The sequence below is a fragment of the Hordeum vulgare genome, chromosome 1H (assembly GCF_904849725.1).
Source record: "Hordeum vulgare subsp. vulgare chromosome 1H, MorexV3_pseudomolecules_assembly, whole genome shotgun sequence".
Lineage (NCBI taxonomy): Eukaryota > Viridiplantae > Streptophyta > Magnoliopsida > Poales > Poaceae > Hordeum > Hordeum vulgare.
In genome coordinates this window covers 509,837,499-509,909,587 of record NC_058518.1, presented here as the reverse complement: position 1 = coordinate 509,909,587, position 72,089 = coordinate 509,837,499, and the positions used below count along the sequence as shown (strand labels likewise).

Below are 72,089 nucleotides of genomic sequence, written 5' to 3'. Positions count from 1 at the left end.
AATCAATTGCAATGCACTAGCCAATCGATAAAGCAATGAGTTGTGAACAACAAGGACACTTACTAGATAACCCCGTGATCCGCGTGAACAAAACTTTTCTGCCCTTTGTGTGACCGCCGATTATTTATTAGACAAGGACAGTTACTAGATAGCCGCCGGTTTTCTATGTAGAAAATGTCATGCAAGACAGCATGTGCGACCGCCCATGATCTCCACCCTCCATGGAGAAAATCAGCAGCTTGCAAGCAGTGACCCATGGCCGGAATTGAATCAAACTCCATTACAGGATGCATGTGTTGGGAAACGTTGCATGGAAAATAAAAAAATTTCTACGCGCACGAAGACCTATCATGATGATGTCCATCTACGAGAGGGGATGTGTGATCTACATACCCTTTTAGACCGTACAGCAGAAGCGTTAGTGAACGCGGTTGATGTAGTGGAACGTCCTCACATCCCTCGATCCGCCCCGCGAACTATCCCGCGATCAGTCCCACGATCTAGTGCCGAACGGACGGCACCTCCGCGTTCAGCACACGTACAGCTCGACGATGATCTCGGCCTTCTTGATCCAGCAAGAGAGACGGAGAGGTAGAAGAGTTCTCCGGCAGCGTGACGGCGCTCCGGAGGTTGGTGATGATCTCGTCTCAGCAGGGCTCCGCCCGAGCTCCGCAGAAACGCGATCTAGAGGTGAAACCGTGGAGATATGTGGTCGGGCTGCCGTGGCAAAGTTTTCTCAAATCAGGCCTAAAACCCCACTATATATAGGAGGGAGAGGGGGACCCTTGCCTTGGGGTCCAAGAACCCCCAAGGGGTCGGCCGAGCCAAGGGGGGGAAGGATTCCCCTCCCAAACCGAGTCCTACTTGGTTTGGAAGGTGGAGTCCTTCTTCCCTTTCCCACCTCCTCCTTTTTTTTCTCTTTCTCTTTGATTTTCTTCCCAATGCGCATAGGCCCCTCTTGGGCTGTCCCACCAGCTCACTAAGGGCTATAAGGGCTGGTGCGGCACCTCCAACACCTATGGGCTTCCCCGGGGTGGGTGCCCCCCCCCCCCCCGGTGAACTCCCGGAACCCATTCGTCATTCTCGATAACTCCGAAAACCTTCCGGTAATCAAATGAGGTCATCCTATATATCAATCTTCGTTTCCGGACCATTCCGGAAACCCTCGTGACGTCCGTGATATCATCCGGGACTCCTAACAACATTCGGTAACCAACCATATAACTCAAATACGCATAAAACAACGTCGAACCTTAAGTATGCAGACCCTGCGGGTTCGAGAACTATGTAGACATGACCCGAGAGACTCTTCGGTCAATATCCAATATCGGGACCTGGATGCCCATATTGGATCCTACATATTCTACGAAGATCTTATCGTTTGAACCTCAGTGCCAAGGATTCATATAATCCCGTATGTCATTCCCTTTGTCCTTCGGTATGTTACTTGCCCGAGATTTGATCATCAGTATCCGCATACCTATTTCAATCTCGTTTACCGGCAAGTCTCTTTACTCGTTCCGTAATACAAGATCCCGCAGGTTACACTAAGTCACATTGCTTGCAAGGCTTGTGTGTGATGTTGTATTACCGAGTGGGCCCGAGATACCTCTCCGTCACACGGAGTGACAAATCCCAGTCTTGATCCATACTAACTCAACGAATACCTTCGGAGATACCTGTAGAGCATCTTTATAGTCACCCAGTTACGTTGTGACGTTTGATACACACAAAGTATTCCAACGGTGTTAGTGAGTTATATGATCTCATGGTCATAGGAACAAATAGTTGACACGCAGAAAACAGTACCAATAAAATGACACGATCAACATGCTACGTCTATTAGTTTGGGTCTAGTCCATCACGTGATTCTCCTAATGATGTGATCCAGTTATCAAGCAACAACACTTTGTTCATAATCAAAAGACACTGACTATCGTTGATCAACTGGCTAGCCAACTAGAGGCTTGCTAGGGACAGTGTTTTGTCTATGTATCCACACATGTATATAAGTCTTCATTCAATACAATTATAGCATGGATAATAAACGATTATCTTGATACAGGAATTATAATAATAATTATATTTATTATTGTCTGTAGGGCATAATTCCAACAGCACGACTATAATTTGAAAATGAGAGCGTGCAAATAGGTCTTAACTGGACTCGCTCAATATGCTCAGGAATCTTAGTTGATATGCATGATACTTTTTATCATACTTTCAGTATGACCAACAGATACATTCACTGTCCATGCACGTGGGGCAACCGTAATTCATGCGGGTCCACGCCAAGTACCAACAATGGACGTACATTATGTATGTACCATTAAGGCATCTCCAACGACCAACGACAATGTGGTAGCCGCATATATTTTGAAAACAACTCAAAGCAATCGAACGATATTCGTGCAAATACGATCGGATTTTTTATAAACACGACAGGTTTCATACAAGCATGACGAATTTCATTATATTTCGAACATATTTTAACTAAAAAGGGGTTATGTCCACGTACGGTCACGCGAAGCTCCACTCGCACGATTTGAATAGGTACACTAGTCTACAGCCGACCGTGACAGAACCCTTTGTATTCTCCATGTCCGGCAGCCCATTCATCGGACTGCCGGGAGCCTTGGAGGCAAATGCTTCAACGCAAAGGACGCCTCGCTTCCGCACCTATCGTCGGAGCGGAACCCCCGACGATGCGCATGTTGACGGATGATGCCGGGTCGCAGTCATGAGAGGCGCGGTAGCTGCCATGCTCCCTCTCGTATTTGCATGAAGCAACTCGCCATTCCTCATCGAGCTGGCTTGGAGCGGCGAGTTGTTGAACCATGCGCCGGCTTGGGGCGGCAATTGGCTTTGTCTGACAAGGCGAGGGAAACGGCGGACGCAGAGCAGTGAGTTGCGTCATTCGTGCTCGTATCCGACGCACAGTTATAAAATATTTATTCACGGGCATGATCATATATATAGGGATCATGTCCATAAGCAAATAAAACGACTCGCAGTTATGAAGTATTTACCCACGGTCATGATCACATATATAGGGATCACATTTATAAGCAAATAAAACGACTCCTGACTGCATCTATTATTATTACTCCACTCATCAACCGCTATCCAGCATACATTTAGAGTATTAAGTATGAAATAGATAATGTTTACAGCAAGATGACATGATGTTTCGTGACTATGAATGAGCATCAAATTGCGGATATTCCTCAAGTTGGAGAGGCGGACAATGAGTTATTATCCGCCCCATTTTTGGAGAAAGAGGTGCTAGAGGCAATTGGGGAGATGAAGAACGGTAAAGCTCCTGGGCAGACGGGTTTCCAGCGGAGTTTTACAAAAAATGTTGGCATATTATCAAGAAGGATCTTATGGCAATGTTTCATGGTCTTTACGATGGTCACCTACAACACTTTCATTTGAATTTTGGTACCATTACGTTGCTACCAAAGAAAGAAGGGGCGACTCGTATTGAGCAGTTTCGCCCAATTTGTTTTCTAAATGTTAGTTTCAAGATTTTCACGAAGGTGGGAACGGATAGACTAACGAAAATGGCACATTCAGTGGTGCAATCTACGCAAACAACCTTTATGCCTGGCCGGAATATTCTAGAACGTGTCATTGTTCTGCATGAAACGTTGCATGAAATCTATTCGAAGAAACTTGATGGTGTTATCTTCAAAGTGGATTTTGAAGAGGCATACGATAAAGTTGAATGATCCTTTTTGCAGCAAACCCTGCGCATGAAGGGGTTCGATGAGCTTTGGAGAAAGTATGTCGATTGTTTTATAAAAAGGGAAGTGTCGGGATTAAGGTAAACGATGATGTTGGTCATTTCTTCCAGACACTGAAGGGTCTTAGGCAAGGGGACCCGATGTCTCCTATTTTATTCAACATCGTTGCTGATATGTTGGCCCTTATGATTAAGCGAGCAACCGAGAAGGATCCGATAGGGGGTCTTATCCCTCACCTCGTGGATGGAGGTGTTTCTATATTGCAGTATGTTGATGACACTATTCTTTTTATGGAGCATGATATGGTAAAAGCTAGAAATTTGAAGCTCATTCTTTGCTTGTTTGAGCAGCTATCAGGGCTGAAAATTAATTTTAACAAGAATGAGGTATTCTGTTTTGGTAGAGCCAAAAATGAACAACACACTTACAATCAATTGTTCGGTTGTGAAACTGGAAATTTGCCCTTCACGTATTTAGGGATTCCTATCCATCACCGAAAATTATCCAACAAGGAATGGAAATGCATTGAGGATCGTTTTAAAAAGAAGCTAAGTTGCTGGAAGGGCAAGTTGTTGTCTTATGGAGGACGGTTAGTTCTGGTTAATTCGGTATTAACTAGTATGTCTATGTTTCTCCTATCCTTCTTCGAAGTACCCGTGGGGGTGTGAAAAAGATTGGATTTCTTTCGGTCCCTTTTTTCTGGCAAAGCGATGAGCTCAAGACAAAGTACAGACTTACTAGATGGAATATTTTGTGTAGACCCAAAGATCAAGGGGGATTAGGAATTGAAAATTTAGAGACCAAAAACAAATGTCTACTAAGCAGATGACTGTTTAGACTATCTTTAGAAACTGAAGATTTGTGGGTACAAATTATAAAGAACAAGTACTTACAAAACAAAACGTTATCTCAGGTTACAGCACGACCAACTGATTCACCCTTCTGGAAGGGGTTGATGCGGACAAAAAATGCTTTCTTCAACAGAACTAGGTTCATCATTGGTAATGGTGAATCCACTAGTTTCTGAGAAGATACCTGGTTAGGGGGGACGCCTTTAGCTTTCCAATATCCGCGGCTGTACCATATTGCACAACGTCGACAAGCGTCCGTTGCGTCAATTCTTAACGAGATTCCTCTAAATGTTCAATTTCGTAGATCTCTTATCGGCGATAGATGGACTACTTGGTTGCATCTCGTGAGAAGGTTGATGGATGTCAACCTCTCTCACAGACCTGATCGTGTTCATTGGATGCTGACCACGAATGGGGTATTTACGGTAAAATCTATGTACACGCATCTCATAGATTCAACAACTATTCCAAAATCAGCGCATATTTGGAAGATCAAACTTCCTCTTAGAATAAAAATCTTTATGTGGTTTGTTCACAAAGGGATGATTCTAACGAAGGATAATCTAGCCAAGCGAAACTGGAATGGTAATACTAGATGCAACTTTTGTCCGAATAAAGAAAGTATTAAGCACCTCTTTCTCGATTGTCCTATGGCTAAACTGGTTTGGCGCTCGTTGCATATTGCTTTTAACATCATTCCTCCTAATAGTATAAGCACGTTATTTGGGATGTGGTTACAGGGGGTTGATGTACATACTGCAAAACTTATTCGCGTGGGTTCCTGTGCACTACTCTGGGCTGTATGGAATTGCAGAAATGACTTAGTGTTTAACAAACAATGCGACTTTCACTTCTTGCAGGTTATCTTCAGGGCTACCGCACTGATCCGCACGTGGTCATTACTCACTCCTGTGGAAGCCAGGGAGCCTATGGTTACTGGTGTGTCCGTTGGGAGATGGTAGCACAGGGTATCTTCAACCGCTTTGGATGGCGTCATGTTAATAGGATAGGTATTTAGTCATCTATATATTTTGTCATCTCCGGCTTGGGCAAGACACTAGTGGGGACAGGGCCTATAGCCCCGGCCCGTAAGGGGCTTTAGTCCCGGTTTACCAACCGGGACTAAAGGGGCGGGACTAAAGGCCTAACCTTTAGACCCGGCCCTGTTACAAGCCGGGACTAAAGGTGCTCCACGTGGGCGCCTCGTAGCCCCCCACGGACACGACCTCTAGTCCCGGTTCGTGACACGGGCCGGGACTAAAGATTTTCAGATTTTGCTGGGTTTTGGGTTTTTTTTTGAATGAAATTATTTTTGGGTTTTAGGGGTTTTAGGGTTTAGGTGTTCGGCAGGTTAACGTGATGCCTCGTTTGGTGTTCGGGAATTAGTTTTCATATAATTTTAATAGAAATAATTATGCATATATATATAAGATTAACTTATCTTACAAGCGAGCATATATATATACAATTATATGGAGATCTGAATTATCGGGACTAGAGCCCGTCTATTCGATTACATGGACGAACATCAGTAATGGCCCCTAGCTACACTAAATCGTCCTTTGTCATCTATAGCTTCCGTCCTCAGAAATCCCGCAAGCTCCTCTGCAACAGCAATCGCGCGTTGCTCTGGTAGGACCTTCGTGGCCGTGTGCTATATAAGAAGAGGAGATGAATATGAATATCAATCATGATAACAAAAAATGACGGGTAAAAATAGAGGTGTGAATATTCATTGCTTACGTCGAATCTATGATCCTTGAGCTCAGAGGTAAACGTGCGAATGGTCTCGCAAACATAGTATCCGCATAGATGCGTTCCCTGTGGCTGTTGGTCGCACTTTACGAGAATAGAATATATATAATCAAAATAATAATCTAGCATCATAAATGTATTGAAAATTAATAGAAGTATATCATACTACTACTTACCTGAGCCGCTCTAAAGGTCAGCTTCTCAGGAAATTTACCGGGAGTCACGTACTTGAACCGCTTTCAAACCCTGCCCGACAAGGATAATGATTTGCTAAGTTTTTCATTAATTGATATATCAAAAAATCATCGAAAGAGACCGATAGAGCGCAAGAATGATTAAAATTACCCTTGGAGCATGTCCTGCAGGCTTTGGAACTGTTCCAAGGGTCTCGATAATGGGTCGAAGGCATCAATTCTTCCCTTATCAATTTGAATGTCCAACATAATCCAATGAAAGTTGCACATGTATATATATATATATATATATATATATATATATATATATATATATATATATATATATATATATATATATATATATATATATATATATGTCAGTAACTTATCAATTACACTTATAAGTGAATGGACACAACAGAGTAAAGACCCTCACTTGAAGTTGTATGGAAACAGTATGTGGTCACAGAAATTTTGATCTGTTAGAAACCTTAGAAGGTTTTCCTCCGTCTCCTTGGGATAATTAGTTAGCGTCACTATATGTATTTTATCTGGGTCAATAAACCCAATATTTATGATGCTCTTACTTTTACAATCCAGAATCTTCATTCTGCATAATAGAGTACAAGTTATATATAGACAATGAATTGAAATAACTAAACAAGTTATATGTAGACAACGAATTGAAAAACTTACAGACAATAACAACTCATAAGCGATTTGTCGAGGGCGTTGCCATTGTACATCTGGAAGAGTTCATCAAAGTCGATATGAATTTCTTCGGGGCGGCCGTAGTACTCCCGTGGCACACTCAGCACGATCATCGTTCTCCCCTTCTTTGATTCACTTAAGTACCATGTATGCAAGTAACGCATATTTGTTGGGAGATCATCTTTGCTGACTAAAGGCTCACCCATGACAAACTTTGGCTTAGGGCTACCACAGCCTTGGGTATCTTGTCGTCTTGGGAAGACAGCAATTCTTCAACAGAGATACCACATTGAGCCGCCAACTTCTTTGCTCTTTCTAAAGCTAGCCCCTGCACCGGAGGGGGAACATTCTCGGTTAACACCTTGAGGGGTGGGATCGACTGTTTGGCCTGTTGTCCAAGCTGAGGAACGTCTGATTTTTTCTTGCTTGTAGTTGAACTGCCCTTTTTCACTTCCTTCTGCAATGTGCGTGTATAGTCATCAGGCTTATGGTGTAAGTCATAAGGTCTGATAGGAAGATTAGCAGACGTACCTTTGGGAGGGGCGACCGTGTGCGCTTTGGGGTGCTCTGTGGCTTAGGAATCGTCGGCGGAGCGTTCTTGGTGACACGCTCCCGCTTAGTATCCGGAGCGGGCGGCGGCGGAGACGGACGACCCAAGTCCGGCGGCGGTGATCGAGATCTTCTCTTTTTCACTTCCTTCTGCAATGTGCGTGTATAGTCATCAGGCTTATGGTATAAGTCATACTGTGATAGAAGGATCGCGATTAGCATGACGTACCTTTGGGAGGGGCAACCGTTTGCGCTTTGGGGTGCTCTGTGGCTTAGGAATCGTCGGCGGAGCGTTCTTGGTGGCACGCTCCCGCTTTGTATCCGTGGCAGGCTCAGGCTTTGTATCCGGAGCGGGCGGCGGCGTTGCGTTCTTGGTGGCACGCTCCCGCTTTGTATCCGTGGCAGGCTCAGGGTTTGTATCCGGAGCGGGCGGGGGCGGAGCGTTCTTGGTGGCACGCTCCCGCTTTGTATCTGTGGCAGGCTCAGGGTTTGTATCCGGAGCGGGCAGCGGCAGAGCGTTCTTGGTGGCACGCTCCCGCTTTGTATCCGTGGCAGGCTCAGGGTTTGTATCCGGAGCGGGCAGCGGCGGAGCGTTCTTGGTGGCACGCTCCCGCTTTGTATCCGTGGCAGGCTCAGGGTTTGTATCCGGAGCGGGCAGCGGCGGAGCGTTCTTGGTGGCACGCTCCCGCTTTGTATCCGTGGCAGGCTCAGGGTTTGTATCCGGAGCGGGCAGTGGCGGAGCGTTCTTGGTGGCACGCTCCCGCTTTGTATCCGTGGCAGGCTCAGGGTTTGTATCCGGAGCGGGCAGCGGCGGAGACGGACGACCCAAGTCCGGCGGCGGTGATCGAGATGGACTCGTGTTGTGCTGGCCGACGTCATGTGGAGGGCTTGGAGCTAATGGAGGTGTAGGTGACCTGCGACGACTCGGAGGCGGTGTTGTCCTTGGGGCCGAGCCTGGAAGCTTGATGTAGTTCTTGTCCCGTAGGATGACTCCACCCAGTACTTCTCCGAGTGTCCTTTCATCTTCGGGTCCAGCTATGTCGAGCTCCATATCATTAAACCCCGTCATGATTTCATCCACCCCGACTTTAGCAAAGCAAGCTGGAATCTCACGGCCATGCCAGCGTGCATTAGGGCCAGAAGGTAAAGCTTGTCCGACGGCCACCTTCATGGATATGTTCTTGAATTTCTGATGAAGTTCACATGATGTTGAATCCTTGATTCCATCCACGGGGTAGCCGGGACCGCCCTCTATCATTCTTCGTTCATCGTCGGGCGGGGCCTCAGATTCAGCCACGCTGCTTTTCCGCTTAGATGGAGCGCCGGTAATATCAAGTGCAGGATCTTCCTGGCGCGGTACTCCTCTAAGCTCATCAATCTGCTTCTGTTGCTCGTTAATCCTGGCAAGCAACTGGTTGAACTTGTCATTCTCCTCATCCTGTTGCCGCTTCTTTGCTCTCTCTCGCCTTCTGTAAGTGTCTTGGTCTTTGGCAAACCCAAGCCACCACGGGTAAGATGGACCGAAGCCTCGCGTTCGTCCTCCATGTTCGTCATTGCCGAGGACCAGTGTGAGCAAATCTTTATCTCTATCTGCAGTGAACTTTCTTTGTCCCTCCTTAATTTCTTTCACTATCCTTTTCCAATTCTCCCTGGGTATCCTAAGATTGTCATTGCAGATGAGGTCCCCTGTTTTTTCATCGTACGACCCACCATGCGCAAGGAACCAATTTCTTGCTCTCCATTCCCACTCATCACGGAGTGGTTCAGGTACGATGCCTTTATCTATCAAATCTTTCTCTTTCTTTTCCCACTTTGGGATGGCAGTCTCATAGCCCCCTGGCCCCAGCTTGTGGTGATATTTCTTCTTGTCGGCATTTATCTTGTTCTTTTCTGATAATGCCTGGGCATCTTCCGATTCCTTGTACTCTTGAAATTCTTTCCAGTGATTCGCCTGCTTGGCTAGATACCCCTCGAATACTGACACTTTCTTTGTCTTCAAATAGTTTTTCCATAGCTTCTTCTTCCAGCTACGGAACAGTTCGACCATCTTCTTTAGAGTCCACTGCTTGACTTTGGCCCTCAGTTTGTCTGCGGCGTCTTCATTCTCACATTCTGGCAGGTTGAAATGTGACATGAGATCATTCCAAAGATTATCTTTGTACCTTTCGGCGACATAGTCACTATCGGCTGCCCCTTTGCGCTTGTTCCACTCCCGAACACTGATCGGGACGAGATCCCTAACGAGAACTCCGCATTGCTTCTTGAATGTGTCAGCAGCATCCTTAGGAAGCTTGGGTTCGCCCGTAGGCATTATCACCTCAAAGGTGTAATGCGTCCGTGCATCCAACTTTCTAGTCGGGCCTCGTTTCGTAGATTTGCTCGATGTGGAGGCCTAAGAGGGAGAAACATTTGTCAAATGAATATATATGTATACAATATAGAGCTATCTCCAATATTTTTCACATATTACAAGTGATTGTCGAACTTCATATCTATACCTCGCCGGACTTTATTATTTCTTCACCGGCTTCTCCACCGGATTCTCCATTAGTGGAGCTATCACCTTCTCCGTCATTGGACCTATCTCCTGCCCCATCGGCGGCTTCATCTTCGTGTCGCTCGACCTCCATTCCATATCCGGAGTCGTTTAGATATGACGACGGAGATTCGGCTGGTTCAACGTCGGGGCCGTCTTTGATTATATCTTCGAGAAGTTCTTCCTCTTCGAGGTTCCTGATATGTGGATCCATAGTTCTGCAAAAAACGGACATTTGATTAACTAATAAACTAACAAACTATATAAGAGGGGTTGGAAACTTCGAAGGCTCGTTTTATATAGGAGGACCTTTAGTCCCGGGTCTTGGCTAGAACCTAAACTCTAAAATACTAGCCGGGCAGAGCCCAGTCCCGGACACTTAAGCATATACAATAGCAAAATTAAACTAGTTCTATTAATTTTCTTGCTAAAAATAAACTATTAACACTTAAGCATATACAATAGAAAAATTAAACTATTAACACTTAAGCATATACAATAGCAAACTAAGCAATAATCTAAGAAACACTATTAACACTTAAGCATATACACTATACAATAGCAAAATTAAATGACAAAAAAATAATTCTTCTTCTTGTAACCCTAAACTAATTTTTCCTCTTCTTCTATTTCTCCTCTTCTTCTACTTCTTCTTCTACTTCTACTTCTCCTGATCTTCTATTTTTCCTCTTCTTCTCCTTTTTCTTCCTTTCTTCCCTTTTTCTTCCTTTCTTCTATTTTTCTTCCTTTCTTCTCCTTTTTCTTGTTTTCTTCTCCTTTTTCTTCCTTTCTTCTCCTTTTTTTTCTTTTCTTCTCTTTTTTCTTCCTTTCTTCTCCTTTTTCTTCCTTTCTTCTCCTTTTTCTTCTTTGCTTGTGCTGGCCGCAGTGTTGGGGAGGAGGGGACGTGGGGCTTACCGGCCGGAGGTGTCGACGGCGCGCGGCGAGGAGGGCGGCGCGCGGCGAGGAGGACGGCGGCAGCGAGCAGGACGGGGCGGCGCGCGGCGAGGAGGACGGCGGCAGCGAGCAGGACGACGGCGACGGCGAGGAGGACGGCAGGCGGCGAGGAGGACGGCTGGCCGGAGTGTTGGGGAGGAGGGGGCGTGGAGCTTACCGGTCGGAGGTGTCGACGGCGCGCGGCGAGGAGGACGGCGGCGACGAGGAGGACGACGGCGACGGCGAGGAGGACGGGGCGGCGCGCGGCGAGGAGGACGGCGGCAGCGAGCAGGACGACGGCGACGGCGAGGAGGACGGCAGGCGGCGGCGAGCAGGACGGCGGGCAGCCTGACGGCGTCGTCGAGTTCGTCACTTGCCGTGCCGGCCAGGAGAGAACGAGAGGAAGAAGAAGATAAATGGACGATTTGGGTTCGAAATTTTCTATCTCCCGCTTATACAGGTGGATTTTTAGTCCCGGTTCATGGCTAGATCCAGGACTAAAGCCCCTTTAGTCCCGGGTGGAGCCACGACCCGGGACTAAAGGCCCTTTTTCGGCTGACCAGAAGGCGGGAAGCAGGGGCCTTTAGTCCCGGAGCGTGGAAAGAACCGGGACTAAAGACACCCCTTTAGTCCCGGGTGGAGCCACGACCCGGGACTAAAGGCCCTTTTTCGGTTGACCAGAAGGCGGGAAGCAGGGGTCTTTAGTCCCGGGGCGTGAAAAGAACCGGGACTAAAGTTTTGCCTATATAAACCATCGCCCTGCCCACCATATCCCCTGTTATTTGGTTGTTGAAGTGTGACCATGCCATGCTCTTGCCACTCTAGTTCATGCACATGACGTGTTCGATGAAATGCCCGAGCCACTCTACTTAAGCTTTCTCCTCTCCAAGCTCGACCTCCAAGCTCCATTTTCCTTAATATTTGTCTAGGTTTGGCCGTGCACCAACTGCGAGCACCACCGTGGTGAGCCTCTTGTTCTTATCTTCTTTTTAAAATTAAAAAAATCTTACTTGTATGATTTAGATACATACTTGTATAAATTAGTCACTTTCATTATTTTTTGTTATTATATAGTGCGATGGTTTTGGTATCCGCCTCCGTCGGCCCTCGTCCTGTCTATGATTCGGATGTGGTATATATTATCTTTTATAACTATTTGTTTTATTTAGTGTTTATGACAATTATGACGACCAATGTGACATATATTTTTAATCTAGGAGGTATGTGAACCGGAAATTCGAACCCACATAAAAAAATTTGTCGAGAAGTTAAATTTGGTTGAAAAAGAAAACAAATACTTGAAGAAAAAATTGAAAATAATTGAGGATAAGAATATGGAACTGGAGTTGCATGTCGCCGATGTCATCGATGATCGCAAGATGAAGATCGATGCGATGTGGTTGAAGATGGATGCAATGCGCTTGAAGATGGATGAAATACGCTTGAAGATTAGGAATATTAGAAAATATGCCATTGATAAGAGGCTTGGTATCATTATGTTGTTGGGTCAATTGTTACCTTAGTTGCGATTTTGATCGCGTTTGTTGTTGCATTTAAATGTTTTACATAGTTGTATGTTGTTTTATGAGAGAACTTTATGTATTTATTTTTTGCAATAATAACATTTGATCACTATTGTTCTTTGGCTTTAATGTGATGATGAACTTGTATTAATTTGGTCATATGTTCTGCAATGGTTTTTTGATATATTTGATTTCATAATAGAGATGAATCGCCAATGATAATATTTAATTTCATAATATGGTTTTTTGAACTCCATACTTTTTGACTTCATTTGGCATATTTCGTGAATTTACTTATTTTTTTTTGAGCTAGTTGACCCTGAAATTGAAAATTACTACAAATGAACTCTGAAAATGTTCAAAGTTGGCATGCTATCATCATTTCACCCACATAGCATGTGTTTAAAAGTTGAGTGGGCTACGACAAAAACTGGATTCACTTCGTGTACAAAACGGACAATCTCTTTCGAAGTATTAGGGTTTCGAACGAGAACTCATCTCTTACAAAGGGATTTCATTTTTGTGAACTTATTTGAACCCCATTCTTTTTGTGTGTTCAAAATGCGCCATTCAAAGGCACAGCACAAAATTTCAACAATTTCTGACTTCATTTGGTATATTTCGTGGATTTACTTTTTTTTGAGCTAGTTGACCCTGAAATTGAAAAGCACTACAAATGAGCTCTGAAAATGTTGAAAGTTGGCATGCTATCATCATTTCACCCACATAGCATGTGTTAAAAAGTTGAGAGGGCTACGACAAAAACTGGATGCACTTCGTGTACAAAACGGACAATCTCTCTCGAAGTATCAGGGTTTCGAACTAGAACTCATCTCTTACAAAGGGATTTCATTTTTGTGAACTTATTTGAATTCCATACTTTTGTGTGTTCAAAATGCACCATTCAAAGGCACAACACAAAATTTCAACAATTTCTGACTTCATTTGGTATATTTCGTGGATTTACTTTTTTTTTTTGAGCAAGTTGACCCTGAAATTGAAAAGCACTACAAATGAACTCTGAAAATGTTGAAAGTTGGCATGCTATCATCATTTCACCCACATAGCATGTGTTAAAAAGTTGAGAGGGATACGACAAAAACTGGATGCACTTCGTGTACAAAACGGACAATCTCTCTCGAAGTATGAGGGTTTCGAACGAGAACTCATCTCTTACATGGATAATATAAAAATGAAAAGTGTTTGAAATTTAGTACGTTCCATACATGCATTACATAAAAGGTTTAATACATTATTACATTATTGCACCAATATTCCTATCTATTATTTCTGTTTTCTTCTGGGTCGTAGCCATGGAGAATCTTCATCATTCAGTAGGATGCTTGGGTCAGTTTTCACTTTGAAGGGCGGAATTTCATGAAACTTATTATAATCTTCTGACATGTCTGTCTTGTCATCTACTCCCACGATGTTTGTTTTCCCTGAAAGAACTATGTGGCGTTTTGGCTCATCGGATGATATCTTCTTTTGCTGATTTCTTTTTCTCGTTAATGTAGACATGTCCTTCACATAGAAAACCTGAGGGACATCATTGGCTAGGACAAATGGTTCGTCCATGTACGCAAGATTGTTAAGATCCACTGTTGTCATGCCGTACTTTTGGTCTACAACTAACCCGCCTCCTGTCAGCTTCACCCATTTGCACCAAAATAAAGGAATTATAAAAGTAGGTCCATAGTCAAGTTCCCATATCTCCTTTATGTACCCGTAATATGTTTCCAAACAGTGCCCATTTTCATCTGTTGCATCAAAGCGGACACCACTATTTTGGTTTGTGCTCTTTTTATCTTGGGCAACCGTGTAAAATGTATTCCCATTTATCTCATACCCTTGGAAAGTACATATAGTCGAAGATGGTGGCCTGGCCAAACAGTACAACTCATGTTCAACGGTGTCGTCATTCATGAGAAGTGTCTGCAACCAACTGCCGAAAGTCTTCTCGTGTTCCCCTTTAATCCAAGAGTCAGCCTTCCCCGGGTTTTCGGAGCGTAGAATATTCTTGTGTATCACGATATACAGAGCCACCACGGTGGAATTGTGTAGAACTGTGTAGTGTGCTTGAGAGAAAGAATGCCCGTCCATACATACTTTTGCTTTCCTTCCTAGTGTGCCTTTTCCTGTCAGCCTACCCTCATATACTTTCTGTCCGATCCAAACAGTGCGTGCATGCATTGTATCCCTTGTTTGACTGTCCTGAAATGTTACTAAGAGCAGGCCAATCATTGATGGTTATGAAAAGCAACGCTCGAAGGTCAAATTCCTCTTGTTTGTGCTCGTCCCACACACGTACACCTGGTTCGGCCCACAGCTGTAAAAGTTCATCAACTAATGGCCTTAGGTACACATCAATATCGTTGCCGGGTTGCTTTGGACCTTGTATAAGCACTGACATCATAATGAACTTCCGCTTCATGCACAACCAAGGAGGAAGGTTGTAGATACATAGAGTAACGGGCCAGGTGCTGTGACTGCAACTCTGCTCCCCAAAAGGATTCATGCCATCTGTACTCAGACCTAACCATAAGTTCCTTGCGTCAGCTGCAAATCTCGGGAACTCTCTCTCGATTTTTCTCCACTGCCGACCATCAGCGGTGTGCCTCAACTTATCGTCTTTCATACGATCTTCCATGTGCCATCGCAACAACTTCGCATGATCTTTATTTCTGAACAGACGTTTCAACCGTGGTATTATAGGAGCATACCACATCACCTTGGCAGGAACCCTCTTCCTGGGTGGCTCGCCCTCAATATCACCAGGGTCATCTTTTCTGATCTTATACCGCAATGCAGTGCATACCGGGCATTTATCCATATTCTCGTACTTCTCACCGCGGTAGAGGATGCAGTCATTAGGGCATGCATGTATCTTCTAAATGTCTAATCCTAGAGGGCAGACAAGCTTCTTTGCTTCGTACGTGCTGGCGGGCAATTCGTTCTTTCTTGGAAGCATCTTCTTCATCAGTACCAGCAACTTTTCGAATGACGAGTCAGTCACACCGGTCTCTGCCTTCCACTTCATTAATTCCAGTGTGCTACCCAGCTTCTTCTGGCCATCTTCACAAGTTGGGTACAACAATTTGTTGTGGTCCTGTAACATCTGCTCGAACTGCAACCTCTCCTTTTTTGTGTCACAACCTGGCCGTGCATCAGAAATGACCCGGCCAAGAGCATCAGCGGGCTCATCTGGTTCCCGTTCTTCATCCTGATTTTCTTCTTCATTGTCTTCCATTGCGGTATCAGCATACTCAAGGAACATAGATCGGTAGTTGTCATCATCGTTCTCTTCTTCTTCATCGTCGTCTTCCATCATAACCCCTCTTTCTCCGTGCTTGGTCCAAACATTATAGCCCGACATAAAACCGGACCGAAGCAGGTGGCTCTGAATGACTCTTGAGGAAGTGTAATCCTTCTCATTCCGACATTCAACACATGGACAAAACATATAGCCACCACCATGCTTGTTCGCATCGGCTGCATCTCGAAAAGAATGCACGCCTTCTTTGTAAGCGGCTGTGCGTCGATCACCGTACATCCATGGATGGCTCATCTGTGTTATACGACAGTATATCAAATACAATCACAATCCTAAAAATTAGCACCGCACGGTCTAAACGAGGAAATATAGTTGCTAACCTTTTAGAATAAGTAGAAATAAAGAGGAAGAGATTTAAGCGTGGCTCAGGCATCTCATATCGTAGTTGTGTTCGGTGAACTGAAGCGGCATCGCTCTAACACACATTTCAACAAACACCTCTAGTGCATAAAAAAAAGTGGAGAGCAAGCACCCACCCACAATCCTCCATCCAAGAAAAATGCAAGGAAGAGGGGAGAGGGGGGCTGTGCTATATATAGGCAGAGGACTTTAGTCCCGGTTTGAGACACAAACCGGGACTAAAGGTGGCGCACATGCGGGCTGCCAACCGCATAGCCCTTTAGTCCCGGTTTGGGACACGAACCGGGACTAAAGGTTCCTTACGGGCCGGGACTAAAGCCTCGAGGGAGGCATTGTGAATTGGGGCGACGTGGCCGGGCCTTTAGTCCCGGCCCAGAGGCAGGCCGGGACTAAAGGGTCCAGGCCAAAGGCTCGTTTTCCACTAGTGAGAATGATGCCTTGTATCGCTTTATGTTTTTTTTTATTTTTTGCGGCACACTCCTTGTACCTTGTTGAGACTCATTTGCGTTTTCAATATATGGCTGTATGCATCTATCGATGCAGAGGCCGGGGCTCAGCTTTCATTTAAAAAAAAAGATGACATGATATGTACAGAAAGTAAACTCAAACAATATGAATAAATTCCATCTATTTATCCTTAATGGCAGCAATAGAAATACGTATCATGTCCCCCTTCTTTCACTGTGATTGAGCACCAAAAGATTGAACCCATCACAACACACCGCTCTCACTTAAGATAAATAAACCTAGTTGGCCAAACCAAACCGGTAGATGAGAGAGAAATACGAAGTAAACATAATCATGCATATAAGAAATCAACAAAGACTCAATATATTTTATGAATAATCTGATCATAAATCCATAATTTATTGGATCTCGACATACAGACCGAAAAAAATTCATCGAATAGATCACCACGGGAATCGTGATGAACTTTATATTGAAGATCATAATTAAAGAGAAAGAGAGAATTGCGGCGGAACATCAAGGTTAATTTAGGGGGGCCGTTATCAAGGTTAATTTAGTGAGACTACTCACAATGGGGAGTAACATAGAGTAGTAACATACATACTCCCTCCGTCCGGTAATAAGTGTACTTAATTTCTCTCTCTTCACATTAATTAATTGTCACATCATATTTTATGCTTAGGTGATATCCATGTTACTACCTATATTACTTTTATTGTGGGGAGAGAGAGAATAGCGTGCTGGTGTGTATATTTTTATAAAAATAAATTTATACAATTCTTTAGTTCGAGTCAAACGATTGGTCGATGCTTGCATTGTCAGTTATCATGCATGATCAATAAAGGCGCCGTCGGCTGCTTGGTGAAGCTCCAACTGTGACCCGTGAGTCTGATCTATGGACCTTTTAGTTTGTGCTCATCCGTGCAAGCCACCATCTAGACCAACTTATAAAAGCTGAAAAGACGAACGTGAACCAAAGCTATAAACAAATTCACCTTTAGGAAGATTACATTTTTCTTTCCATTGTGTCATTTTATAACGAAATTTGCTTTTGGAGGCCGAGCTTCATGAAAGCCTTATTTTTTGAAATTCAAAATTCGTTAAAATTCATGTTTTTATAATTCAGAAAATTATGAACAAATTACAGATATACATGGAGGCATAATATATATGTGTGTAAATTCTCAGGACAAAATGAGTAGAAATAAGGGTTGTGCAAAACAAACATCTAAAACTTTTGAACACATGATATTATTCATCCTTAAAGTTCAGAAATTTTTCTGTCCTTTGTGTGACCACCGGTTTCTAGATGGCCGTCGTTTTTCTATGTACAAAATGTTAGAGCATCTACAGCCGGATGTCTTAAACGATCCCTCATACGTTTTTGGACGTGTGATCGGACAGGAGAATGAAGAAAAAAAGTGACTCAACGAGATCCCTCGTATCATCTCTATACGTCCAGTTATCCCTAAACCCTCGTATCCATCTTAAATATAAAGATGATACGAGGGTTTGTGGACGTGTCTGGACACGTCCGGTTATTCCGTCACATAGGACGTGATCCCATTTGGACCATTTTTTTCTTTTCTTTATTCTTTTTCTTCTTTCTCTCTCTTTCTCTCCACGATAGGACATATGAAAAGAATAAAAAATATGGTTGCGCGAACTGATAAATAAGGAACATGTCCGGTCACTGACAGGACGCTTTCGTGGATGTTTAAGGGTCATATTTGCTATGTCCGATTATAGTGTGCAGATGCTTTTATGCAAGACAGCATGTGTGACCGCCATGATCTCCGCCCTCCATGGAGAAAATCAGCAGCTTGCACGCAGTGACCCACCATGACCCATCCTGCCATCTATGTACATTTGCACACCGGAATTGAATTAGACTCTAATGCAGGTGAGCGACTACTTTGAAAAGCGGAGTGTGTGAATAGGTCGTAGTTGGGCGCGCCCCGTACGTGCATGACCCGGCGATCCGTACATGTGTCCGCAAATGCATTCTTCTCCTTCCTTCCCCACCTTTTGGTCCTTTTTTCTTTGCATATGCACTTTACATTTTACATTGTGATGGTGGCGAGATACATCATATCGTCAATGACTCGGACCCGATCGACCAAAGACTTTTACCTAGGTACATGAGCACTTGCTAACAAAAAAAGAGCACATGAGGCAGATCCTACTGGTCGAGAGGGTTAGGCATGATCCATGAGAAAAAATAATTTAAAACATCTATATTGAGTTTTTTTCAATGCAAGTTATCTTTAGTGGGTCTCGTCAAGAAGAAAGAAATAAAGACTCGAATACACACGCATCTTTACTCTTTACTTTTAACTTTTCAGCTTTTTGCACCGGACCACGCTTTTTCTCATCAAACATCCGCCTCGTGCTAAGGATACTGCTATACCATCCGAACCGACATAATCTACATGACATGCGGGCCATCACCATTGGGCTATGCATTGGCCATGCCCTTAGGGCATCTACAGTCGGATCCCTCAAATCCTCCTCAAATGTCCGCGCAGGCCGCCCAGTCACTACCCGCTCAGAAAAATCGATCCAGACATGCCTCCCAAATCGGCCTCAAACGCCCGGGTTGACCGACACTCCTCATTTTCAGCCCAAATATGGGATAGATATGGGGAAACTCGGGCACGCCCGCCACGTCGGCCTGATGGCGTGGCCACACACGGACTCATCGGGAAACCCGACGGTCCGACGGGAACCTCCACCGTTGACGCGGTGTGAACGCCGCGCGGCGCCGCTCCGGGGTCAGGGCCGGCTATTTAAGCCGGCCGACGCCCCTGAACCCTAGCACATCCGCCTCCTCCCTCTCTCCGCCGCCATCCGAGCACTTCCCTCTCCAAACCCGTTAGCCATGCCACCACACCGTCGGCATTACACGATCCAGCACCGTCTCTTCCTCCTTCAGCAGGTCCGAATCCGAAGGGAAGCGGGGCTACCTCGGGAATCGGAGGTGGATTTCGTGGAGGGGGGAGATGAGGGAGGAGCCTGAGGAGGAGCCACATGCGCCCGAGGAGGAGGCGCCGCCGTAGGAGCCGGAGGAGGAGGCGTCGACGATGGTCAATCTGTGGTCGGAGCAGCTGAAACATCTTCAACTCCATCTGCTCCGAGTCGGTTGTGGTGCCCAGGCGTCGGATGGAAGAAGCGCGGGCGGCGCAGGCCGCGGAGGGTCCGGCGCACGTGGCTCAGGCTCCGACGTAGGCCATCTCCAACGAGAAAGAATCTTACACTAGTTAGTACGTAGGATATATTCTGCATGCTTTTGTATGGATATAAAGGATGAAATATAGATGATTTGAATGTGAAGAGAAAATTTTAAGATGTAGCGAGTCGGTGTCCGCGGACGCGGCCGGACACGTTTACGGACGTTTGAGGGGCCGGACTGTAGATGCTCTTAAGCAGCGCATGCGTGTATCCAATGGGACAAAGGTATATAGTGCTCAATTATGCTCTTGAACATTTCGTCATCGCACTTGTATCCTACTGGTGAGTGTAATGTGCATAGCATGTGGGTGATGTGCAAATGGGTAATCCATGAGATGTGAGTGACCAGTGACTTTTGATCATTGCACTTCTACGTCGGGAGATGGCGCACTTACTAACAAAAAGGAGCACACGAGGCAGATCCTACAGCCGAGAGTGTTAGGCGCATGCATGTAACCAGTGGGACTAAGGTATATATTACTGGATCATGCTCTTGAACTTTTGGTCATTGCACTTTTGTACATGGCGCAGATCCTACTGGTCGAGAGTGTAATGTACATGGCATGTGAGTGATGTACAAATGGATAGTGCACGACATGTAAGTGGAGTGACTAGTGGGATTAATAATGTATGTATACTGATTGATCATGCACATATAACTTAAGGCCTCTTTTGGTTCTAGTAGACATATCATAGAAATAAGAAAATCATAGGATGTGAGATGACATGCATCTCAATTCCTATAGACAAAGGCATGTCATTTGATACATAGGATAGGATTTTTTTTTCATTGTGTTTAGGCTAATTTTTTTTAATGTGAAGGATTTATTCCTATCCTGACAAGGGAAGGGCGTTCCCCCCCCCCCTTGTTCGTCCCGTGCCTCTCCCGCGAGAGGCCGGGCAAACCCTAGCCGCCACCCTTTCACAGGTCCCTCTCCACAGCCTCTCCACCTCGCCGCAGCCGTGGGTCGCCGTCGGGCAAAGCCCGGCTAGCGTTGGTGGAGACGGGGATCCCTCTCCCTCCTTTGATGGCTGGGACGACATGGGGCGTGGACGCACGACGAGGACGCCATGCTTAGCGCGAGACATGGTGGTGGCGGTGGCTGGTGTGAGGTGGTGCAGCGGGGCTGCGATGGCTGCGTGGTGATGGAGCAGGCATGTTGCGGGATCAGTAGCCTTATGGTTTGGCTAGGCTGGGCACCCTCGTGGCGCCCTGTCCTGGATCCAAATCTGGCACTCGCAAGGCCGACGTGGGTTGCGGGCTGCAGGCAGCGAAGGTTGAAGGTCGTGGCCTGACCTCCTGGCAGGCATGGCAGTCGGTGGAGCGGGTGGGCGCTGCAGGCAAGTGTTGGTGGCTCGGTCCCTTTTATGATTGCGGTTGCAGGCGCGACATGGGGGTTCGGCTCGAGGTTGTCCGTGTTGGTCGGTTGTGTTGTCTCCTCTCTTATCCGATGGGTGGAGGGCTAGGCCATGGTGGAGTTCTCCCCTCGTCCCGGTCTAGATTGGTCGTCGCATGGTGGTTGCTTCGGCCGCCGGGTCTCTTGTTGCGGCTTAGGTAGCGGCGGTTGGCGGTTGGCGGCGGGGTGTGGTGGTGGTGGTGCCCCTCTTCTTCCTGGTCCAGGCCGGCGGCTCGGAATGCACGCGCGGTGGTGACGGCCATGACTTGGAGCTCGTGCTCGGGTGGACCAGTGTTGGTCCTGGGACGGGTCGGAGCTTCGCTTCGGGTAGATGATGGTGGGCACAGTATGGGTGGTGCCTGTAGGGGTCGAGATACCTCTTCTCGCAGGTACGTTGTATGTTGGTGGTGGTCGGGTCATCACATATATATCGTGCAGATCGGTGGCGTAGACCACGTACATGGTGTCGTGTGAGCGTGCTCGAAAGCGGCCGTCGGTAGTCACGAAGTTGTATCTTCCCTAGTCCACTAGGACTAGCGGGAGATACAGGTGTCAATGCCTCCTACTGTGGCAGTGTGGATTCAGACTTTGTGGCTAATGCGGGGCTAGGAGTGAAATGAGACATCTTTTACTCCTCCTACCGTAGTGGGTTCACTGTGATGTGGACAGATATTAGTGGCTTGGACATGGATGCGGGGGCGACGACCACTGCGGTCGGCATGTTTGGCTCTCCGGCGGGCAACATCGCGACGGTGGTGGCTCTTGTCTTGGTCGTGTGGGCGACATGACGGGTAGCAGCGGGTGGCTCGGGTGTTCTCTCTATCTTGGCAATGCTTGCGCTCTGATCCTGTTCTGGAGATTTGTCCTCACCAAGCTTGTCCTGGCGACCTCGTAGTGTCATGGGTGAGCTGCCGAGCGAAAGCTCTGTGCCTCGACGCAAACGACGACGACACTTTCTGCTGCCGCTATCTTCTTGAAGGCGTTATTGTGGTTCTTCTTTCCGTGTCAAGGCTCCGGATGAAGAACTTTGTTCATTGTGGACTCGACAGCGGCTACGCTCTGCGTTGTTCTTCCTCTTAAGGGCGTTGTTTTGGAACTTAGGTGTGCTAGGGCGTAGTTTGATGTTGTGTTCAGGTCTTCTTTTTCTTTTTTTAGGTTGCATAGAGTTTTGCGTTTGTCGATTATCTCGGAATCGGCTTTGTAAGAGGATCATCTCCTCACCTTGTATTATTCGACGGTATATCTTGTTCGGTCATGGCTTTATACATAAAACGAGACGAAAGCCTATTTTAATAAATTGGTTTCTATCCTGCATAGGAATGGGAAAACATTCCTTAGAAAATCATATCCTATAAAATTCCTACAAGAATCTTACAAACCAAATAAGGTCTAAGGTTTCGATGGTTATAATACATGGGTGTGGGTAGTGCCATAGTCCGAGTCAAAAGGTCGATGTACGGATCACCAATTCACCATGCATGTCACTGGTAAAGGCATTGCGTGCTGGCTAGCTGGTTGGCGAAGTTCGTTCGAGTGTACAGTAATGGGATTCATATAATATGAGTATAAAGGCTTCAAAGCATGACTAGTTTAACTACAGTATAAAACAGCTTGACATCAACACCGACTTTCATAGAAAAAACAACTTTCCCATCCCATTATCTCCCATTGTGAATGGATCACGTACTTTCGCATTAGTTAATTAGGAAAACTCCAAAGCAGCTGTAACCGATGGATAAAGACCGACGACGAATGAATTAACGACCACGAGGTTGGACGGACAACAGACGCACGTGCTCCGGCTGGCAACGATAACAAACATCGGAGGTCAAGACCATTGCAAGACAAGCAGCCATTGCACCAGGAAAAGAAACCGCCTTCGAGGAGGACTGTATGCAGCTGAACATATTGCTCTCAGCAGCCAGGCGTCATGTGTCATGTGTTGAACTTTTTTTAGATTTTATTTTATTTATAATTCTTTTTTATGTGATTTTGCCTTTTGGTTTAAAAAATTGTTTTTTAAGTTTTTCATCAGTTTTTCTTGGTTTTCAACAAAAAAAGTTAAAGATATATTTTTGTGTCTGTGAAAGAACGTGTTTTTTTTATTTTTCTATCAAATGCAAAGATTTATTCAGCGAGAGGCACAGTTGTGTCTATCAAAAAAGAAAGATATGTGTTTTATTTCTTTCGCGAGAGGCACATATTTACTTTTCGTTGAGGTACGGATTTTTTTTTTTCAAAAGAAACATAGTCTTACCTTTGGATAAGGAAAAAATGCGGGAGGGGGTTTCTGCGAGAGGCAAATATTTACTTCTTCTGAAGGCACGAATTTCCATCCATGAGGGTACAGTCCTGTCTCTTAGAAAAAAATAAGGAAAAACATGTTTTTCTTTTTTGAGAGACACACAGATTTACCTTGTTGATGCACAGATTTGCTTACGTGGGAGACATCCTTGCACATTCTAAAAAAAGACATTTTTTTCTTCCCCAGGAGAGGAGTAGATTTCTCTTCTCGTGGAGGCACGGATGTGCTTTCGGGAGAAGTACAGTCATGCCTCTAGGAAAAGGGAGAAAACACTTTTTTTCACGAGATGCACGGATTTGCTTGTTATGAAGGCACATATTTGCTACCGTGAGATGCACAACCGTGTCTCTTCGGAAGTGGAAAAAAACATGCTCCCGGTTCAGTTTTTTCGTGAAAAAGTTCACCCAAACCTATCCAATTTTGAATATCTCGACATGAGGTATTTGTTGGAAATATGCCCTAGAGGCAATAATAAAATGGTTATTATCATATTTCCTTGTTCATGATAATCGTCTATTGTTCATGCTATAATTGTATTAACAGGAAAGAGTAATACATGTGTGGATAAATAGATCACAATGTGTCCCTAGCAAGCCTCTAGTTGGCTAGCTCGTTAGTCAATAGATGATCATGGTTTCCTGATCATGGACATTGGATGTCATTGATAACGGGATCACATCATTAGGAGAATGATGTGATGGACAAGACCCAATCCTAAGCATAACACTAGATCGTATTGTTCGTATGCTAAAGCTTTTCTAATGTCAAGTGTCTGTTCCTTCGACCGTGAGATTGTGCAACTCCCGGATACCGTAAGAGTGCTTTGGGTGTATCAAACGTCACAACATAACTGGATGACTATAAAGGTGCACTACGGGTACCTCCGAAAGTGTCTGTTAGGTTGGTACGAATCAAGATCGGGATTTGTCACTCCGTGTGACGGAGAGGTATCTCTGGGCCCACTCGATAGAACATCATCATGAGCTCACTGTGACTAAGGAGTTAGTCAAACGATGACGTGCTACGGAACGAGTAAAGAGACTTACCAGTAACGAGATTGAACAAGGTATAGGTATACCGACGATCGAATCTCGGGCAAGTTCTGTACCGACAGACAAAGGGAATCGTATACGGGATTGATTGAATCCTTGACATCGTGGTTCATCCGATGAGATCATCGTGGAGCAAGTGGGAGCCACCATGGGTATGCAGACCCCGCTGATGGTTATTGGCCAGAGAGGTGTCTCGGTCATCTCTGCCTGTCTCCCGAACCCGTAGGGTCTACACACTTAAGGTTCGATGACGCTAGGGTTATAGGGAATTGTTATACGAGGTTACCGAAAGTTGTTCGGAGTCCCGGATGAGATCCCGGACGTCACGAGGAGCTCCGGAATGGTCCGGAGGTAAAGATTGATATATAGGACGGATGGTTTCGGACACCGGAAGTGTTTCGGGCGTCACCGGTAACGTACCGGGACCACCGGAGGTGGCCCCGTGGGACCACCGAAGGGGGGCAACGACCCCGGGAGATAAGATGGGCCAAGTGGGGGTGGGAACCAGCCCCTAGATGGGCTGGTGCGCCTCCCCACTCAGCCCAATGCGCAGGGGAGAGAAAAGGGGGGACAAACCCTAAGCCAGGTGGGCCTAAGGCCCACGAGTTGGTGCGCCACCCCCCTCCTCCCTCTCTGGCCGTCGCACCTCCCATCTGGGGGGGCTGCCGCACCCCCTAGGGTGGGAACCCTTGGGGTGACACCCCCTCTCCCCTCCCCCTATATATATCTGGCACTTTTGGCCATTGAGACACACGGTTTTTCCTCTCTCTCGGCGCAGCCCTGCTCCTATCCCTCCTCCTCTCTGCCGGTGTTTGGCGAAGCCCTGCCGGGAGACCTCGTCTCTCCATCGACACCACGCCGTCGTGTTGCTGGAGTTCTTCCCCAACCTCTCCCTCCTCCTTGCTGGATCAAGGTGCGGGAGACGTCACCGGGCTGCACGTGTGTTGAACGCGGAGGTGTCGTAGTTCGGCACTAGATCGGAATCGCCGCGAGTACGACTCCATCAACCGCGTTCTAGCAACGCTTCCGCTTAGCGATCTTCAAAGGTATGAAGATGCTCTTACCCCTCTCTCGTTGCTGGTCTCTCCATAGAAAGATCTGAATATGGGTAGGAAAATTTTGAATTTATGCTACATTACCCAACGGTGGCATCCGAGCCAGGTTTTCTATGCGTAGATTCTATGCACGAGTAGAACACAAAAGTTGTGGGCGATGATTTGTCAATTTGCTTGCCGCTACTAGTCTTATTCTTTTCCGGCGGTATTGTGGGATGAAGCGGCCCGAACCGACTTTACACGTACGCTTACGTGAGACTGGTTCCACCGACAGACATGCACACCGTGCATAAAGGTGGCTAGCGGGTGTCTGTCTCTCCTACTCTAGTCGGATTGGAGTTGATGAAAAGGGTCCTTATGAAGGGTAAATAGCTTTGGCATATCATTGTTGTGGCTGTCACGTAGGTAAGAAGGCGTTCTTGCTAGAAACCCAAATCAGCCACATAAAACTTGCAACAACAATTAGAGGACGTCTAACTTGTTTTTGCAGGGTTTGACATGTGATGTGATATGGCCAAAGTTGTGAAGTTGCATGTATGATGTATGAGATGATCATGTTATTGTAATAGGTTTCACGACTTGCATGTCGATGAGTATGACAACCGGCAGGAGCCATAGGAGTTGTCTTAATTTATTGTATGAGATGCAACGCCATGTGCTTACTACTTTTACTTCATTGCTAACGGTTAGCTATAGTAGTAGTGATAGTAGTAGTTGGCGTGACGACTTCACGGAGACACGATGATGGAGATCATGATGATGGAGATCATGGTGTCACGCCGGTGACGATGATGATCATGCGATGCCTGAAGATGGAGATCGAAAGAGCAAAGATGATAATGGCCATATCATGTCACTATATGATTGCATTGTGATGTTTATCATGTTTTACATCTTATTGCTTAGAACGACGGTAGCATAATAAGATGATCCCTCTTAAAATTTCGAAAACGTATTCCCCTAAGTGTGCACCGTTGCGAAGGTTCGTTGTCTCGAAGCACCACGTGATGATCGGGTGTGATAGATTCTAACGTTCGCATACAACGGGTGTAAGCCAGATTTACACATGCGAAACACCTAGGTTGACTCGACGAGTTTAGCATGTACAGACATGACCTCGAATACAAGAGACCGAAAGGTCGAACATGAGTCGTATGGTTGAATACGATCAGCATGGAGTTGCTCACCATGGTGACTAATCCGTCTCACGTGATGATCGGACACGGGTTAGTCAACATGGATCATGTATCACTTAGATGACTAGAGGGATGTCGATTTAAGTGGGAGTTCATACTTAATTTGATTAAATGAACTTAATTGTCATGAACTTAGTCTAAAAGTTGTCTTTATAAATATTGTAGATGTCCAACGTCAACCTCAATTTCAACGCATTCCTAGAGAAAAACAAGCTGAAAGATGATGGTAGCAACTATGCGGACTGGGTTCGCAACTTGAAGCTCATCCTTGAAGGAGCTAAAAAGGATTATGTCCTTGATGCGCCGCTAGGTGACCCTCCCGCTCCCGCAGCAGCCTAGGACATTCTGAACGTCTGGCAAACGCGGAGTGATGACTACTCTCTGGTTAGGTGTGGCATGTTATACAGTTTAGAAACGGGGCTCCAAAGGCGTTTTGAGCAACACGGGGCATGTGAGATGTTCCAGGAGCTGAAGCTAGTTTTTCAAGCTCATGCCCGTGTCGAGAGATATGAAGTCTCCGACAAGTTCTTTAGCTGTAAGATGGAGGAGAACAGTTCTGTCAGTGAGCACATACTCAAAATGTCTGGGTTACACGGTCGTCTGACTTCACTTGGAGTCGAACTTCCGGATGATGCTATAATTGACAGAATCCTCCAGTCTCTCCCACCAAGCTACAAAGGCTTTGTGCTTAACTACAACATGCAAGGGATGGAGAAGACCATTCCCGAGTTGTACTCGATGCTCAAGTCTGCAGAAGTAGAAATCAAGAAAGAGCATCAAGTGTTGATGGTCAACAAGACCACTAGTTTCAAGAAAGGCAAGGGTAAGAAGAACTTCAAGAAAGATGGCAAAGTTGTTGCCGCGCCCGGTAAGCCAGATGCCGGGAAGAAGAAAAACAACGGACCCAAGCCTGAGACTGAGTGCTTCTATTGCAAGGGAAAGGGTCACTCGAAGCGGAACTGCCCCAAATACTTAGCGGACAAGAAGGCCAGCAACGTTAAAAGTATATGTGATATACATGTTATTGATGTGTACCTTACCAGCGCTCGTAGTAGCTCCTGGGTATTTGATACCGGTGTTGTTGCTCACATTTGCAACTCAAAGCAGGAACTGCGGAATAAGCGGAGACTGGCCAAGGACGAGGTGACGATGCGCGTCGGGAATGGTTCAAAGGTCGATGTGATCGCCGTCGGCACGCTACCTCTACATCTACCGTCGGGATTAGTTTTAAACCTTAATAATTGTTATTTAGTACCAGCTTTAAGCATGAACATTGTATGAGGGTCTTGCTTAATGCAAGACGGCTACTCATTTAAGTCAGAGAATAATGGTTGTTCTATTTATATGAGTCATATGTTTTATGGTCATGCTCCGCTGGTAAATGGTTTATTCTTGATGAATCTCGATCGTGATGTTACACATATTCATAGTGTGAGTACCAAAAGATGTAAAGTTGATAATGATAGTCCCACATACTTGTGGCACTGCCGCCTTGGTCATATCGGTGTTAAGCGCATGAAGAAGCTCCACACTGATGGACTATTAGAGTCTCTTGACTTTGAATCATTTGACACATGCGAACCGTGCCTCATGGGCAAGATGACTAAGACTCCATTCTCAGGGATAATGGAGAGAGCAACCGACTTATTGGAAATAATACATACTGATGTGTGTGGTCCAATGAACGTTGAAGCTCGCGGTGGTTATCATTATGTTCTCACTCTCACCGATGATTTGAGTAGGTATGGGTATATCTACTTGATGAAGCACAAATCTGAGACGTTTGAAAAGTTCAAGGAATTTCAGAGTGAGGTTGAGAATCAACGTGACAGAAAAATTAAATGTCTACGATATGATCGTGGAGGAGAATATTTGAGTCACGAGTTTGGCACACACCTAAGGAAGTGTGGAATCGTTTCACAACTGACGCCGCCAGGCACACCGCAACGCAACGGAGTGTCTGAACGTCATAATCGCACTTTATTAAATATGGTACGATCTATGATGTCTCTTACCGACTTACTGCTATCATTTTGGGGATACGCATTAGAAACTGCAGCATTCACTTTAAATAGGGCACCGTCTAAATCCGTTGAGACGACACCGTATGAACTATGGTTTGGCAAGAAACCTAAGTTGTTGTTTCTTAAAGTTTGGGGCTGCGATGCTTATGTGAAGAAACTTCAACCAGAAAAGCTCGAACCCAAAGCGGAGAAATGCGTATTCATAGGATACCCTAAGGAAACTATTGGGTATACCTTCTATCTTAGATCCGAAGGTAAAACCTTTGTTGCCAAGAACAGATCCTTTCTAGAGAAGGAGTTTCTCTCGAAAGAAGTAAGTGGGAGGAAGGTAGAACTTGATGAGGTAATTACACCACCTCTCGAACAGGATAGTAGCGCAGCGCGGGAAGTTGTTCCTGTGGCGCCTACACCAACTGTAGAGGAAGTTAATGATGATGATCATGAAGCTTCGGATCAAGTTACTACTGAACCACGAAGGTCCACAAGGGCACGCTCCGCACCAGAATGGTACGGCAACCCTGTGATAGAAATCATGTTGTTAGACAACGGTGAACCTTCGAACTATGAAGAAGCGATGGCGGGCCCGGATTCCAACAAATGGCTTGAGGTTATGAAATCCGAGATAGGATCCATGTATGAGAACAAAGTATGGACTTTGGTGGACTTGCCCGATGACCGGCGAGCCATAGAAAATAAATGGATCTTCAAGAAGAAGACTGATGCAAACGGTAATGTAACCGTTTACAAAGCTCGACTTGTCGCAAAGGGTTTCCGACAAATTCAAGGAGTTGACTACGAAGAGACTTTCTCTCCCGTAGCGAAGCTGAAATCAGTCAAAATCATGTTAGCAATTGCCGCCTTTTATGATTATGAAATTTGGCAAATGGACGTCAAAACAGTGTTCCTTAACGGGAACCTTAAGGAAGAGTTGTATATGATGCAACCAGAAGGTTTTGTCGACCCTAAGGGTGCTAACAAAGTGTGCAAGCTCCAGCGCTCCATCTATGGGCTGGTGCAAGCATCTCGGAGTTGGAACATTCGCTTTAATGAGGTGATTAAAGCGTTTGGGTTCATACAGGTTTACGGAGAAGCCTGTCTGTACAAGAAAGTGAGTGGGAGCTCTGTAGCTTTCCTCATACTGTATGTGGATGACATATTATTGATGGGGAATGATATAGAGATGTTGGAGAGCATAAAGGCCTATTTGAACAAGAGTTTTTCAATGAAGGACCTTGGAGAAGCTGCATACATATTAGGCATCAAGATCTATAGAGATAGATCGAGACGCCTCATAGGTCTTTCGCAAAGTACATACCTTGACAAGATATTGAAGAAGTTCAATACGGAAAACTCAAAGAAAGGGTTCTTGCCAGTTTTGCAAGGTATGGGATTGAGTAAGACTCAGTCGCCGACCACGACAGAAAATAGAGAGAAGATGAGTTCTGTCCCCTACGCTTCAGCCGTGGGCTCTCTAATGTATGCCATGATGTGTACCAGACCTGATATAAACCTTGCCATAAGTTTGGTAGGGAGGTACCAAAGTGATCCAGGTATGGAACACTGGACAGCGGTCAAGAATGTCTTTAAGTACCTGAAAAGGACTAAGGAAATGTTTCTCGTTTATGGAGGTGACAAAGAGCTTGTCGTAAAGGGTTACGTCGACGCTAGCTTCGACACAGATCCGGATGACTCAAAGTCACAAACCGGATACGTATATGTGTTGAATGGTGGGGCAGTGAGCTGGTGCAGCAGCAAGCAAGAAGTCGTGGCAGCATCTACATGTGAGGCGGAGTACATAGCTGCTTCAGAAGCGGCTCATGAAGGAATTTGGATGAAGGAGCTCATCACCGACCTTGGAGTGGTTCCAAACGCGTCGGGTCCTATGACACTCTTCTGTGATAACACTGGAGCCATTGCCATAGCCAAGGAGCCCAGGTTTCACCGGAAGACGAAGCACATCAAACGCCGCTACAACTCCATCCAGGACCATGTACAGAGTGGAGTGATAGATATTTGTAAAGTACACACGGATCTGAATATTGCAGACCCGTTGACTAAACCTCTTCCACGAGCAAAACATGATCAACACTATAATGCTATGAGTGTTCGATACATCACAATGTAACTAGATTATTGACTCTAGTGCAAGTGGGAGACTGTTGGAAATATGCCCTAGAGGCCTTTATGCTCCCGGTTCAGTTTTTTCGTGAAAAAGTTCACCCAAACCTATCCAATTTTGAATATCTCGACATGAGGTATTTGTTGGAAATATGCCCTAGAGGCAATAATAAAATGGTTATTATCATATTTCCTTGTTCATGATAATCGTCTATTGTTCATGCTATAATTGTATTAACAGGAAAGAGTAATACATGTGTGGATAAATAGATCACAATGTGTCCCTAGCAAGCCTCTAGTTGGCTAGCTCGTTAGTCAATAGATGATCATGGTTTCCTGATCATGGACATTGGATGTCATTGATAATGGGATCACATCATTAGGAGAATGATGTGATGGACAAGACCCAATCCTAAGCATAACACTAGATCGTATTGTTCGTATGCTAAAGCTTTTCTAATGTCAAGTGTCTGTTCCTTCGACCGTGAGATTGTGCAACTCCCGGATACCGTAGGAGTGGTTTGGGTGTATCAAACGTCACAACATAACTGGGTGACTATAAAGGTGCACTACGGGTACCTCCGAAAGTGTCTGTTAGGTTGGTACGAATCAAGATCGGGATTTGTCACTCCGTGTGACGGAGAGGTATCTCTGGGCCCACTCGGTAGAACATCATCATGAGCTCAGTGTGACTAAGGAGTTAGTCACACGATGACGTGCTACGGAACGAGTAAAGAGACTTACCAGTAACGAGATTGTACAAGGTATAGGTATACCGACGATCGAATCTCGGGCAAGTTCTGTACCGACAGACAAAGGGAATCGTATACGGGATTGATTGAATCCTTGACATCGTGGTTCATCCGATGAGATCATCGTGGAGCAAGTGGGAGCCATCATGGGTATGCAGACCCCGCTGATGGTTATTGGCCAGAGAGGTGTCTCGGTCATGTCTGCCTGTCTCCCGAACCCGTAGGATCTACACACTTAAGGTTCGATGACGCTAGGGTTATAGGGAATTGTTATACGAGGTTACCGAAAGTTGTTCGGAGTCCCGGATGAGATCCTGGACGTCACGAGGAGCTCCGGAATGGTCCGGAGGTAAAGATTGATATATAGGGCGGATGGTTTCGGACACCGGAAGTGTTTCGGGCGTCACCGGTAACGTACCGGGACCACCGGAGGTGGCCCCGTGGGACCACCGAAGGGGGGCAACGACCCCGGGAGATAAGATGGGCCAAGTGGGGGTGGGAACCAGCCCCTAGATGGGCTGGTGCGCCTCCCCACTCAGCCCAATGCGCAGGGGAGAGAAAAGGGGGGACAAACCCTAAGCCAGGTGGGCCTAAGGCCCACCAGTTGGTGCGCCACCCCCCTCCTCCCCCTCTGGCCGCCGCACCTCCCATCTGGGGGGGGGGGCTGCCGCACCCCCTAGGGTGGGAACCCTAGGGGTGGTACCCCCTCTCCCCTCCCCCTATATATATCGGGCACTTTTGGCCATTGAGATACACGGTTTTTCCTCTCTCTCGGCGCAGCCCTGCTCCTCTCCCTCCTCCTCTCTGCCGGTGCTTGGCGAAGCCCTGTCGGGAGACCTCGTCTCTCCATCGACACCACGCCGTCGTGTTGCTGGAGTTCTTCCCTAACCTCTCCCTCCTCCTTGCTGGATCAAGGTGTGGGAGACGTCACCGGGCTGCACGTGTGTTGAACGCGGAGGTGCCGTAGTTCGGCACTAGATCGGAATCGCTGCGAGTACGACTCCATCAACCGCGTTCTAGCAACGCTTCCGCTTAGCGATCTTCAAAGGTATGAAAATGCTCTTACCCCTCTCTCGTTGCTGGTCTCTCCATAGGAAGATCTGAATATGCGTAGGAAAATTTTAAATTTATGCTACGTTACCTAACAGTATTCACTAGTAAAATCGGTTCAACATTTGGATGTATGGTTTAAGAGATAAAATATTTTAAATTAATGAATCTATGTAAAAAGGAAAATATCTTAGGTTGCCATTCGTCGCAACCTAGGAATGTGAAAATAACCTTTACAAAGAGTACTTTCTAATTGGACATTTCAATGTGTGGGTGAGGCGTGCGTGCTTGCGAGTTTAACGTTTCGGGTACGTCCAATTGCATAGTGGTGGGCTGGGATTAGGCATCTCCTCGATGGAATCCGGCCACCCTGGTAGGGAGTCGGTTGTTTCGTTCGGCTGTTTTATACATTTTTCCTTTTCCTTTTCTTATTTTGGAGGTCATTTTCAGCTCAACTGACATGTGTGCCACGTGTTGCAATATGAGAATTTTAGTGGGATTTTCTCCGATGCACAAAAGGGATGAGTGGATTTGTTTGTGTTTTTTAGATCAATTTTCAGAAAATAAATACCTCAGGAACCATGCATCCAAATTACAAACTATTTTCACCATTGCATTCCTGCACTGGAGGTCTTCAGAAATAGATCCCATGTTCATGAGTTTTAACTTTCTTTCCAGAAAAATCATGCTCCTAAAATGAGCTAACATGTGCTTCTGAACTATACTAACTCGTGCTTTCAAATGAAACTAATTTGAGCTTGCGTGAGAAAGCTAAATGTGCTCCTCGCGGGACTGCGCTTCCAAAGTACTCCCTCCGTTCCTAAATATAAGTCTTTTTAAAAGTTTCACTAGAGAACTACATACGGATGTATATAGACATATTTTAGAATATAGATTCACTTATTTTGCTTCGTATGTAGTCCCTTAATGAAATCTTTTAAAAGACTTATATTTAGGAACGAAGGAAGTAGTAGTTTATGCTTCTCGCCGAGTGTAACACATGTGCTTCCGCATAAAGCACACACATCCTTTCCCCCTGTACTGCACACGGGAGTACGCAGATACAGAACAAAAGCTAAAGGAAAAAATGAAAAACAAAAAAGTAACAAAATTGACAAAGTAAAACAGCCTAGGAAAAAAACGACCATGAGCGCTCTGCGGTAGGAAAGGTGCCCTGCAAGGAGGGGGCATCTTAACTAGTTGCTCCGGCTAGATGAACTCAGAACGCTTAAGCACATGGCGCACTTGGTTTAGGCGTCTCTAGACCGTCAGAGCTATATTTCTATGGTTTTTGAAAACTTCTATGGGAAGATTTAGAAAGTTTTGCCGGTTCTAGCAAGGTTTTGATTGTTGTTGTTTTTTCTTTACTTCTTTAATTGTGTGTGCTTTTTGTTGGTTTTATAATTTTTATTTCAAACTTATACATTTACGGATATTTTCTTAAATATCATGATCAAAATGCAAGAACATTTAATGATCAGTTTCTTAAATGCTCCGAAAATATTTCACAGAACATTCCAGCCAAAAAATATAATACAACGAAAATAATATATTTCTTAGAACATTTTATATTCTTCCTTACTCATATTTTTTTGTTTTCTTAAATGACTGATTTTTGAATGTTCCTGAACTATTTTCTTAAATTGATGAACTTTTATATAAAAGTTAATGAACTTTTCTCAAATCAGATGAAAAAAATCAAATTTTTTTTAATTTTTTCAAATCCGATGATTTTCCTTTTCAAATTCGATGAAGTTTTTTTAAAATTCTATGAACTTTTTTCAAATTTGATGAACCATTTGCAAACTCGTGAACTATTTTTCCAAATCCGTGAATTTTTCAAAAAATTATGATCCTTTTTTCACATCACAATGAACTTTTTCGAATGCATGAACCTTTTTTTTCAAAATTTATGACCCCTTTGTCACTTCTATGAACCTTTTTGTGTTCACTTTTGCTTTTGCTTTTTTGTACTTCGTATAGAAAAAAGACCGAAAACTGGGCAGGCCCAATTTGCAGGTCGCGTGGGCGCCAGTTCTCCTAGCTGGCGCCTAAGCGACGACTAGGAGGTCCCTATGGTCATGTCACATGCAATTCTCAGGTCACCATATATCTTTATTTTTTGCTTGGAGCACCATAGTCAGTTATTCATGAAAAATTGCACATAGTTACTCCCTCTGTCCCATTATATAAGATATTATTACATCCAATATTTGAGTATATGGTGTGTAATAATGTCATATATTATGGAATGGAGGAGTAGAACATAGAATATGTTTGTAGTAAATAACATTTTTTTTAGATTGTGGTTGCTATACTTTTTTATTATTATTGTTTGTCTGAGTGCACATGATATTGAAACATAACTGAATTCTCAATGTACTAAGCGTTACTTAATTGTAAGAGATATCACGTAGAATACTTTATGATGTGAAGGAAAGATAAATATATGCATTACATTGTGTTAGTGAAAATTTTAACTAGCCATGTGTATGGTAAAGCAATTACAATTTAAATAGTATATTTTTGTGCAATCCATGCTTTTCAGGTTGGAAAATTTGCCATCAAAAAAATGAGAACACAGTATTCCTTGTCTTTTCATTTTTCGGGAGCGCGAGCTTTATCAACTTATTTTTGTTAACTGGCGTGCTCAAAAGCAAACGGTTGCTAGCTGCAGGGTTTATAGAGTGTAACATTGAAGCTGTGAGCAATACTTCCTCCAACTGCCTCCAAGGTGTATGCGGATGCTTACATGTTCTTGTGCAGCATGCTCTTCCACTCATGATTTATCTATTCAAGTGCACACAAAGAAATTTGCATATGTGAAAATGAAACCACAATGTGTATATGCGGTTATGTGTATCTGTTCCATCCGTTCAGTTGATTAATTACCATGGTTGCTCTATCCTTCAATTTTTATTTTTATTTTGCGGGGAATTTGCATCTCGGTAATGACCCATGCTGCAAACCTAGGACGGACACACTGGTGAACAATTGGTCTGGCCACTTGACTGTTAGACATCGTATATCTCGTATACACATGGTATATGTATAAACCATGTTTATTACGTTGTAGGCGTGCGTGTGTTGGTTTAAACTAGGGATATCTTGTTAGGGTCTATCTCTTGTGTTTAACTTGTAGATAGAGATAGATCATAACTCCTTGTTGTAATCTTCTTGGTCTTGTGCCTTTATTAACATGCACGCGTCCCTGCTAACGCATACGCTTCAAGCCTCTCTATTTACATGGTATCAGAGCCTATCTCTTCCACCCACGTCCAAACCTCCACCGCCGCTGCCGCCTCGTCCAAACCTTCCTCCACCGCCGCCGCCGCCATGTCTTCCTCTTCCTCCACCCACGTTCATGCCTCTTCCTCCCTCGCTGCCCTCGGTCACACCATCAGCGAGAAGCTCTCCCGAGACAATTTTCTGGTGTGGAAAGCTCAAGTACTTCCTCACATCAGGGCTGCCGGCCTCATGGGGTATCTTGATGGTACCACCACGACGCCCCCCTACCGTTCTTCAAACTGAAACGGACGTCGCCGGGAAGAAGGAGATGGTCTCCACCACCAATCCTGCCTACACCATCTGGTATACCCAAGATCAACAAGTCCTCACCTTCCTGCTGGCCTCGCTCTCCCGGGAGGTTCTCCTGCAAGTTCATGACATCACCTCATCCACCGGGGTCTGGCACATGATCTTGCAGCTATTCGCCTCACAATCCCGTGGGCGCGTCATGCAGCTTCGGGGGCAACTCTCCACAACTCGCAAGGGCGATCTCTCTGCGGCCGCCTACTACACCAAGATGAAGGGCTTCACCGACGAGCTTCCTGCGGTTGGAAAACCCGTTGATGAAGATGAGGTAGTGTCCCATCTACTCCACGGGTTGGACTCCGACTACAACTCCTTCGTCTCGGCGATCTCCACCCGTGCTGCAGCCGATCACCCCATCGGCCTCGCCGAAGTCTACTCTCTGCTACTCTCCGTCGAGTCCTTCTCGAAGCGTAGAACACCACCCTCTCCCACTACCTGAACCTTGCGTCGAAGGGGGGGTGGTCGTGGCTTTCCTGCTCGGCCTGTAGAGGGGCCAGATCACCGCTTCAGTTCCAGCGGAGGTGTGCCTCCTCCAGGCCACGGTGCTGCCTCCCCTCAAGGGCCCCTTGGTCCCCTTGTCTGTCAAATCTGCAAACTTGACGGCCATGGGGCGTGGTCCTGCAATAAGCACTTCGACAAAACCTTCAACAACAATCCCAAGCGTCGTGACAAGACTGCAAACACTGCCACTGCCTCCTACGGTGTTGACACCAATTGGTACCTCAACACAGGTGCCACCGATCACGTTACCGGCGAGCTGGAGAAGCTGACTGTGCGTGATCGCTACACTGGACTGGATTAGATTCACAATGTGAGTGGCCAAGGTATGGAAATTACACATGTTGGTCATGCACTTCTTCCTACTCCTCATGAATCTCTCAGGCTAAACAACATCTTACATGTCCCCACCGCATCCAAAAGCCTTCTTTCTGGTCACCAACTTCCCAAAGATAATCATGCATATCTTCTTGTTTACCCCGAGTTCTTTTCTGTTAACGACCAGGAAACGGGGAGAACAATCCTTCAAGGTCCAAGTAAACGTGGACTATACCCCATTGCTGGCCAGTCGGTAGAACCTGGACGTCAACTTCTTGGTGTCGTCAAGCCATCTACCTCTAGGTGGCATAGGCGCCTAGGTTATCCATCAATCCAAGTGGTGCAGCAAATTCGTCGTCACAATAGTCTTCCCGTATCAAATAAAACTGATCATCACCTCGTTTGTGATGCATGTCAAATGGCCAAGAGCCACCAATTACCTTATTCTCGTTCAACTAGTGTTTCCAATGCTCCTTTAGAGCTAGTTTTTTCAGATGTATGGGGTCCTGGACCTATTTCCATTGGTAGACAGAAATATTATGTCAGTTTCATCGATGATTTTAGCAAGTTTAGTTGGATTTATCTCATTAAAAATAAATCTGATGTCTTCCAAAAGTTTCATATCTTCCAAGCTCTAGTTGAACGCTTATTTGATCGTAAAATCATTGCCATGCAAACTGATTGGGGTGGTGAGTATCAAAAGTTAAACCAATTCTTTGAACGTATTGGTATTACCCATCATGTTTCATGTCCTTATGCTCATCAACAAAACGGGTGTGCTGAACGCAAACACCGTCACATAGTTGAGGTTGGCCTATCCCTCCTAGCACATGCATCCATGCCTCTCAAGTTTTGGGATGAAGCATTCCTCACAGCCATCTACCTTATAAACCGTGTTCCTAGTTGTGTTATTCATAATCAAACACCCTTGGAACGCCTCTTTAACACTACACTAGACTATTCCTCTCTTCGTATTTTTGGTTGTGCGGTATGGCCTAATCTTAGGCCCTTTAACAAACATAAGCTGGAGTACCGATGCAAACAATGTGTCTTTCTTGGTTATAGCGCCCTTCACAAAGGCTATAAGTGTCTTGAGGTTTCCACCGGTCGTGTTTACGTTTCTCGCGATGTGATTTTTTATGAACATATTTTTCCCTTTGCCACACTACATCCTAATGCCGGTGCTCAATTGCGCAAAGAACTCCTACTCCTTCCTCCACTTCTCCTTAATCATCCACCTCTCTCGGCTCCAGAGGAAGTGCATACTAATAATGTGACAATTTCTAATACTAACGGGCCTAACTCTGATGCAAGTATGCAGGAATCTGTTCATCCAGGTGCTGGCGACACTCATGATTTTATGTGTGCATATTCTCCTCCAGATGCGGCCTCCACAGAAGATCCAGCCGGCGCTGAAAACGGGGCTGATCTTCCTGCCAAATCAGCCTCGGGATCGGCCCCTCCGGCTGGCGCTGAAAACGGGGCTGGTATCCCCGACATTCCAGCCTCGGGATCCCGACGCATGAGCGGATCCTTGTCGATTTCCGCGCCCCAACCGCCTCCTTCCACGTCTCCAGATCCGGTCTCGGGTGGCGCCTCCGACGCTCCCCCCTCGGGATCTCGTGCCACCAGCGAACCCCTGCTGGTCTCTGCGCCCCTATCGCCTCCTGCCACGACTCCCGATCCGGCCTCGGGGTCAGGTAGCGCCGCGTCAACATCGCCTGGACCGGACGCCTCCACCTCGGGTCTGGCGCGGTCCGGTGCCCACCCACCCGACCGGCCCCAGGTGGTTTCTGTCGTGGTCGACACGCCCCGCCAGGAGACTGCCCCGGTCGGTTCTTCTGCCGACCTGTCGCTCCACGTGGCGCCACAGGACTCGCCGGCCTCCCCGAGTGCGTCATCGTCTGCGGTCTCCTCTGATCTTCCTGTCGCACAGCGCCGTCAACAACAACTCCTCCCAGCTCCCCCACCATCGTCATCCACACGTGTTACTACCCGATCCCGTACTGGTATTATTAAAACCAAAGAATTTACCGATGGATGTATTCGTTGGGGCTCCTTTTGTGCTACAGGTGAACCGCAGAATTTAAAAGAAGCACTTGGTCATCCAAAGTGGAAAAAAGCTATGGATGAGGAGTATCGTGCGCTCATGGACAACCAAACTTGGCACTTGGTCACACCTCGCGTAGGTACAAATCTTATTGACTGCAAATGGGTGTATAAGGTCAAACGCAAATCTGATGGTAGTATTGATCTCTATAAAGCACGTCTCGTTGCAAAAGGGTTTAAACAACGTTATGGTCTTGATTATGAGGATACTTTCAGTCCCGTTGTTAAAGCCGCTACCATCAGATTTGTTCTGTCTGTAGCTGTCTCTAGAAATTGGTGTATGCGACAGTTGGACGTTAAGAACGCGTTTTTGCATGGTGTTCTCGAAGAGAATGTTTTTATGCGATAACCACCTGGGTATACGAATCCAAGGTTTCCGCACTTGGTCTGTAAACTGGATAAAGCTTTGTATGGTCTGAAACAGGCACCCCGTGCATGGTACTCTCGCTTGTCTTTCAAGCTTCAGTCTCTTGGTTTTCAACCCTCCAAGAGTGATACCTCACTGTTTTTTATTCTCGAAGAGGGGTGACTATCTTTATGCTCATATATGTGGATGACATTATTGTTACTAGTTCCTCTGTACAAGCAGTTGAAGCTCTCCTCAGTGATCTTCGCATGGACTTTGCACTCAAAGATCTCGGATCCCTGCATTATTTTCTTGGTATTGAGGTAACTTCTATTGATAATGGTATTGCTTTGTCTCAAGGGAAATATTTGCTTGATCTGCTTCAACGAGTCAATATGAATGGTTGCAAACCTACAAATACTCCTTTGTCTACTTCTGAAAAGTTGTCTTTGTTTGATGGACATCCTCTTGGAGATGGAGATTCTACCAACTATCGCAGTATTGTCGGTGCTTTGCAATACTTAACTCTCACTAGACCAGATATTTGTTTTTCAGTCAACAAGGTCTGTCAATTCTTGCATGCTCCCACCTCTGTTCACTGGACACCAGTCAAGCGTATACTTCGGTATTTACAAGGAACTATCACCCATGGTCTTCGTATTTCTAAGTCAGATTCCATGTTACTCAACGCATTCTCTGATGCAGATTGGGCTGGTTGTCCTGATGATAGAAAGTCTACGGGTGGCTTTGCTGTTTTTGTTGGTAGTAATCTTGTGTCTTGGACTGCACGCAAGCAACCTACAGTTTCTCGCTCTAGCACAGAGGCTGAGTACAAAGCACTTGCTAATGCTACTGTCGATGTAATATGGGTACAGAACCTTTTGACTGAGCTGGGTATTTCTCATCCTAAGTCTGCCTCCCTATGGTGTGATAATTTAGGAGCTACATACTTATCTGCAAATCCTATTTTTCATGCACGGGAAAAGCATATTGAAATTGATTATCACTTTGTCCGTGAGAGAGTTGCTCAGAAACTGCTCCACATACGGTTTATTCCCACTCGTGATCAATTGGTTGATGGCTTTACTAAACCTCTTACTCTTCGTCAGTTGGAAGTTTTTCGTTGCAATCTCAACTTGGATAAGTTGTGATTGAGGGGGATTGTTAGACATTGTATATCTTGTATACACATGGTATATGTATAAACCATGTGTATTACGTTGTAGGCGTGCATGTGTTGGTTTAAACTAGGGATATCTTGTTAGGGTCTATCTCTTGTGTTTAACTTGTAGATAGAGATATATCCTAACTCCTTGTTGTAATCTTCTTGATCTTGTGCTTTATTAACACGCACGCGTCCCTGCTAACGCATATGCTTCAAGCCTCTCTATTTAGAGCAAGTCTAGTAGAACCCTCAAATCCTCAAATTCTTAAAAATAACCGCTTTTTTACCGTTTTCGTCGACAAAACGACGTAGACTAGAACCCTTAAACCCTTCAACCTGTAAAAAAAATTAAAGGTCCAACCCGCAAACGCCATGGCAGCCTGTAGAAGTGAGGGTTGGGGGAGAACTGTCCCCAACCCGCACTCCACTTCCTCTTCAGCGCGGGAGGGATTTTCATCCCGCTTCCGTCTCCAGCCGCCGCCTCCTCGCACCCGACTCGCCGCCATGGAGGCCCCAGCCGCCGCCGCGCCCCCGCTGGCCGTCGCGCCCGCCGCCGCGCATGCCCTTGCCGCCCCTGCGCTCGCCCCTGCCGGCCCCGCGCTCGCCCCTGTCGGCCCCGCTCCCGCCGCGCCCGCCGCCGCGCACGCCCCGGCGCTCGCCCCTGCCGGCCCCGCTCCCGCCGCGCACGCCCCGGCCGCCCCGGCGCTCGCCCCTGCCGGCCCCGCTCCCGCCGCGCCCGCCCCCGCGCACGCCCCGGCCTCGCCTCCCTTCTGCATTTTTAACAAGTGTTCATTTCTATTGCATTTTTCAGTTACTAATATGTTCAGGTGCACATATCTTTAGATACAATTATAGTTTTTTCACTGCATATGATGTTGCATTTCTATTGCATTTTTAACAAGTGTTCATTTCTATTGCATTTTTAACAAGTGTCCATTTTCACTTATATATTTCTCCAATTATAGTTTTTTCACTGCATATGTCCATTTACATGTTGAAATGTTCCACTTTCTGCAGTGACAAATGGAGAAGATAGTCAGTTGTTTTCAGTTGAATCTGAGCACAATGGGATATTTATAGGGCATGGTACAACTACAAACAGATGATATACAAACATTGGATGTACACATGATACTTTCGACTATTGCCATGTTGATCTCTGAATTTATGAATGTATAATAGTATGCTGAGTTTGCAAGATAAAATAAGGCTGATATGCTTGGCATGAATAGAACTGATGTGAAGTAGAATGGTATACATCTTCATTTCTGAATATGTTTCCTATCAGAGTTTTAAGGGTTGAGGTTGGGGCAAAGACTAGAACCCTCAAACCCAACCCTTATAACGGATTTATAAGGGTTGGGTTTGAGGGTTCTCGTCTTTGCTCCTGTTTTTCAACCCTTAAAAGTATCAAAAATGTGCAATTCTCAACCATTAAAACTGATTTTTGTTTTAAGGGTTTGAGGGTTCTACTAAACTTGCTCTTACATCGACCAGTGTTTAAGCTAGGCATTGCTAACCAGCCCATGAGCCCAGTGAGTGGTCTTGTACAAATGTTGCCTCTACAAATTGCGATATCGAAGCTGGTAACAATGGATGCCGTGGCAACATTCAAGAATAACCAATAAATTTACTTTTAAAAAATTCATGTCTAATCAATAAATTTACAAACTCAACGATTGATTCCCGTAGATGTTCCTGCGAATCCGCCAATGGACAGCAGATTCGCAAAGATGAAAAAGAACAAAAAAAACACAAAGAGGTGGAACTCTTGTACAAGTAAGTTTTGTACCAACCATTATAAGCTAGACGTACGTCTGCAACCAGTTGTACACCGACCATCAAACCCTCTACCGTGCATGTGCGCCATCACCGGGCACTCACTCGTGTTGTTGCTCGCCCTCGAGCTGGAGCTACTGGAGTGCTTGGAATTGGAATTGAAATTGGGGATGGAGAGGACGAGATCCTTGACGTCTGAGCCGGAGGACCGAATGTGCGTGAGGATGTTGCTGAACTTGGGCTTCTGTCTCGTGATGGCAATGGACACGTCATTGGGGAAGAGATCCCCACGCACGAAGGCATGATACACGGTGGTGGCCAGCACGGCGGTGACCGTCACAACAGCGATCGCCGACAGCCCCACCGCCAGCGCCCGCGTCAACAGGTTGTCCACCTCCGACGCATACAAGGCCGTCGCTAGGGCCACGCTTGTCATCGGGAATGTGTACGCCCACCATGCCAACGAGAACCTAAACCCTGTAAAGAGGTTGATGCGCACCACGAGCGACACGTAGAGGAAGAGGGAGACGAAGTAAAGGAGCTTGGCGGCATCGCTGAACTCGCCAGAGATCCTCGCCCATGCCATGGACGCGACGCTCGGCGCTGCGACGAAGAGGAAGAAGACTGGGTGGAGCTCCTTGGGGAGCTGCACGTTGGTGGGGAGCCTCTGGTATAGGGTGACGAAGAGAACGGCGTAGTGCGCGAGCCCGACGCCGAAGAAGAAGATGGGTAGCTCAGTGAGGCCCATCTTGGCGCCGAGCAGCGCGCCCACAAAGTTGCCGACGACGGCAAGGTGGTTGGATGGGTTTGCTACCTTGGAGAGGCGCCGCTCACCACTGGACATCCACTGGCCGTAGATCTTGAGGTCGAGACAGAGGATGGGCAACATGAGGAGGTTGTAGACGACGTGGTGGATCTCCCATACCGGGCGTGGCTCCCCCTTCACGAGGAAGAGACATGCGATCCATGGAGCGAAGAAGAAGTTGACTCGCACTGGGTGGTGGAACTCACGGCGGACGGCCTCGTAGTAGAAGACGACCTTGAGGAGGTAGGTGATGGAGACGACGACGGTGAGGGCGACGGAGACCCACCAGAAGACGTAGTTGGCGGTGGGGTGCACGTGCAGGAACGCCATGGAAGGCTCCGTCTCGAGCGTCTTCCACAACATGGCCTGGCTGTTCACGCCGAGGCACATGCCGAACGCGCTGATTGGGAACCGGAGAAGGAACGGCCATTGCTCGTCCTTGGGCAGCACCGCCACCTCCGTCGGCTGTGCGCATCCACCGCCGTTGTTAGAGACGATGACCCATGCATGGTTTTGACATATGCTAATAGAAAAAAAGAACTTGTTAGGTGTGGTACATACGCGAAGGGTGTCGAGCTCGGGGCCTTCGAGCGCGGCGAAGTAGCGGTCGGCCGTGGGCACGTCGTCGTCGGAGTTATTGGAAGCGGAGTCAGCCACCGACGGATCCTCCGGCACTCGTCGAAGGCTAGAGAGCTGCCGCTCAAGGCCGCCGTTGAAGGTCTTGAATTGGTCGAACCGACGGTCCCTCTCGCGGGTGCTGTCGCTCCGTGGCACCTCTGGCTGCGCATGGAGCCGAGGCTGCTGAACCTCCGTGTCATCTGGCACGGCGCCGGCGACGCTGGTGCGAGCCTTTATGCCGGAGTGGAGCCCGGACCGAGAGGCCGGCACGTTGATGGAGACCGACAACGGCGTGTCCCCCGGCGTCGACTCACCATGAACCCCAGCCACTGCCGGGACGCTGCTCACCGCCGCCTCCATCATGCCGCGACCAGCATCCGCGGCCTCCGTCAAAACGTCATGGTGGTCACCGGCGCCGGCCCCGGCCAGCCCTGCCATCCCTATCCCTGCTGCTGATGAGTGATGACGCTAGGAAGCTGCTCAAGAAGTACACGCCGCAGTTGGTCGTGAATTGCATCGCACCGTGGCCACCTTATATACGTACGTACACACACGGCGCGAGTGGGACAAACGACCAACAACAGAGGGATCGCCCGAGTACGCGGATTGATCCTGAGTAGCGCGCTGGCGGGCCGGCAGTCAAAAAAACTGATTTGCGGTGGCGGCTGGTTTCATTATACTACTACTACCATATTTATCAACAAACTTGAGTAGTAGTACAAGTTAGATTTACAGAGCGTTACTTTTCTTCCTGCCATGAGTATTTGATGTTTAGCCTATGTACTTTGCCTAGAAGTTGAGCCATGTGAGTTTTGGTTTCATAAAAATATGTGGCTTTTTAGACCCTCTTTGAAGGTTGAAGTGCTTCTCTGTTTTCTTCTTCTCATAATAGTATTTTATGTCAAGACGACCTGTTAAGTATATATTGGACCGGTAAGAGCATCTCTAACCAGACTTATTAAATTTGGCCTTCTAAAGATCCACGGACGCGACGGGTCAGTGACCAAGCATGTCTATTTCAAGACTCTATTTGTTCGCCCATGTAACCACACTCTTCCCTTTTTCCCTCGTATGTGCGGTCACACTTACACATGATTAGTGATAAAAAGACATAGAGAGAAGAATGAATAATGAAAGAGAAAATATGTCCAGGGTAGGCTGCGTCCTAGGTGGCGAACTAATCAGGGGCGTCCGCGAGACTTTATATCCTCCCTACATGTGTCCTCGATATGAGGGTTCGCGGATAGCCCGAGGGTATAGTATAGGGATGATATGAAGGTTTCAGTTGGATTACTTTTTTTCCTTTTCTGTTATGTTTGATCATTAACCGGATGTGTCCGTAGACGTTTGAGGAGGATATGAGGATGTCGGTTGTAGATGCTCTAAAGAAGATGGATGTATGTGCTTGAATCATCGATCATCTTCCGTTTAAATGTTCTTTGATAGATTCATTGTGGGTGTTGTAAGATATTTGCTAGATTGATGATACCCTAAATATTGTATTATATTTATTATATTATCAAATGTGTATGTTACAATTCCCTTTATTTTTTTGTAATAACTGATGTAATGTTCATATGAATTTCTAAAATGACCTATTTCAGGGGCGCTTGTCATAACTTGATCTTTTTTTTACAATAAATCCTATTTTTCGTTAGTGCTGAATACATGCATGTTTATGGATCCAAATAATCCACGCATGTACTAAGACATCTATGCAGTTTTGTTGCCACTTTTAGCCGTCGCAAATTTCGCTAGTAACCGCTAATTCAAACATAACTCCACTTCTCTGTGTCCGAGTAACCTTCAAAACAAAAATTGACTACCAGATATATGCATGGTGATGCATCTAAGTAATCCATGCATATTGATGATCTAAGGCATTTTACGGTGTCATTGGTCATTCTTGACTATATACTATCGATACAAAATGAAATTAAGAAGATATAAATCCAATCTTTAACTTTAATTCACTATGTTTAATTCATACATAAATCAGAACTATTGTTCTCATATAAATATAATTCCAAAATTACGCTATTGATAGCCTTTGAGAAATAGTACGTGCTAAGGTCCACTGCTAAACTTTGTTTTGAGTAAAAGAGAATTGTAATATATCTCTCTCAATTTATTAAAGTACACTTACCTAGTATTGCAGAGTTGTAGTGTTATGTATGTGTAATCCATAAATAGTACTGCTAAAGCTCATCTAGATGTGCTTTAAGTATTGTATATTTTAAGTCTTCTGCCAATGATTTTATGCTGAGATTTGTGCAAGATTTTTTTTCTAATTTACTTAAGTTATTTAGATGTGCAATACTTAAAACACATCTAGATGTATCCTAGAAGGATCCATAAAATGCTAACATAATGTGCAACGGGGATTAAGCGAATGCGAACGGAACAAAGAAGACAAATGAACTACGTATTGCTGACAGAAACAACGATGTCACGGCACATAACTTACATCATGACTCGTAGGAATAGGATAGCTTTGTTTAACGGCACTGGAACAGGACTGCTTAGTGTCTTATTTAACTTTTGGCGGGCAAGCTTAGTGTCTCATGTGTACGCTTAAAAAATCCAACTGCATCGTGGGTATTGGTTATTAAACTCTGTGATGTGATGGCTTGTTTGCTTAATATTTTAAAAATGTAATGAAGAGATCCACCGTAATGGATTCTTATTTTAATAAACCGAGAAGATTTTCTTTTGGAAATGAAAGATCTTATTGTTTATATTACCATCATCTTCTAGATGATAGGATGATACGGCTTCAAGGGAAAAAATGATAGTGTGATAAAGTTTCAAAGAAAAAGAACAGGAAAAACGTGTAGTATGATACAACCGTAAATTCGACCTTGGGTCATGATCATGGTCAATCGTCAGCTGTGCCGGCACGGAAGGAAACAAACAAACAATTGTCGACTAGGTAAGTTATCAGCCACGCCAGCATGGTTGGAAAGACGAACATTCCACGCATCAGATTGGTTACAATGAGTATCATATACTAATATCATATATATAATGCTAGAGTATCATACTATGTACCTAACACCTAGTGTCATAAATTTGGAGGGCAGTTTTTCTATGCTTAGGCTCATGTGCGCCAGGTCAAAAAAGTAATCATAAAAAATTCAAAACAATTCAAAAAATTCCATTTCTTTTACATTGTTGAAAAGATCTTGCGTGAGGTCCGCTTCAATTTTCAAATCATTTAAACATCTGAGCAGCTCTCCGTAAAAAAGATGAATCAGGTCAGAACAGTGCATGAACCGTGAACTTTTTTACACACCTGAATTTCTCTTTTTTGCGGAGAGCTGCTCAGATGTCCTAATGATTGGAAAATTGGAGTGGAGCTCATGCATCAACTTATCTATGTACCATGCCAAAAACAATTGGAATTGTTTTATTTTTTTGTATTTGTTTTGATTTCTTTTCTTCAGCGCGAGAGCAGATGATCATGGGCTCAGACTAGATCATTCAAAAATTTAATATTATTTAAACTTGACTTTATTTATTATCATGCAAGACACATACTAGCACATTATTTAATATGACACTCTATAACGTAAGACTAGACACATTGGGAAGTATCATGTACTAGTATTAGGCATATAATAATACTACTATGTGATACTATCTTCACCATACATAGTATTATTATTTATTGTTATGCATAACACTTACTAATATATTATTTAATATGATATAATATCATTATCATGATGCTCAATCGTCTCTCATAATATCATAATCCACCCTATCGAAATCTTCAAATCTTCAAGCATACCTCCATGAGGAAGGCATTGCGAGTGGAGTCAGACCACACAATTTGTCTCCATTTCAATGAGAAACAAGAAGATTAGGTGGTGGAGCGGGGGCGCATCAAATGACACATATTTGACATGAACATGGTGTCTTCACCGACACGAACCACGTCCTATTTGACTTTGCCCCTTTGAAAAAGTTCTCCTCACCTCGACGACACGCGGCGGGAGTGGAACAAAGATGAGGTTGTTGGATGGTCACACCGCCGCACATAGTGGATTTGTCGACTCATGGCATATGCATGCGCCTTGTGCACACCGTTCATCATTGTCTAGGTGGGGAGCAACTAGTGATTCTTCTAAGACGTAGAAAGTCATAAGTTCAATAAAATAGCCTCTAATTGACTTTTCTCCCCCTCTGTAACTACTTTGTAGTGCAATATTATCTTAAATTGGTGGTTTAGTCTTTCAAATTGAGTGTGTGAATTTTTAAGTTGATGCAACAAAACATAATAGAAAATAAAAGATAGGAAGGCCGCCTTTTGGCGACTCCGTGTTTACTTATAGTGGTCGCAGCCTCCATATCACTGTCAAGCACACTCCATATCCCATATGATGACCGCTCATATGTGATCGACTCCACTACCGTTGCTCTTACTAGAATTTTCTCCAGCAGTGCCTTTGTCGAGACTGCAGCAAATTCCCTGGATCCTTCGGAAAATAGACAGGTGGTTTGGAAAATTTGTCTCATGACACTGACAAGTTCTAACTGTTTGAGAGTAACCTCTAGCAGCTCAAGTGAAGCCCTTGTTACTTATGTGAGGCAGATCAAAGTGGAACCTCTAATATACTAAAACTCCCACATGTATTTGCTTAGTGTAAACTTGGGTGCAATGTATAGTACATGTAGAATAATATACTGCGATGTTTCTTGTAAAGCTTTGAGTGAATTCTGTATGTCACAGGTAGAATAACTAATACTCCGAAATTAACACCCGGAGAAACATAAACTGCAATCGATTAAGCCCACGCATTTGTGTCTCTTCTCGAGAAGAGGCACTTGTTTTTGCTTGCGACTGAAACGGGCAAAAGAGTGAGGGGAGAGAAAGAAAATAGGTCATTACTTGTTCCCGGGTGTCAAAGGTCAAGAAATACTGCCTCCGTTAGCAAATATAAAAAATCCCTCAAAAATAAATACTCCTTCCGTTTGCAAATAAATATATTTTTAAATCAGATGTATATACGCACGTTTAGTATATTTATTCACTTATTTCAGTATGTGTATAGTTTATTATATTAAAAAGTTAAAAACATTATATATTTGTACAAACAAAAAAGTAGTCAGAAAGAGCAAAACGTCGTGTACCATAGTCCGCCAAAATAAAAATTCCACGTTAGTTGACGGAAGACACTAGAAACCATGGGTATACCGGATGTCGGTTTTAAAACACAAAGTAAATTAAAATTCACATAAGCGGATTTGACCGGGTGCTTTTTCTGGAGTTGTACACTCACAAAAGTATCCCTGCCCCTTTTGTGTTTTCATCAATATCCGATTCTGGTAGGTGCTAAGAAACTCGACATAGAGGTTAACCGGTTTAAACCATTGCCACAGATTAAGGGTTTATATAAATAAGCCCATAAAATAGTTTGGGGAACAAACGGAGCACACTCACTTTCGTCTTGATGAGAACTATTGGTGGGGTGAGGGTGGGGGTGGGGGTGGGGGTACGCTTATCTGGCCACAGTTATTTGAGATCATCTATAGTCGCATATCTTTAATTCAACTCGTCAAACGTCAGGTAACGTGTCTGGACAGTAATCGAACCTGTTTATTTTGAACATCTATTTACCCATACATGAAGTTATCTTATTTTCTTCTTCATATGTCCGGTCATGGAAAAAGAGATAAAAATAAATAAAGGAAAAAATGTGGTCATTAATATGAGGGTCCGCGAACTATCCAGACGTATATGGATGATATAAAGAATCCGATTAAATCAATTATTTTCTCTTCTCTTCCGTTCGATCATTCATCGATTACGTCCGCGGATGTTTGAGGAGGATTTAGGGACTCGGAGTCTAGATGCTCTAGCATGGGCTGCTCTCAGAAAAATATGACATGGAATTGTCAGAATGCAAAATTTCCAAAATGTCCTTGTATATATATGTGGAGTTGTGGACTGAGGGACGAAGACTTTGACCAGGGGAGTCGTTGTATTGTAGCTACCTCCATCAAAGATGAAATCTTCAGCTAAAAGCTATTGTACCTGGCAGCGTAGTGATTCAAACCTCTGTCAGTCGGTCTGTCACGTGCATATATATGTTTTGCTTCCTCCGAAAGGTACCCCGATTGTCGAGGCAGCTACCAGGAAACATCATCTTGAGGACTTGAAGTCTTGAACCACCACAACTTACTTATCCGAGGTAGATTTTGAAACTGCCTGTATAAATATCCGCTGCTTCTGAGATTCCATGCCCCAACATATTCACGAAACATTTCAGTCCACCCACCTTCCATGCATAGGATGGAGATGAAGCAGACGGTGGTGATGTACCCCGGCGCCGGCGTCGGCCACGTTGGCCCCATGACGGAGCTCGGCAGCGTCTTCGTCAATCACGGCTACGACGTCACTGTGGTGCTCGTGGAGCCCCCCTTTAAGTCGACGGACTCCGCGGCCACCGCCATCGAGCGCATGGCCGCCTCCAACCCGTCCATCTCCTTCCATGTCCTCCCGTCCATCCCTGCTCCAGACTTTGCCGGCTCCAGCAAGCACCCTTTCTTACTCATGCTCCAGCTCTTGCACGATTATAACGAGCGGCTGGAAGCGTTCCTCCGCGGGGTCCCCCGGAAGAGCTTGCACTCGGTCGTGCTCGACATGTTCTGCGTCCACGCCACCGACGTCTGCGTGAAGCTCGGCGTCCCGGTCTACACGTTCTACGCCGGGGGCGCCTCGTCTCTGTCAGCTCTAACCCAGCTCCCGGCGCTGATTGCCGGCAGGCAGACGGGCTTGAAGAAGCTCGGGGACACGCCCCTCGATTTCCTGGGCGTCCCGCCCATGCCGGCGTCTCATCTCATCAAGGAACTGCTGGAGCACCCCGAGGATGAGATGTGCAAGGCCATGGTAGACGTGTGGAAGCGCAACACGGAGACCATGGGCGTTCTGGTGAACACGTTCGAGTCGTTGGAGAGCCGGGCGGTGCAGTCTCTCAAGGACCCGTCCTGCGTCTGCGTCCCGGGCAGGAAGCTGCCTCCGATCTACTGCGTGGGGCCGTTGGTCGGCAAGGGCGGCGCCAAGGACGACGACGACGCAGAGAGGAACGAGTGCCTCGGGTGGCTCGATGCGCAGCCCGACGGGAGCGTCGTGTTCCTGTGTTTCGGGAGCATGGGCACGCTCTCGACGGAGCAGCTCAAGGAGATGGCCGTTGGGTTGGAGAGGTCGGGGCAGCGGTTCCTCTGGTCCGTGCGCGAGCCCGCCGGAAGCAACAGCCCGAAGAAATACTTGGAGGTGCGCCCGGAGCCGGACCTTGACGCGCTGCTGCCTCAAGGGTTCCTGGATCGGACCAAGGGCAGGGGCCTCATCGTCAAGTCGTGGGCGCCGCAGGTGGACGTGCTCCGCCACCGGGCGACCGGCGCGTTCGTGACGCACTGCGGATGGAACTCGGTGCTGGAGGCCGTCGCGGCCGGGGTGCCAATGCTGTGCCTGCCGCTGGAGGCGGAGCAGAAGATGAACAAGGTGTGCATGACGGAGGACATGGGCGTCGCCGTGGAGCTAGAGGGATACATGGCAGGTTTTGTCGAGGCAGAGGAGGTGGAGGCCAAGGTGAGGCTGGTGATCGAGGGCGGGGACGGGAGGCAGCTCAGGGCCCGTGTGGCTGCTCGCCGGGAAGAGGCCAAGGCGGCGCTGGAGGAAGACGGCTCGTCGCGGACGTCGTTTGCGCAGTTTCTGTTGGACGTGGACAATCTCGGAAAGCAGCTCGACGAGTGACGCACTAATTGCAAGTTGCTACTGCTCTTTGCTTTCTACTCCCTCTGTTCCTAAATATAAGACCTTCTATAGATTACACTATAGACTACGAAGCAAAATAAGTAAATCTATACTTTAAAATATGTCTATATACATTCGTATATAGTCCATAGTGTAATTTTTAAAAGGTTTTATATTTAGGAACGGAGGAAGTACGTAGTACAGTACTAGCCCCGTTCTGTTTTTTTCCTTGGTCGTCCGTCCGTGCGCAGAAAAGGAAAAGTGAAGAAAGACCTTCCTTGATACCTTTTTTTTCTTCTTTTTTCTTTCTTTCTTTCTTTCGTGTCATAATAATTCCAGCCAAACACGATCACTTTTTTTACTTTCCTTTTGATATTCAACCACTCGCATGTTTTTTTTTCATTTTTGAGATACACTCCCATGCTATTTATTCATAGAGTTTAGGGATCTCAGCAAATACAAAACGCAAAATACAGTCTGGGCCACCTCAGCCCAAAACAACGAAAGCTCTTACCTAGTTCCTTCTCTAGCTAACGCATGTGCTACGCAATTAGCAGAGCTTTCTTTCTTTCTATCTTTCTTTCTTTTATTTCTGGGAGACGACAGACGACATTTTTCACGGAACGAGTCGGTGCGGACAGACTAGGGCAAAACTGAGCATAATTCGCAATTGAAGGAAAAACTTAACACAGAGACACCACTGAGGGCAAAAGGACAATTAACCCTTTAAATAAGTGTGCTTCTGACATTTTCAGAAAGAAGTGTGTACAATGTAAAAAAAATATTGCATGATGTAAAAAATGTGGCATGCCCTTAAAACAATATACTCGACATTTGTTTGAAAAAGTTTAGATAATTTTAAAATGTCTAACAATGTAAAAATATCATGTAGTTTTGTAAAAAAATATTGTCGTTAAGAAATGGCAAGCGTCTATTTGAAAAATATTAGCGTGTATTCAATTTTTTGGAAAACAAGTATCCAAAAAATGTAAATACAGTGTATTAAAAATATATTTGTGCTTAAAATGTACTATGGTATTGAGAATAATTAGACATGTGTAAAAAAGAAAGCCGATTACTGGTAAAGAAACAAAACAAAAGTAAAAAAAGATATGAAGAAAATCAAGAAAGAAACAATAGAAGCCAAAAGTATAACGAAGAAAGAAAAACCAGATAAAGTCGGCAAAAAAGTAAAGTACAACGAAGGAAAATCCAGAGAAAAATCATGAAAACCAGACCAGCACGAGCGACTGCATTAATGGGCTGGCCTAGTTCAGCGAATCCCAGCTAAATCCTCTGAAGGTTTAAAATAGACCGGGATAAAAGAGTTTGGTGTGCTAATTTCAGGAATTGGGAGTTCAGGGTTTGATTTAGCTTTTACCTACAAATTGAAGGGTTTTTTTGGACTTTTTCCGAATTACTATCCTTACGTTGCGAGCAAGGATCCTCTTCGGATTGTCATATTTCCTTGCAGGTTTGAGCTAATGCACTAGGCTCTTTTGTCCTCTCAGTCTTTCACCCAACTCGACGTCGTTTTCTAGTTCCTGTAATAATATCACCATCATCGCAACTAGCTAAATGGCCCGCACAAATGAGTAGGCAATGGAAGTATCGAGATTTTTCTCTTAATTCCATCCAAAAGTGTGAACAGAAACCATTACATAGACTCCCAATGTCAGTATTCATCATCAATAGTGCGATGATCTAATGTATGGTGACAAATGAAAAAATAAACTAGAGTGTATAATTACATAATTAGGTCTACAAGAGAGGGACTTTCAAGTAGGCATACGTTGTCGGGTGGCCTTGAGAGCTAAAGGGATGGTGGCACAAAGATATTGTGACGACGATCGTGGAAATAACGAACACCAACATACTAACAACTTGGCCGTCTCCAGATCCAGTGAGAGCGTCTTGGTGTGGAACATAACCGTGAAGACCGTCTTCTAGCCGTGATGAAGGGGGTCGGTAAAGAAAAGATGAGTCGTACCCTTCAGGGTATACCACGAAGGGGAACATCCATTTGAATGGAGATCTTATCTGATGATGATTGATTGAACAGTTCATCCCTTGGGATCAAGAAAGTGTTGTAACAATATATTATTCATGACTATGAGCCGTGACTCTCAATACCTGGTATAGTTTTTGGTTAGTGCATGCTGCTTTAAGCCTCCTATTCAGGAGAACACAAATCAAACTCTATTATAGACTATAATAATCTAGCTATCCAAGTCAAGAAAATGTGAGAGAATCAATGTAGAAACACATATTAGTGAATGTGCATTTTTACCTCAACCTCATCAATACTCTTGTTGGAAGCGCACATGATTTCTCTTTGTTATTTGTTTGTACACACAACATATTTCTACATGGAGTATCTGATAAATGTTATCAATGGAGAAAACCCAGAAGTTGAGACTTGAGTTGTACTTGGAAGAGCAGAAGCAATTCCTTTGTGATATATAAATATGTCGTACTGCCTGTTCACTGTAGCGAAAATCACATAAACAATAAATATGAAGATTCTTACTCCAATTTAAAACCGAGATAAATAATTAGGTTAGTGCTTAAATCTCTAATTATTCATACATGCACGATAGAAGGCACAAAATAATTTGTTGAAAACTTATTTAAATAAGATTATTTTACCATAAGAAATCTAGGCAACTTACTAGCTTATGGAAGCATTTCTGAATGTTCATTTCTGCACGGTAAAAGGCATAAAATTAACAATTTGGTGAAAACTGATTTAAATAACGTTATTTGACTTTAAATTATACTAGTTTAGTGCCCGTGCGTTGCCAGGGAACAACAAAATTACTGTCCCCTATCATTGTTGTTGGTTGTCAAATCTGATTCAATCTATTAGATTGTCTTGGCGCTACACTTAACACCTTATCTTTTGTTGTCGTTGGTCAATGAAAGGGTCATGAATCATCCTTTGATCGTCCTAGCTGAATGCTTGTGCGTTGTCACGGGATCAAAAAATATTTTAATTCAAAAATCTATTAAACTTGTACAAAGATTGTTTCAGTCATACAACGACAAGTATCCATTTCATTCTTGCCTGCTTCTTTCATAATTGCATCAAATATATCCTTATCTAATACTCCCATATGACAAGGAATGAAAAACAAATAGAATGGCATCAAACGTGAGGAATACGGATATGCTTTACAGCCCCTAAGAGGCCAACAATAAGTTGGAAACGAACAAATTAATAATAATATAAAACTTATCTTTCAGGACATCTAGATAATAATTCATCTTGTATTGAAATACGAAAATACAAAAATAGAATTCCGAATCTGTCATGCGCTGCATACATAGAAGGAAAAATCTTGTATTGAAATAAATTTATATTATAATATTTCGTATTTATGGACACTTCAAGACAAGGTTTTTAGCTATTGTTGTACTTCCAGCTACATATATATTTTCTTCTAAACTATAATACATACGCATGAGCGTGCACAAACAAATCTCCTAATGCAAAATAAAAACTGAGTAATATGCCCAAAATACACATCAGTGTCAAATTATACAAGCACAATAATAATTTTGAGGATAGACAGACTAAGACAGACCAAGAAACTGCTTGGAAGTCTATTCATTGCGGTACCAAAATAAAAAAAGAATAAACATCAATATTAGGAGTTGTGCTTCTCATTCCTTTCAAATATGATAATATCATCAAAAAAGTAACGCACTCATATAAACAAACATGCATAAAGTAAGACACAGAAGATCTCTACATGGGGCTCGACCGTGTCCCCCGTTATGTCCATCCTCTGCGTAGCGCCTCTCACAACAGATCAACTTGTTGCTCAGTAAATCAACGCATTTCTTTCCTTAGAAGCCTCCATAGAGTCGCTCCTCGGCCATCTTCGCCTTTGTGTCCAAACATTGGGGTCCACATAAATAGAGAGATAACCAAGTACTTGCAATGTTGTTAATCTGCATTTCAATATGTAGTCAGTAATGGTGTGAAATTGAGCTAGTTTCGTACATATGGGTTGATAAACTTCCGAGTGAGAAGTCATGCATCCGTCATACTGCAGAAATATCAGGTAGTCATGCATCCGTCAAGTATCATGCATCAATCATACGCTAAATGCAGCATGGCAACATAGAGAAATACTGCAGAAATAAGTCATGCATCCGTCATACCCTAAATGCAGCATGGCAACCGTGAACCAATCATTTGTGTAGAAACAGAGTGAGAGGATATGAGAAAAACAACCGACATTTAATACTTTGACATTCACGGCTTTGTTGGCTTTGTTTCCCGTGGCAACGCACGGGGATTAAACTACACAGAATAACTTATGTATGATAAGAGCAAAAGGAAAAAAAGGGAATCTAAATTAGCCTATGCTAGCAATGACTTGGCATGCCAAGTCATTAAAATGGTATTAGCAATGACTTTCAACCCCAAGAGTAGTTTTTTGGGTCTGATTTGGACAGAGCACTTGCGCACGGCTGCTTATTTGTATTTGATTACTTGAAGCCATGCGTTACCGAAAGGTTATGGAGGTCGTATGCTTGCTTAACCCATGTATAAATCTATTAAACTTGTACCGTTACCTACAATTTTTTAACCCAAAAAATCATATTTTGTTCCGTTACATATAGACCTTTTCCTCAACCCAGAATTACAGCTACAGTGGTCTATTTGTAAATAAAAGGAACAATATTTTACCATTCATTGAAGAGTTCTATTGTTTGTCAACTAATCTTAGGGGTTATCATGAGTGTTGCTTGCATATTATTAAGACATAGATACCAAGTACTTAAATTCTAATAGAAGGAACTACCTGTTGAAAAGTTGTATGTTGACGAAGGAGAATAACTGAGTGATCAGCTTACGTATAAAGAACGATGGCACCTGCAGCACAAACATATAAGGTTAGTAGAATCACTTGGATAAAGCTATCAAATCCTTTCTAGTGGAGAGTTGTGCCAAAATAAGAGGAGTTAAATGAAAGGCTTACATGATTTTCACGCAGAGTATCCATAAGCAAATTTAGAAAACTGACAATGTTGTCCCAATGGGAGTTCGATGGCTGTTGAGCACCAACCCCTGGTGCTTTGGGAGCTTTTCCAGGCCGTGTTGATTTTCGAGCCTGACATGCAATTTTCCAAAGGATAAAAAATGATCTCGTTGTACAATGCCGTCTGTAACCAAATCACAAAAGAGAGGAAAGTATATACCTGAATGCAAAGATTGAGAAGAGGTGATATTCCCTTTTTTAGATTATCCCTTAGCTGCCCAAAGATCTTTTCGACACATGTTGTTAGCTGTTGTTTGAATAGTATGGCTGGATACCTAGCATCCACTTGTGCAGTATCACCACGCCCTGCAAGCTATTGAAGCAATCTCAGTGTCAAGGAAAAAAACATTGTTACTCTATTCTACAGAGATTTGCAAGAAAAACTACAAAGATTGGCTAGTTTAGTAGTGCTAGCATTTACAATATTTATGGCTGTGGTTATGCAACACTTGATATCTATGTTTCCATGTGTAATTTACGAAAGCATATACTAAATGACTGGCAAGCCCAGTTCCTTACTTGGGCTAACTTCCCACCTAGCCCTCCAGCAGAGCGGCGAGATGGTGTACCAAAAAATCCGTTTGACCGTAGATTTTTCTGTAGAAGGCACAACAGTGCAGAAGTATTGGACAACCAATAAGGTATTCTACCAGCTACTTCCTTTGCGTGGAATAGGAACAAAAATAAAAATACTAAACCTATTGGCTTCCACAAATGTCCAGTCCGATATGCTGGCCGTCAGCGGCAACTCGCGGCTCTCCGCTCGCCACCCGACCACAAGCAACTCGACACCTCGCTTCCTCCTCCTCCTCCTCCTCAACAATAGCAAATCCAATTACTCAATTAGCTATTGTACATATCAAGTGCGTGGAAACTAATTAATACAAGACTCGCGTGGAACAACCTGCGGGTGAAAAACAAGAATAGTCATCAGGAAATCGCAGCTTTGCAAGCCTGAATCAACAGCGCCCCCCGGTGGCAAGACAGGAGAGAAGTGGGACCACCCGGCCCCTATCCCCCCAAAATCAAGAACCCGGCGCCTCTCCTCCATCCCCCGGCGGCAGGACAAGAACGCAAGAACGCCGGCGGCAGGACGCCAAGAACTGCGACCGCCCCTCCTCTCCCTCCCCCCGGAACGGGCCTGCCTCCGCTCCTCTCCCTCCCCCGGAATGGGCCTGCCGCCCCTCCTCCCCCTCGTCCGGTGGCCGGTGAAGAACCCGGCATCCTCGAATCGAGGCGAGGCCAAGACACGCAAGTCTTACCGCCCCCACCCTCCGCCTCCCCGCTGGCGGCCGGACAAGAAACGCCACCGGACTCGAGGAGCCTCCACATCCCTCCCTGCCGGCGGCCTTGGGTGCGTCAGGATTCGGACGTGGCGCGATCAGTGGCCACGGCGAGCGGGACGGGCGTGGCGACAGGATTCGGACAGATCCGAGTAGAGCGCTCGCATTGCATGCAGCCATGCCGCCGGTGGCCTCTCGCAGCCAGACTGGTCCGAGCTAGCTAGCTAGGGGCTCGTCGCCGGCGGGAGAAGGGGAAAGGAGGGGAGGCGGCGCCGGCGGTGGAGTGGAGGCCACGACGGTGGCTGCGCGTGGCGGCGGCTAGGGTTCCCGTCGGGGGGATCGTGAGAGCTTGGGGGAAGCAGGTGCGTTCGTGGGTTATGTGTCTTTTTTTTGCATTTTGACGGGTTTGGATGGGAAAGGCAGTGCGTGGGAGGGCGATCACACGTGGGAACGAACGGTTTTTTTTTATTGAACCGTTTGGTGTGGTTATTTAATCGTCTGGTTTATGAAGGGATGAAAAAAATCGGTGGAAATGCTAGCGGGAGAAAGTGGGGAGGTGGGATCGAGAGGTCGAACCATCGCTCTGGTTGAACCATCACAACGACACATCCTGCTTTAATAGTAGAGATTCACTCTATAAGTAGGGAACTTTTGCCTTCATACCACATCCGTTTCTAAATATAAGTCTTTTAAGATATTTCATTAAAAGTCTACATACGAAGCAAAATGAATGAATCCACACTCTAAAGTATGTCTATATACATCCGTATGTAGTCAATTAATGAAACCTTTTTAAAGACTTATATTTAGGAACGGAGAAAGTAAATGTCAATAATGGTGACCTTCTGGAGGCGGCATGATTATATGATTGTATATAGGCTGTGATGCTTATAGGGTAAGGAAATAAGACTGCTAGGCATAGATCTTGCATCTTACACAGTCGGCCATACATTGCGTTTTGGTAGTATATAGATATGCACCTCCGGTGAATGAAAATACATACGTACTTATAGAACTAGATGAGATTTATTTGCAAATCCGTAATAATATAACCATCATGGCAATGTAAATTACACAAGCATGTTGCTGCTTAATTACCCACCACTATGTGCAGCAAATACATAAAGATGAATAGGAACGAAGAAGAAAAAAAGAAAATATCTACTATGTGGTAGACATGCATGCGTGCAACCTGTTGTGCACTACCGGACACTCTGCTCTTCCATGCCCGTGTGACACCGGAGGCTCTTCGGCGTTGCTGCTTGTCCTGGAATTGGAACATGAGTCACTGGAGTTGGTGCCGTTTTCGGAACTGGAATATGAACTGGGGATGATGGAGAGGTCGAGCTCCTTGATGTCCGAGCTAGAAGAACGGAAATGGGCGAGGATATTGCTGAACTTGGGGCTGCGCCGCGTGATGGCTATGGAAACATCGTTAGGGAAGAGGTCCTTTCGCACGAAGGCGTGGTACACGGTAGTGGCCAACACACCGGTGATCGTGACAACGGCAATCCCTGACAGCCCCACCGCCAGCGCCCGCGTCAACAGGTTGTCCACCTCCGACGCATACAACACGGTTGCCAAGGCCACGCTCGTGATCGGGAACGTGTAGGCCCACCACGACAACGAGAACCTGAACCCCCGAAAGAGGTTGATGCGCACCACCAGCGACATGTAGAGGAAGAGCGAGACGAAGTAAAGGAGCTTGGCGCCGTCGCTGAACTCACCGGAGATGCTCGCCCAGGCCATGGAGGCGACGCTGGGCGCGGCGACGAAGAAGAAAAATACCGGGTGGAGCTCTTTGGGTAGCTGCACGTTGGTGGGGAGCCTTTGGTAGAGGGTGACGAAGAGCACAACATAGTGCGCTAGCCCGATGGCGAAGAAGAAAATGGGCAGCTCTCGGAGGCCCATCCTGGACCCGAGAAGCGCGCCGACAAAGTTGCCGACGACGGCGAGGTGGTTGGACGGGTTCGCCACCTTGGAGAGTCGGCGCTCGCCGCTGGACATCCACTGGCCATAGATCTTAATGTCGAGGCAGAGGATGGGAGCCATGAGGAGGTACCACACGACGTGGTGGATCTCCCACACCGGGTGTGGCACGCCCTTGACGAGAAAGAGGCCGGCGATCCAAGGCGCAAAGAAGAAGTTGACGCGCACCGGGTGGTGGAACTCCCGGCGGACGGCCTCGAAGTAGAAGATGGCCTTGAGGAGGTAGGTGATGGAGACGATGGCGGTGAGGGCGAGAGAGGCCCACCAGAGGACGTGGTTGACGGCGGGGTGCACGTGGAGGAATGCTGTTGAGGGCTCCGACTCGAGAGACTTCCACAGCATCGCTTGGGTGCTCATGCCAAGGCACATCCCGAACGCGCTAATCGGGAACCGGAGAAGGAACGGCCATTGCTCATCCTCGGGCAGCGTTGGCACCTCCGTCGACTGCATGTCCATGCTGTTGTTAGAGTCTAGAGCTCATGCTTGTTTTAGGAAGGCGAAAGTTTTGGTGGGTTTACGTGGTACATACCCGAAGGGTCTCGAGCTCGGGGCCTTGGAGGGCGGCGAAGTAGCGGTCGGCTGAGGGGACTACGTTCTGCTCGTCGGCGTCCCCATTGGAGTTATTGGGCGCGGCACCATGCTCAATGTCAACTGGCAGCAGGCCAAGCTGCAGACAGCGGAGGCGGCCGGAGAAGGTCTTCAAGTGGTCAAACCGACTGTCCGAGAGCTCCCGCGCGCCGTCCCTACGCAGCAGCGATGGTGCCTCGTCACCGCCCACCACGGTCTGCTTCATCAGCCGCGGCTCGGCCGGGATGTGGCCTTCCAGCTTTGAATCGCTCGGCAGCACCCGAGCGGGGTTGCACGAGCGGATGGACGGCGGCATGCCAAGCTGCGCCTGCGAGAGGGAGAGCCCGGACGGCGAGCCCGGAAAGCACGGCGTCTCAGCGGGAGCAGCGTCCTTGATGGTAAGCGTGGTCATGCCGCCGACGATAACGGCGGCCTCCGTCAAAGAAGCTGCATGAGCTTGCTCACCAGCGCCGGCGGCCTGCGACGGGACACGAACGAGAAGCGGCTCCGGGGACAGAGCACACCCCGCCTTGCCGTCCAGTACCCCTGCCATCTGGATGCTGGTCTCTCTGGACGCCATGGAAACAACTCGATCTCTTTGTCTCTCGACCGTCGAACGCAAGCTCTCCTGAGCAAAACACAACGCTGGCAGGTGGCAGCAGGGGGGTGTGGTTCGTCGTGGATGTATGTGTATCCCGTTGTGTTTGCCTTATATATACAAATGGCGAGACTAGGACAGACGACACAGAGGATCTGCAAATCGATCGGTGCAAGTGGCACGCCTGCAATCACATGGACGGGAACACGTACGCACGAAGGTTCCACACATCACTGAACGTTGCATGTACCCCAAAAGATAGCTATATTGTTTTCTGTCTTGAATATAATATAAACGCAGACACTTATACAAACGCATATACACTCACCTCACTGCCGGCGCAAGCTATCTATCAAGGTATGGTATCTGTGACACCTAAATTTTTCAAGCATCCTTGTTACACTAACATACACCTTGGAGGTTCGCAAAGCTGCATATTAGTGATGGAGCCGCGTCGAGCTTGAGTGAGAAGGTGATATGTTATTATTTTTTTTGGTGGCTACTGTGATGGTGCTGGAGGCAGGTGACGGCCTGCTATCATTTCAGTTTTGTCATGTCGGTCTTTACGTAACTTGTATTTTGTTTTTTATGCTATGAATGAGACACATATTACAATGCAAAAAAACGCCATCAAACAAAAACGCGAGTACATGCAGCATACAAGATCTACAACTTAAATTTTGGATTAATTCGTCTTGCATAACACAAGGAATATATGTCTATGATTTTAGTGGATTTAGAAAATTATACTTGCATTCGCCATTGCTCACCCCTTTGAACTCAAGCATGCACAACCTACCATTTAAATCTTGAAATAAATCCAAGAAAATTTGACCACTGATGTCATGTCTACCCCCTCCGTCCGGTGAAGAGTGTGCTTTTGGCCTTAAAATTTGTCCACAAAAGATTGTACTTTTATCTTCCCAATGCATTTTAAAGTAAAAAAAAACTCTTTTCTCTCATCACATGATAATCAAAACCAATAACATTCTACACATAGTCTTCTTAATTTTTACATGCACTTAGCTTATTGGGGGTTGACAAATTAAAGAGGAGAAAGATGGTGGCTTGCATCTTACCAATGCATTTTTTTTACTCCATTTGATAATTTGTTCTAAAATGTTCATATGTACACTTTCCATCGGACGGAGGGAGTAGGACTTAAACCCTGATGGCATGTTACCATTGACTACACTTGGTTTGCTATATTTGATTATGTGACAAACAAATCAATCGTTTCTTTTCCCTTTTCACATTCTCATCATGTAAATGTTCAGCGAATTTGCTAATTCCTAGTCAAGTGAGAATTCAATTATCAACGATACCAAGGATCATTGAGATCCATGCAAACAAAATTAGCTCTAGAAAATATAGTTTACAAACTTATTTTGTACTTCCACTATTTAGAATATTTAAAATTTAGGTTTGTCCCAAGCCACAGTTCTTTCAGTTTGACTAAGCCTATAAAAGATACTCCCTCCGTCCCAAAATTCTTGTCTTAGGTTTGTCTAGAAATGGATGTATTAAAAATAGTAAAACGTGACTAGATACATTCATATCTAGACAAATCTAAGACAAGAATTTTGTGACGAAGGGAGTACATCAATATCCACAACACCAAATTATTTCTATTAAATTCATGACAAAAACTATTAAATTCATCATAAAGTATATTTTCGTGCTATATACTCCATTTGTAACTAAATACTTGTATATATTTGGAGAAAACTATTTTAGTTTTCTCAACTATAAGTATTTAGATTTTGGAGATGTGCAACATGCTGCAGTGCATGAAGTCAACAAGTTAAGGCTGCCTCTGTTGTCGTGAGCCTTGTCCAGTTGACCTAGCTAGCGAGCCAGGTAGCTCGCGTATTGCGTCATTAGTCGCACCACATGCCGTGCATGCACGCATGCAAATGCCGACTTGCTCAGTTGCTCTTGATTCCGGCCGGTGTTTGTGGCCTGGTGCATTTGTGCCCCGACCACTACGTACATGGCATGCATGCAAAGGGCGCCCTTTCGTGCATACGTAGAGCCAGATTTGGATGATCGCTTGACCAAGAAAATGTTTACTCACTCAACTCCTGTGTCGATACGGAAAACACTTGACTTGTCATGTGATAAAAGTCTTAAGATTTGATCATTTATCTGTTGCTTCCTTCGTTCACAAATATTTGTTAAAGAAATAAATGTATCTAAATGTATTTTAATTTTAGATATATTTATTTTTTTATAGGTATTTTCGACAGATGGAGTATAATAGATAGATTATATATGATAACTTGCCGACGAGTATGAAAGTATAGGGTTATAATAGATAGATAGATTATATATGATTACAGTATTCCTGCAGCCACGTGGCAAGAGCGGGCAGGTCAGCATGAAAGTATAAAAAATTGTAAAGTAAGAGTGGAGGACAAATGACGAAGATACAAAATGATGGAGAGCTCGGAGCAAGATCATCCTGGGTAACAGGCGAAAAGGTTTTACCCATGGAAATGTTGACATGGAAATACATGTGCATATCATGGGGATGCATGTACAGATGTTAGTGTGTCTAGTACCATCAAAGTTCTGCATCATTGTATTCGGATCGTCGGACCGAACATCCAACCATTAAGTCAAGGCTCTCTTTGTCATAGTTGAAGTTGTGCGTCATCGCCCTACTGATTACACTTACGCATACTGACTGGTGTTGACATGGAGATACATGTGCAGACCATCGGGATGCATGTACAGATCTTAGTGCGTCTAGTACCATCGCGGATCTTCTCAGTAGATCACCGCAAAGTATTTTACTTAGGGACCTACTGACGTGGACTAATGTAATCGAGCTCTTATTTTAATATTTTATCGGCTCGATCAGTTGGTGTCTTGGTGATCAAGTATCTTCATAATACTTTTCTTTTGCGCTACTCAGGTGCATGCACGCCGATGCATGCTTGCATGTACGGTCCGTACATTCGTTTATCAGCAGTCAACTAGAACTAGTTAAATATAGTGTGGAGTTTGTGTCCGGGACGGCCTTTCTTGGCTCTTGGGTGCCCGAGAAGCTATGGCGTGAGCCGGTGAAGGTCAGCAACGATATACTCTCCTTCAACCCACGATATCAGATGTTTTTGTAAGCTATTATACATGAAAGGAAGGCTGATTTTGCTCTAGATAGCATATGCTCCTGGATGGAATCATGGAAAGTAAATTTAGAATAAATACTCATTCCATCCTATAATATAAGATGTTAAATTCTTTATAATAACATCTTATATTATGAAATGGAGAAAATAAAATTTATAAATTCTGATTTGTAGTTGTTCATATTAGCGTACCAAGTGTGCTTGAAAATTTTCATGCGAAATGGGGTCGAAGTGCTTTGTCGGTGAAAGAACAAAATTAAGTGTAACATTTGGAGCTAACATTTGATGTTTGACTTGTTTCTTTACACAAATCAAAATGCTTGAGATTTCTCCCTAAAAAATTTAGATAACATTTGCGTGCGACAAAGAACACATCTAATTTTTTACTCCTAAAAACTTGATATTTTTCAAACACGGGGTGAAAAATTGAATAAGTATAAATAATTGTTGCATGTTGAAGTTTTTTTCAAACACGGGGTGGAAAAATGAATAAATATAAAAAAACTTAGATAACATTTGTGTACGACAATGTTGAATTTTCCTAATACATGTTGAACATTCATCGGGTGCACATAGAACACTTTTTTAAATACATGATGAACAAATTATAAATACATTTGAAATTCTTTCATATACATCATGAACATAATTTATAAATGACATGATCATTTTCTTGAATAGTACATACATTTTTTAAAGTTATGCAAGCGATTTATTTCATTTCAAGAACATTTTTTGTAAAATGTGATAAACATATTTCAAACATGTGAGAGATCTTGTAGAAACATCTTTTGAGGAATGGGCCGGGCCTGGCCATGTCACAAGAACACGAGCTAAGGACCCTGATACTGCATACTAAGGGCTCCTTTGATACAAACGAATTTCATAGGATTGTCGGATGATTTGGATTATTAGCATTTTTTCTAAGATGGTCGTTTGAGTCATAGGATTGAAATCCTTTGGATTTTTTCTACAGGATTCATTTGTACTACATTTTGGAGGGAAATTTTCATTCACACAAACCTCTTCGTAGAATTTCTTTGTTTTTCTTGTGCTACCAAACGCACTTACAAATCTTGTAGGTAAAAGGACATGACACTCTGTTCATGCATTTTTTCTATTCCTGCATTTTGAGAGTCTTCAAAGAGGCCCTAATGCTCATAGTTTAGATAGTCATGCGGATGATTTGGAGGAGCTCGAACGCCCTTCAACAAAGGGTATATGTACCCAATCCGGTCACAGGTGGGTAGGTACAGAGTACCTGGGGGGGGGGGGCGAGCTCCCTCTAATAAACTCATCAAAATTGTCTCATAACTTGGGAAGAAGAGGCACTCTAAGATGGATGGTAAGTGACTGATATTATACCTCTCGGGCCATAACTTCTTGTTTCAGAAGGGGGATTCATCAAGCTTGATCAACCATTAACAAAGCAATCCTAAGAGGTTCTCACTTTTGGCTTAGCATGCCTCACTATGGGAGGCCCACATGATAGGCTATTAGGTCAGTCGGAGAGCATGGTCCTGATAATTGCCGGCAAGTTCCCCAAAAATTGTGTTATTGGAACTACTGACCAATCCCAACATGGAAGTATTTAACAAAAATCATATAAACATGAAGTAATTTGAGAGATTCGTGCCCGAATGTCAACTTTACATTTTGAAGAAAAAGAATACAAAACCATAATATCTGAATCAGAAATAGAAATGCACGTGAAGTAGACCATCACCCCTACCTTCCAACCAATTGGGAAAGAATCAATACAGTCCTTTTTGCGTTATATTAAATATTATGGACATTTTTGAATGGTCTTAAGATTTTTCTAAAAAATGTACGAAGAAATTTGATGTATAATATATGTTTTGATGGTGATTACCATTTAAATAACTAGTACATGTGTCCGTGCGTTGCAACGGGCAAAAATATTCATAAAACTTCCTCCGGGTGCCACTATGCAACACTACTCATATATCCAACTCTGATAAATGTTACAAGTATAATTACCCTAATCTATAGTAATGATGTGAAAGTAATGTTATTATTGCCATGTCTACTAAAGTTTCATAAAAAGGAAAAATTAAAATAGCTCGGTCAACGGTACTTTTGCTTGCTTTTATCAACTCAACGTTACTTGTGTGAGGTTTGTAGATGATCCAAAGAACAATGGCTCGTATGGCAGGAAGACATAGAAGGAACATGTAATTCTTTTACCTCTTTTCAGCAAATTCACCTTAATCTATCTGTTGGCATAAATAGAGATAAATAACATGTGTGTAAAAAACTTCTTGCTAGGCTTGAGAAACAACAAATTTATTTTTACTGTATCAAACTTAGGGATGAACCTTGATCTTACTGTAAATATAATTACTTCATTTCATATGTGCGGTGCTCAAGTTCTTGACTGCACAACCGACTAAAAAATTGCATCTCTACAATGGATGTGAGTGAAGCCTAAAAAAGATAGCAGAAGATGGCATTATGTGTATGATCCAGGCCTACAACCGCCATCACTTCGATTGAAATTACATAGCATATAAGGAACAATGTGTTTTTTATTCAGTAAGATTCTTGTTTAATGAAAGCGACATGTGTAAGAGAACAGAAAACAATGTCAATGCCAGCATATCAGGAAAGTTCTTGGTCACTAATGTACTTTGGATAAATATAAATTGCGTGAGAGAGTGGCGCAAACTTATTGTTTGGTCAGCTAGAAATGGAGCTTTGATGAATGTTGAATTGTATTGCAAGGATATCGAGTTCAACTACCACATCCACAAATTTGTGGTGTTGATGGGTAAAGGTGAAGAAAATCATTTTTGGTGTTGCAAGGTAAAGGTGAAGAAAAGCATACCGAGATTCCATCAAGCAAATTCACAGCTCGGGCAAAAATCATAGGCAGACCAAGTTGTTTGCTTTGTTTTAGCCGATTGAGAAACTGACTGCAGAATTGCATCACCAATTATTGTAGAATTGCCTCACATATAATATCAGTACATTGCTTGTATGACAAAAATCTATCCAACCCACCTAGCTTTAACACAGGTCCTTCCACCACAGCATATGACATAGAGTAAACAAAACAAAAAATAAAAAATAGACAAAAAGCTCACCTGAATAAGCAAAAAAAGGACACTCTTTGTTGGTCATACCCAAGAACAGGACACCTTTCTTCCCAAAACAACAGATTGACAGAAACATGCGCCTTGTATCTCCGGATTGCCGATCAAGCTGTCGAGCAGCTATTTACGTTTGATGATTATTCCTTTGACTTGGCGCCATCATCCCGAGTCCATTTCTCACACTTGAGCTCCCCGTCGACTGAAAGATCGAAACCAGCGTGTTAAAATTTGGATCAGTGGCGATCTTCGCGATATCGTCGACGCCAAGTTGGCGTATGACGATGAAGATGAGCGGGTGGAGATAGCTATCAGGGTCGCTCTGTGGTGCGTCCAGGAGGATTTCTCCCGGAGGCCTTCCATGTCGAGAGTTGTCCAGATGCTCGAAGGCGTCTGTGATGTGCCACAGCCACTGACGTCCTCGCATGTTGTGGACAGGCTCCATCTGAATGCTTTTGAGCCGACTGATAGTCTACTTTCAGTTGTGCGGCTGTCTAGTCCCAGATGACATACTGGAATAGATGACCGGTTGCGCCCCCGGCATGTAAGTAAACTATCCAGAACCTGGAAATTCCTAGCAAAATTTAGACTCTGCAAACAAAGCTCACCCGCGATTCCAGGGACATCCCGCACGACAGTTCGATGGCCACGGTGGTACGGAAGGACGCAAGGGCTGACTGGGAGGGGGAGGATATGAGAAGGAGGCGGAAGGGGAGGGAGAGAGGAGGCTCGACAGGAGGGGACTCGCGGCAGCGAAGGCGACATCGTCAGTGGAAGTGGAGTTGGGGCTACGGTGGAAGAGGATGTAGGAAAGGTCCAGGCGGGAGCGGCTTGGAGGGTCGGGGTTGGGAAGGTGCGCATGTGGCGGGAGCGTTGCAATTGTCGAGGAAGAGAAGGAGCAGGCCTTGAGCTTACAGCGGTGGGCGACGGGGGACGGTGTTGGCGGCGCGGCGCGAAAGGGCTGGGGCCGGCGGGGGCCGGAGGTGGCGGCGCCCGGCGGATGGACCCTGCCCCCTCGGCCTCACGTCACCGGCGACAAGGCTGAGCCGAGCTCCCCGTGCTCCCTCGCCTCCTCGCCGAAGCTGACACCGGCTGGTCGCCTCCTCGCCGAAGCCGACGACCGGCTGGGAGCTCCCTCGCCTCCTCGGCTCCTCCTGCACATCCTCGCCCCCATCTCCTCGCTCCCGCGCGCCCCCTCCTCGACCCCGCCTCCTCGTGCCCGAGCTGGGATGCCAGCGGTGGGCGTGCGTGGTCTCTGGATAGGATAGGAAGAGGCTGACCGCGGGGAGGGAGGATTTTGTAAAAACAAAACGTTTTTCAACTATAAACAATGGACTGCGGGTTTATTCAGCCAAACGACAGGGACGTTCTCACAAAAATACCTCGGCGGAAATTCCGACAGAAACGATAGCCGCTTTATTATTAGGTATAGATTGGTAATAATATTTTTATAAACTACTTTTTTGTGTTTCCGAAAACTTAAATAAAATTTAAAAGGAAAATAAAAAAGAACAAAGAACGAAACATACCTGCATATAACTACTAACAAGAGAAGGATTCCTATTCGGTTAACCCACTAGAGTTGCCCTTGAGGTGATCCGGCCGTCTCTCTCGTAAATCTTACGTGTCGCATGCTGCAAAATAATATCATTGTTTTCGAAAATCCAAGCGAATAAGTGAGCAAGTCCATTTAGGTGTTAGAAATAGGAGTAGGTCGGAACCTGCAAGTTTCCAGGGCAGTATTTTTTTTCCTTCAATTTTCTAGTTTTTAATTTCCTCTTTAAAAAATGTACAAAAATTGGATTTTCCTAAAGTTCATTTCTAAAAATGCATTTACAAAAAGGTTCAAGAATTTTTCACAATTTTTTAAAATGTGTGCATATTTCTAAAAGTATTCGCTTTTTCCGAAAAAATGACTGGAATTATAAAATATTTTACTTTTACAAGAAATCGTCATATTACTAGGAAAAATGTCGCTATAGTGACCGGTGGATGCAATTTAGCCTGCTACAGTACCTCAGTCCAGAGCTACAGTCGCTATTTCTCATGCTCGCTTTACTGCACTTTTATTTCGTCAGGGCGTTATTCATTACTAGCAAAAGGGCCCGTGCGTTGCAACGGGAGAAAAAAATACCACACGTTTTTAATCTTTTTATAATCATTCTGATTTATTAAAATAATAAGCGAACTAACTAATGTAGTCAATTCTATCCTATTTTGTTGAGAAATCAACCCGTCCATTGTTAATTCCATCATGATGAGAAATTGAGCGGGACAAGCAAAGCAAAACAAAGAGGCTATGTGAATTGATCAATGGACTGTTATCTTATTTCATTCATGGGATAGAGAATGTGGGATCAGATGACAAACTGAAGGTGGTGTTCCATTCTCCGTCTCTACAACAATACAATTTTACATTCAATACATTCATTCATCAGCAAACAAATCCCCACAAAACAAAATTTCTTGTCGGTGCTTGGCACACGGTTGGAGGCATGGGGAGGGGATCTCACCAGATGATGAGTTCTTGTCGGAGGAGGGGATACGATGAGGGGAGCAAGGGTTAGGCGCCTCTATCTGTCCATAAGGAGTCGCCGTTGCCGCGCCATAACCTCGGAGTTCCCCGTGTGAGCCATGGAGGCCGGCCTCCACCTGCAAGTACTTCGCTCCGCGATGTCGCCGCTGTTCTGCATCGAGCAGACGCATCATCCCAGTCACTGTAGCTGTCGCGTTGATTTGATCCAGAAGTTGTGCTCGAGCGCCGAAACAGGGGCAGCAAGCGGGCAGAGGTACAGCCGCGGAGGCGGGTGGGTTGAGATCGACAACAGTGGTGGTTGAGGTCGGCCGGCGGCGAGTGGTGTAGCAGCAGCCTGGGCACGGGCCCGGGTGGACCAGGGTCGACGCAATGCGCTCGAGCGCCGCAACGGGAGCAGTGAGCGGGGAGAGGTACGCCCGCGGAGGCGGGTGGGTTGAGATTGGCAGCGGTGGCGGTTGAGGTCGGCCACGACGGCGAGTGGTGTGGCGGCGGCCTGGGCACAGGCCAAGGTGGCCCAGGGTCGACGGAAGGAGGCGATTCGTACGGGTATAATTTTTGCGACGAATCGTTTTTTCCTTTTGCGTTGCAGATAAATGATGAAGCACAGGTTGAATAACAAAAATTACAGAGGCTTTTTATAAAAGTACCACGGTGGGTTTTCCGACGAAAGCAATAGCCCCTTTATTATTAGGTATAGATTTGGCCGGTCCGTTTTGACCACTCGTCCAGTATTCCTTTCTTCTTCTTCCTTCTCCTATACCGTGCGCTGTGCGTTAAGATGATACGCAGCACGCAACCCTCGATCCCCTAGCGCGGCCATTTCGATTTGCGCACATTCGGAGCTCTTTGTTTTTCAATTTTATTTTTAAGAAAACCGTTCTTTTTTTTCTATTTTAACTAATATGGGATTTCAAATGTTTCGGAATTTTCACAAAATTGTATTGTAAAGAAAATATTCAAAAATTCAGAAAATGTTTGCGGAATAAAAAAGTATTCTTTATTTCATGAAATATGTTCGCAAAATGGAAATAATGATCAATATTTTGAAGAAATATTCCCGGGTTAAAATATATCTGAGATTTTCAAAAAATGTTCATGTATTCATAAAATATTCTGAAATTGAACAAATGTTTCCATATTCAGATATTGATCATGATTTGTTTTAGTGAAAACAAAATTGAAAAAACATTTGTTGCTTCAGTCAATGTTCGGTGTTTCAAAAAATGTTTATGTACTCGAAACTATTTCATGAATTTAGAAAATGTTCCTTAAACCAAAGAAATATACATCAATTACAACAAAAGTTACCCCTACTCCCCAAAAATGTTCATCGACTCAAAAAATGTTCGCCGATCCAAAACAAATGTACATGGGTATAAAAAAATGTTTCCTAATGTCTAGAAAATGTCGGGAAATTTTCAAAAAAACTTGTTTTTAAAAACTGTATACTAATTGTTTTGAAAAGAATTCGCGAATTTGAAAAACAAAATAACAATTTCAACAATGTTCACAACTTCAAGGAACGTTCATATTTTTCAAAAATTGTTTACAGTTTGAGAAAATATGTTAACAAATTAGAAAGATGGGCGCAAAAAAGGAAATAAAAAGAAAAAAGCGGAAAAGAAAAACAAACAGAAAACAGAAGAAAGTTAGGCAACACGTGGCCAATTTTACGTCAATGAGGCACTGTAATGTAGCG

General features: G+C 44.9%; 3 protein-coding genes and 1 long non-coding RNA gene across 4 annotated transcripts; 1 reads left to right on the top strand and 3 right to left on the bottom strand.

Annotated features, from left to right (window-relative positions):
- Positions 1–38,885: 38,885 nt before the first annotated feature.
- LOC123402821 lies at positions 38,886–44,795 on the bottom strand. Its single transcript, XM_045096782.1, has 4 exons — positions 44,301–44,795; positions 42,971–44,204; positions 41,668–41,925; positions 38,886–39,460 (listed from the first exon to the last, which is right to left on the bottom strand). Exons 1-4 carry the CDS (start codon positions 44,793–44,795, stop codon positions 38,886–38,888), a joined length of 2,562 nt encoding a protein of 853 aa, XP_044952717.1.
- Positions 44,796–50,615: 5,820 nt separating this feature from the next.
- LOC123420994 (UDP-glycosyltransferase 88A1-like) lies at positions 50,616–52,215 on the top strand. Its single transcript, XM_045107482.1, has one exon. The coding sequence runs from the start codon at positions 50,647–50,649 to the stop codon at positions 52,114–52,116; it is 1,470 nt and encodes a 489-aa protein (XP_044963417.1). The 5' UTR covers positions 50,616–50,646; the 3' UTR covers positions 52,117–52,215.
- Positions 52,216–57,362: 5,147 nt separating this feature from the next.
- On the bottom strand, positions 57,363–57,776 carry LOC123421010. Its single transcript, XR_006619399.1, has 2 exons — positions 57,690–57,776; positions 57,363–57,483 (listed from the first exon to the last, which is right to left on the bottom strand). It is a non-coding gene; the product is annotated as an uncharacterized LOC123421010 (long non-coding RNA).
- Positions 57,777–59,617: 1,841 nt separating this feature from the next.
- LOC123402811 (S-type anion channel SLAH2-like) lies at positions 59,618–61,589 on the bottom strand. Its single transcript, XM_045096774.1, has 2 exons — positions 60,972–61,589; positions 59,618–60,886 (listed from the first exon to the last, which is right to left on the bottom strand). The coding sequence occupies exons 1-2, from the start codon at positions 61,587–61,589 to the stop codon at positions 59,618–59,620; spliced, it is 1,887 nt and encodes a 628-aa protein (XP_044952709.1).
- Between the last annotated feature and the right edge of the window lie 10,500 nt (positions 61,590–72,089).

Excerpts from the sequence above, each read along its gene's own strand:
- LOC123420994 (XM_045107482.1), top strand. The coding sequence starts at position 50,647 with ATGCATAGGATGGAGATGAAGCAGACGGTGGTGATGTACCCCGGCGCC.
- LOC123402811 (XM_045096774.1), bottom strand. The coding sequence starts at position 61,589 with ATGGCGTCCAGAGAGACCAGCATCCAGATGGCAGGGGTACTGGACGGC. Across the intron at positions 60,887-60,971 it reads CCGAGCTCGAGACCCTTCGG|TCGACGGAGGTGCCAACGCT; the intron begins GTATGTACCACG and ends ATGGACATGCAG.
- LOC123402821 (XM_045096782.1), bottom strand. The coding sequence starts at position 44,795 with ATGGCAGGGCTGGCCGGGGCCGGCGCCGGTGACCACCATGACGTTTTG. Across the intron at positions 44,205-44,300 it reads CCGAGCTCGACACCCTTCGC|CCGACGGAGGTGGCGGTGCT; the intron begins GTATGTACCACA and ends GGATGCGCACAG. Across the intron at positions 41,926-42,970 it reads GTGTACAACTGGTTGCAGAC|AAGGGAGGCGAGGCCGGGGC; the intron begins GTACGTCTAGCT and ends TTAAAAATGCAG.